At 49.2% G+C, this 70,545-nt stretch overlaps 2 protein-coding genes and 1 long non-coding RNA gene across 3 annotated transcripts in view; 2 read left to right on the forward strand and 1 right to left on the reverse strand.

Moving 5' to 3' along the window:
• Positions 1–16,377: 16,377 nt before the first annotated feature.
• LOC141276227 (uncharacterized) lies at positions 16,378–42,480 on the forward strand. Its single transcript, XR_012325476.1, has 5 exons — positions 16,378–18,557; positions 27,875–27,982; positions 29,127–29,270; positions 37,494–37,554; positions 40,350–42,480. It is a non-coding gene; the product is annotated as an uncharacterized lncRNA (long non-coding RNA).
• DIPK1C (divergent protein kinase domain 1C) lies at positions 18,600–35,790 on the reverse strand. Its single transcript, XM_019936395.3, has 4 exons — positions 35,437–35,790; positions 25,990–26,664; positions 23,102–23,266; positions 18,600–18,822 (listed from the first exon to the last, which is right to left on the reverse strand). The coding sequence occupies exons 1-4, from the start codon at positions 35,620–35,622 to the stop codon at positions 18,622–18,624; spliced, it is 1,227 nt and encodes a 408-aa protein (XP_019791954.1). The 5' UTR covers positions 35,623–35,790; the 3' UTR covers positions 18,600–18,621.
• Positions 42,481–63,695: 21,215 nt separating the features above from the next.
• The window catches only part of CNDP2 (carnosine dipeptidase 2), a 17,414-nt gene continuing 10,564 nt past the window's right edge, over positions 63,696–70,545 (forward strand). The window contains exons 1-2 of the mRNA XM_019937212.3: positions 63,696–66,775; positions 67,872–68,015. Of these exons, the coding sequence (XP_019792771.1) occupies positions 66,716–66,775; positions 67,872–68,015 (204 nt within the window). The 5' untranslated portion in view covers positions 63,696–66,715. The remainder of the gene's footprint in view (positions 66,776–67,871; positions 68,016–70,545) is intronic.

Raw genomic sequence — 70,545 nt, forward strand, 5'->3', positions numbered from 1 at the left:
CATGACTGCGTTGCTCGGTTTGGGTAACAGTCCTTGTGTTACCATGTTGTGTGAAGAGAGTCGTCCATACAGCCGAGAGACAAGTTAGAGGGGCCGTTCCTAAGTAGGAAAACCGAGTCCTGGGACGGGAACAGCCGTCCATGGAGTGCTCTGGTTTGGAAAACACTGTCACAGTCGTTTCAGCACCACCCCTGTGCCAGGCACTGTGTAGCGCTGGGGAGCAGAGAGCCACTCGCTCAGGCCCTGGCAGCTTGGCAGGCACTGTGCCCAGTGCCCTTCAGAGGTCACAGCTTCCAATCCCAGACCAGGAAACTGAGGCGCACATCCACGAGTGGTGACATGCACACTTCAGCACGATACCTTATTGACTTCAGACCCCTATGAAGTTTGGGGGCACTGGATTCTACCTTATAAAACAAAAACAAACCAATCAAGAAAAACAGCTCAAAAAGAGGCAGTGTTCATTCAAGGTGTTGGACCGCACCCTGCAGAACTGCAAGGCTTTTAGTTGCCCAGCCTTGAGACCGAAGAAAGAGCCGGGAGACAACAGCAGAGACATCAATGGCTTAGTGGACAGGGGACCTAACACACCCAAAACAAAGGGTCCTGGAGCGACGCCCCACCGTGTACAGTAGACGGCAGGCAGGACATGGCAGCAATCTTCGCTACTCTGGGAGGAGGCTACAGTTTACAGGGGAATTGATGTCAGGTGGGCTCATCAGTTACCAGGGAAACCAGCAGCTGGGGCACGTCCCACACAGCCCCGCAGGTTAATGACCATCAGGGCAGATGTTTTCCTTTAATAAACTAGCTGGTTGGAGTCGTTCTGGCCTGGGGATTAGAACAGTCACTAGCTGGGGCAGGGGACAAGTGGTTCCTGTGAGTAGTGTCGGTGAGGCAGGGAGTGGTTGGGCAGGGGATGTACAGAGAGCAAGGGAACAGCCATCTTGAGTGGCCTGACCCCCGGGCCAACAGCAATCTGGGTGCGGGTCTTCAGCGCCCTAGGCGGCTCCCCGCGGCCATCAGACCAGCACGCGGTGCTAACCCAGGCCGCTCCCGCGATGGGTACGCAGGAACCAGGGCCAGTCCCCACGAATCATCCCGGCATCCTCCTTAAGGACACAGACTTGAGAGGGTTCTTTGAGAGACTCCACCCCGCTCCCCAGGGGCCCTGCTGGCGATAACCTACCCGGGTTCTCCTCTTGGCTTTGTGCTGGTCTCACAGTACATGTGCCCTTTGGGACACTCTCAAGAGAAGAACACATTCCCACACACTCAGGGTCGGGGGCACGGGCGCTCACGTCTAAGTCAGTTCCAAGCATTAGCAGCTCAGCTCGAAGGAGCTTCTCATCTTAAATGACTTTATTTGGTGTCAAAGACAAAAACATTATTATTCAAGTATTGCTTTAAGGAAAAGAATGTCTCTTTTTAAAATACAGTTATTTAAGTTCCGTGACCTTCTATTCATAGTCTTGAGGCACTTTTTAAAAATACTCCCTTCTGTCCGACCTCATCAGAAAGACTTGTGGACAGGCTCTTGATGATTTGTAACCTGCTGGTCTCCATTTCAGTATTTGCAGCTGCGACGCTTAGCAACTCCCCCCATCGTTTGCGTTAGTGAACTCTTGCTTCACAGAAGAATAAAGTTTCTCAGAGCAGTGTGGTTTTAGGTTAAAAGGACAAAAGAAAACAAGTGAAAATTGAGTAGCTCCTTTGGGAACTTGATAGCTCAGCCCAGAAACGATCTTCGGAACAGGTTGAAGCAATGATGATAATAACTACCATGTGGCCCAAGACGTTCACGACCGTCCTTTCCCGCGAGCCTCACTGTCACACGCGGAGGTAAGCAGAGCACGACCCTCAGGCACATCCCTGCAGAAGCTGGGGGGCCTTTGTCCCTGGGGCTTTCCTGCCCTTTCCCTCCCACTCCCAGCCCTGAGCTTTGCTTTCTAGGCCGGCAGTCCGGAGTCCACTAAACTGGGGAACCCAGCATCCTCTGCCTTTGTTTGCACAGCCCAGGCCTCCTCTCAGCTCTACAGTTCTCCTCCTCATCAAACAAAATGCTCATCACTCCGTGCAGCTGGTTTGGCTTATATTTAGGAAGTCAGTGAATTTGCTAAATGCCTGCATTTGGTCCTTCACTCAGACCAGTGTTGGGGTGTGCTGACTAGTGACCACCCCTCCAGAGGCCCACATCCTAATTCCTGGAACCTGCGAACGCTTCCTGATGTGACAAAAGGCAGATGTGATCAAATTAAGGACCTTGCAATGGAGAGATTATCCTGGATTACCTGGTGGCCCTAAATAATCATAGATGTCCTTAAAAGAGGGAGGCAGGGGCTTCCCTGGTGGCGCAGTGGTTGAGAGCCCGCCTGCCGATGCAGGGGACACGGGTCTGTGACCTAGTCTGGGAAGATTCCACATGCCGCGGAGCGGCTGGGCCCGTGAGCCATGGCCGCTGAGCCTGCGCGTCCGGAGCCTGTGCTCCGCAACGGGAGAGGCCACAGCAGTGAGAGGCCCGCGTACCGCCAAAAAAAAAAAAAAAAAAAAAGAGGGAGGCAGAAGGAGATCAGACTATGGCAGAGAGGGAGGCGAGGTGATAAGGGGAGGTATGCGGCCACAAGCCGAGGGGAATCGGCAGCCACCAGAAGCTGGAGGAGGTGAGGAAAGGGATTCTCCCTGGGGGCTCAGGAGGAGCCAGCCCTGCCGACACCTTGACTCCAGCCCAGGGAGACTGATTTTGGACTTCTGGCCTCCAGAACTTAAGGGAATAAACTTTTGTTGTTTTAAGCCACTAGATTCGTGGAAATTTGTTACAGCAGCTGCAGGAAACAAATGCAGGTGTATGATATGATAGTTTACACTCCCGGAAATGCCGTATTTGCTCTGTAGAAGCGAGTCCTTGCAATGGGGGATTCATCTACAGGTGGTGGAGTGTTCGGCAGAAGAAGGGCAGATTGGTGAGGCGCGTCCTTCAGCCAGCAGACCCTGCCTCAGCTCACTAGCATAAGGCTGGCCCCCTGGCCTCCACAGAGGACTGCACCAAGATCACTTTGAACAGGCCAGCGCCAGCCAGTTTTTAAAGACGTCCCACTTGATTGTTTTTCTGTACCAACGTTTGGCAAACCAACCTAGCTGATCATCAGAATCACACGGGGAAGCTTTTGTAAAAGGTCGGGGGGGGGAGGATTCCAGAGTCGCTGCCAGAGACTCTGGTTTAGAAGGTGTGGGATGGAGCCTGTACCTTTGCTGTGTTGGAGAGTCTTCACGCTCAGCCAGCTTGGGGAAACACTGCTGTGCGTGCACCAATATTCCTTCTTCTGAGAGCATTGCCTCACTCTATTTTTATAGCTAACTGCGCATCTACTGCTTCCCCAGATCAGATAATACTTAAGAAACCGTTTAGTCACGCTGAACACCCCACACTTCTAGCACTCAGGAAATGCGTGTTCAGTCACACCCTCCAGAGACTTGATTGCCTCCTGAGGCAGGATTTCACCATCAGTTCCAGAGGCTGGTAATGGGCGCGGCATGGAAACTCTTCATCTCACTCAGCTAAGTTCCCTATTCTTTAGTTTGTCTGGATTATTCATCCAAGGTGTTTATTGAGCACCTGTTACGTGCCAGGAACTCGGAATATAAAAGTGAATTAACACATACAAATCCCCGCCCTTTAATCCACACGGGGGCATCCCATCCTCTCACCCACCAATCTGAAAGGCCCCCTAAAGGGGTTGACCACTGTGTCTGATTTCTCCTTTCAAGGATGAGGAAACCCAACCCATCCTTTTATTCTTTGACCATCTTCCAGTCCAGCCCTGACTGCAATCCACCCATCAACCTTATGGCTCTTTCCTGCATCCCCCTCCAGATTCCCCTTCTTCCTTCGTGAATAGGTGGAGCACAGAGGATTTTTAGGGCGGTGAAACTACTCTGTATGATACTGTGATAGTGGATACGTGTCCTTGTACATTTGTCAACACCCATAAAGTGAACCCTAATATAAACCGTGGACTTTGGTTATAATGATAAGTGGATGCTGGTTCATCAGTTATAACAAAAGCACCACTCTGGTGGTGGGGGGGTTGATAGTGGCAGAGTCTGTGCTTTTGTGGGACAGGGGGTATATGGGAACTCTCTGTACTTTCTGCTCAGTTTTACTGTGAACCTAAAACTGCTCCAAGAAATAAAGTCTTTTTTTTTTTTTTTTTGGATATCATGGCTTGGTGTAGAGCTAACATGACTCAGTTCAATGCAGACTAGCTCCCACAGCTCATGCTAACCCATGTTATCCCAGCTGGCACCTGGACTTTTTCTAGAGGCAATGCAGATTTTAAAGCCGAAAAATGATGAGATTAGTGGGTTTTAGGAAGATGGTTGAATGGGGATTAGTTGAGCTAGCAAGGAATCCGGGGACCCATCAAGACTGTGTGGCAGGCCTCCTCCTGCCTCAATGCTCCCAAATCATTTACCTTAGAAACATGCGGGACCAGCAGAATTCCTTCACAGGCCCAAGGAAAACGCCAATCTACTTTCTCTTATCCCTGAATTTTGCCATAATAGATTCTAGGCATCCTCCTTTTGAGAGAAGAGGAAGCACCTTACCCGTGCTGGGTTATTAACAGAGATGAGTTCCACCCATGAGTTAGTGAACTTGGTCAGGAAGCCTTCAGGGTAGAGCTGGCATGCATGGCAAAGCACCCATGTGTGACTGGTAGATAATTGGCCATCCCCCTTAGGAATGAGGGATAAACTCCAATCATTTTACGTTAGGCATCCAGAAAGGGTCTCATACGACTGTTGGTCTTTCTCTATGGCATGCTTCTCTTTTCCTGCTCAAATGTCTGTCTCCACCATTTTTCATTTACGTTTTTAGTTTTTCTTTTCCCAACCAATTTCTTTGTTTAGGTCTCACTGAGTCTTCTTTTATTGATTCCCATTTATTTCTTCCAAGGAATCAGAAAGCTTAATGTCAGTTTCAATTTCCAAACCTGGGAGCAATTGAGAAAAGTGCTTTCTTCAGATCAATACTTCCTCCTGACTTGACATTGAGCTATTAATGATTACTTGGTATATGATTTCACTGGGAAAAAAATAGAAGCCAATAAATCCATGCAATCAATGGATATAAAACTAGCTGGTTTTCCCTGAGATAGGTTTTATGGAGAGGCCACAAATGCTCAAAAGAAGCAGAAAGATACTCTAGTTCACTGCACTCCCATTATCCACTAAGCTTGTTATCACATCCAGAAATTAGGTCCGTTTGGCAAGAGTCCCTTCATGACTTGTTCTGCCAGCTGTGTGTGGACATCTCTTTTCCTCCCTGTGATGTCAAATGGACGACTTTGCCGGCCATGTCAGCAATTTACTCAGCAATTATAAGTTATTTACAGTCGCTAATTGACTTGTTGGGGTCCTTTCTTATTGGACCAAAAAGGTTTCCATTGTTTCCACTCTAGGTGTGAAGTTCAGTTATTCCTCTAGGGGCGCCCCAGGGTCCTTCTGCAGCTGCTCCTCCGTGAGCACCCCTCCCCCCTCAGCTTTCTCCCCAGAACTCCCTTCCTAGACTTGGGGGCACCACATGCTCCTCTCCCAGGCAAAGCAGAGGGAGATGCTGGCCTGCTCCCCTGCCTCTCTGCCCAGCCCCCATTCTGCATACCACCTCCTGTGAAGTTGAGGAAGATTCTCCTGAAGGGTTTAGAACAACAACTAAAGGGAATTACACGGTGGAAAAAGGAGTTTTGGGGGGGGTTGTGGGGTTTTTTTGCTGCTTTGGGTCTTCATTGCTACACTTTCTCTAGTTGCGGCGAGCGGGGGCTACTCTTGGTTGCGGTGTGCAGGCTTCTCATTGCGGTGGCTTCTCTTGTTGCAGAGCACGGGTTCTAGGTGCGCGGGCTTCAGTAGTTGTGGCTCGCGGGTGCTAGAGCGCAGGCTTAGTAGCTGTGGCTCACGGGCTTAGTTGCTCCGCAGCATGTGGGATCTTCCCGGACCAGGGCTCAAACCGGTGTACCCTGCACTGGCAGGCGGATTCTTAACCACTGCGCCACCAGGGAAGTCCCAAAGAAGGAGATTTTTAACAGTACGAGATGGCATCACCTCCATAGGTCCAAGGGGAAGAGCACCCAAAACAGGCTAAGACCTTCACAGGCTCACCCCTTCTCTAGGCCACAAAGCTGCCCCGGGCACAGAACCCATCCTCAACCCAGGGCTGCCTGTCCCCTTGCTAGAGTTTGCCTTCAGAATATGCCCTGAGGGTGTTATCGATGGAAGAACAGGCTAAGCTGGCATGGGCTCCCTCAGTGGCCCCCTCAGGTCTCTTCATCCTTTCCTTCCAAACATCAAGCTGGTACCAACTGGTACAACATATGGACACACACACACACATACACCCATGCGCACGCACACAAACACGTGCACACCTGCTCCCAAATTCAACCTCAGTGAGGAGTGACGGAATCACATCCAAACAGAGGAATGCAAACATTCTCCTAAGAACCCCACAGTTTTCAAGGTCGTGATGCCGACAGAGGGGTGGGTGCGTTACTGCATCTTGTCTTAGTGTGTTTGCTCACCCCCCATCCCCCCAGCACCTTTTCAGATTATGCTTCCTCAGGCTGGAGAAATGAGCCCATTTCTTACAAAGGCATAGGGGGCTGGGCCATCCTCTCCAGCTGGGGAAGAGGGGAGGGAAGTGGGAAATTGAAAGGGAGTGTGATTTGTTCTTTCACTTATACACGGAGGGTTTGCATTTTAAAAGGAAACTTTCAAGATGGGGAGAAGGGTCAGGGAGGACCTCGCTCCTGTTCCCCTGACTCTTCTCATCTCTCCTCTCAGGAACAATGAGTGCTCTGCAAGCATGTTGGCTGAAAGGCTCCACCAGTGCGTTTATGAGGACTTGGCACCCAACTGTGAAAGGTTTCCAATTCCCGTGCTGATCTGTCATTTCTACTTTCTGTACAAGCTATTTTTTAAGGAAAGACTATCTATCTTAAATACAGTACATTGATAGATAGATAGGTAGAGATACATGATGGATGGATCCATGGATCGATGGATAGCTAAGGTAATAACTTCTGTCTCCTAATCTAACACATTCCAGCCATTTCCTTAGAACAGGCGCCTAACCCTTCTGGCTGTTTATTAGCTGAAACTGGGCCTCCCATTTTAATCTTCAGACTCAGCTGAAGAGGAGCTTCAGCGAAGCTGGAGAGGAGACGGCTGCGTTGACAACTTCATCAGGGATCTCAGGCCTGCGTGTTCCCAGGAAAACCCACGTTAGAACTTATCCTGAGCCCACGTGGACCCTGGGAATTGGCAGCAGGAGCAGCTGTCTTCTGAGGCCCTTGCCGATGGGCCTGAAAATTAGTTGCACCGCTGGCCTCTTCACCCACCCTGCCGTGAACTTTCCAAGTCACCATGTGGCGCTTCCTGTCCTCCCGTGAGCCCCTCCCATAATGGTCCCCCTGTGGGGAGGTTCCAGTCCCTGGAAGCTTTGGAAAACAGAGTCACAAAGATGGATCCAAGGACAAAGGTATGGCCAAGACACAGATGTGCTGGTGTTCATTTCCAGCACACTCCTGCACACCAGCTAATGCTGGACCCAAACAGATGTGCTTAGTCATCTCTCTCCTCTGTCCAAAAAGTGTTTCAGAGATCACTATGGTACAGCCTTTGGGTTTGAAAGGAAATACATTTTCTCAAGAATCCTTAAGCAGAAAAACCAAAAACCAAACCAAAGCAAAATAAGGTATCAAAGGCCCCAAATATACTTTTGGTGAATTACCTTCAAAGTTTTACAAACCTGCTTTCTTTGTCTGCCATGTCTGTTTTATTCTCCCTGTATCTTGAAGATTTTAAGAAAAGGCTTCACAACGCCAATGTCCTTGATCAATTATGTTGTAGCAGCAATCAGAAACTTGCCACATCCTTGTGGAGAGAGAGGGATTTGAAAGGCACGTCTTTTATCTCTACTTATATTTAGGTATATAGTCTACTTGTCCCCCCAAAATAAAATAGGTTAATTACTTCAGAAAACTGCAAAACAAAAGAAGGCAATATCAGAAGTAAAGTCAAATTCCATCCGGTCAACATAGTTGAGTAAATAGTGCCTTGAATTTGAAAGCATTTCAAGAATGAACAGTACATTCAAATAATGCAGTTTTCTCTCCAACTACGAGCATAGCCTATCATAGACGCTGTGTTTATGTAGGATCGTATTCATAAATATAAATTCTAAGTTTCAGAGAATGTGAAACCAAGCCCCTTCCATGAAAAGAAATATCCATGTACCCCTTATGTTATTCAATAGGTAGCACATATTTTGAGTGTAAGAGCAGAGTTGCTTTGCTTCCCAACTCACAGAACAGTTCCGTACTAAGGATCTGAACAAAAATAACCTTGATTTTTATAGACTTGTATTTTTTTCTAAGGCCTTGGCCCATAATCTTATTAAATTTAACAGTTTAAAATAAGTTTCCCTGGGAAACTTTGAAAACTGACTCTTGGAAAACTTTGAAAACCTTGACTTTTAAAATATGTATTTGTTATGAATTTTTAATTACCAAACATGACTATTACCAAAAAATCAGAAATAATGCAGAAGGATATAATTTAAGAAGTGAATATCTATCCTTCCCACCCTAAGAGATAATCACAATTAGTAGTTTTGTATGTATACTTTTAGAGTTCTAAATACATATATTTGTATATACATACATTCTCAAATATTCGCATATACACACATGCACACAGAGGTGCTTTTTATTCTTTAACAAAAATTGAAATGTATGCTAAGAGATTAGATCTTAATTGTTCCTGCCACAAAAAAGAAATGGTAATTATGTAACAGAATTGTTAGCTAACATGATGGTGGTAATCATAATATAACATATATTATATGTTGAATCATATATATTATATTATCAACATGTTGTATACCTTAAACTTACACAATGTTATATGCCAATTATATTTCAACTTTAAAAAAAAAATTGGATTGTAATATACCAACTGTTCTGCAGCTGGCTGTTGTCATGTCAGGATTTATCAAGGCCATCTCTCCTGGGTGCTGGAGGGCAGGCAGGGCAGGGGCAGTGAGCCCCGCAGGCTCCACCCCAGAGGGAGCAGAGCAGTGGGGTCACCAGGTGTGCTACAGACGCTGGCCTGAGGATGCGCTTTACAGAGGCTGCTGGAAGTGCTCATGCCCCAGTCCGGCCTGAGCCCTGCTGTCCCCACCGCCTGCTCCCAGATGCCAGCAGAACCGAGCAAACAAGGGGCACACCCCTGCCCTCAGCAAACTGGGTTGTGAATACCCCCGATGACCCAGATGACTCTACTTTTAAAGTTGCGCGTTCTTATGCTATTAAAGAAGAGAATGTGGCCCTTTTCCCTCCAAGAGGCTGCATAAGTTACTTTATTATGGAAAGCAGAGCACTGTAATTTGTTTTCCAGGCTACAGCCTTTCTTGGTGGAGTTGCATTAGCTTCACGCCCCTGTCTTCTGGAGTGTCCGCAGCTCTCATCACTCAGGCCAGCCGCGCTTCAGGTCTTTACAGATAGCTTTGCCTCCTTGCCCTTTCACCGCTGTCTGTGGTAGCTAAAGCCTCCTGTTCTAAATGATTGGGATGCCCTCACGAATAAGTAGGAGGGAATCGATTGTTCTTTCAAAGAAGGCATCTCCTCTAGAATTAGACAGAACTCCACCTGCACTGGGCATCCCCTCCCCCGTTTCTCTCAGACTCTTCCAAACAGAGCCCGGGAGTGGGGGGCCCGTCATGTTGGGAGAGGGGCCTCATCGTGTACCCTGTGTTCACCACAGCACGGCTGCCCCTGGCCGTGGTCCTACTCCCACTGTCCATCTGTCAGTATCTTTCAAAACCCGCTTGGAGTGATGATGCTTCTCCACCCCAGCAGAACAAACTGGCACCCCCGCCTCAATACACCACTTGGGGAGATCCGCTCTTAACCCTGGAACCTTATGCTGCAGCTCCAGGCTATGTGCTTTGTCCTACACTCTGAGCTCCCGTGACCACAGTCCCATCTTAATGACCTGGTACCTGGATCACGACGCCTAATTGTGTCCTGTCCTCGGTGCTCTCCATCCCGGACAGAGGGGCAGGGCCGGAGGCAACTGAAGACGCAGTGGTGAGAGGGGCCGTGATGGGCAGAAGCAGCAAGAGAACGTCCCAGCCTTCAGAGAGAACGGGGAGGCCCCTAGAAGCCCAGATTCCATGGGAGAGGACTCAGAACCAAAATCACATGGTACGATCGCTACAGTTGTCCATACCACCTGGTTTTCTTCCTGCCAACTGAGCCTGGGAAGGCAAGCATCGCACACGGTAGAGCTCTCAGTCCTTGATCATGGGCCAGTCACACTTGGGCCTGTCATTCCTTTGTTTTCTGATGAGAAGGTCGAACCCCATCATCTCAGGAGCAGCATCTGGCAATGATTGCTGCTCAGTCTGAAAGCCTTGGAGCCGGACAGCCTAGGGCCCAGGCATCAACCCCAATCGTGTACAAGCTGCGTGAATTCAGGCAAATTATTGGCCTTTCTACACCCTAGGCTGCAGCTCTGGGTTATGTGCATGTTAGTCATCAGTCCCTGTTAGAATCGAGATGATTAGATGACATAACACATGTGAGGTGTTTACTTAGTGCCTGACCCATAGTTAGTGCTGAAACAATGTCAGGCGCTGTTGCTGCTGTGACATTTTCTTCCCATGTAAGAAGCTATGGTGCTGTGAGTGAGTGCAGAGAACTTGGTGGATGCAAACGGGATAAAAGGGGCATGATTTTGCAAGGTCCCGCCTGGTCCTGCTAAGCATGCCAGCCCGAGGGAGCCTGCGTCCTGCAGACACAGACCTCCTCCGTGCATGCCACTGGGTCATCCGTGCAGGGCCACTCTGGGGTCTTCACTCTTTGCCAGCCCCGTCCTTCCAAGCCTGGAGGTCGGTCCAAGCCTGCATCCTAGACCTGCCAGGAGTTTGGGCTCAGCAACGTTTAGCGCCCTGAGCGCCCTAAACGTCCTGGAGATGCAGAGAGATTCTGCTGGTCCCCCTGCAAGAGCAGCCCCTGAGCGAAGCGTTTACTCGCAGTCAGCTCAGAGGCCCCTGGAGCTCCCTGAAGTACTGGAAGCCCCACGCATGACGCGTAGGTGGAGTTTGATGAAGCGTTTGATCTCTGTCCAGTGATGGCCAAGGTCAAAAGACTGAGGGTTTTCTGCCTTGGACAGAATTCGGATTTGACCTCACATATTGTTCTCTCATCTCTAACACGAGCTCGTTCCAGCCTCAGTGTTGAGATGAGAATTAAATAAGCCCATGTTCGCAGAGCACCCACATGGCGTGGGACCCTGCTCTACAGTGGGTGTCAGGGAGGGTAACAGGAGCCACTGCTGTGTGCAGAGTCCCCACCAAGCCAGGGTCCACACTGCCTCGGCCCAGCAGCCCCAGAGCAGGCACGAGTCTCAATTTGCAGACAGAAACGGTCATACAGCATCGCCAGTGTGCATGATGCCACTGAACGGTACACCTGAAAATGGGAAATTTTATGTTATGTGTATTTACCACAAGAAAAGAACCTATGAGTGCATCGATTTCACTTGTCAAGTCCGAGCTACACGTCCCTGCATGCTCTTTGCCTCTTTCTTTCTCAAGCGTTGCTGTAGACATTAGCCTCCTTTAGGAAAACGTGTCGGTATGAGGCGAGGTCCCAGGTGCACAGAACTGCACAGAACGTGTGGGAAAGAAACGCAATAAATCAGAATTGCCTGTAAACGCTTTGTACTTTGCCCTCCTAGAACTGAAAACCTACAGCCTTAACACCCGTGGAACAGGACTCTCTGCAAGGACGAGGGACTAGAGGGCCCCTCGGCCCCTCTGCTGCTGCAAGTGCCCTGACCCCGAGAAGCTGTGCTCGTGGGATGCGGTCTCCCCTCCCCTCCCGGGGACCCAGCCCCACCGCCTACAGAGAGGCTGCCCCTCACAGGGCAGCCCCCGAGTCCCCTGGTCTCTGCACAGCAGAGCACCCACAGGGCCCAGGGTCCCAGGGGGCTCTGGGGAAGGCCGGCTTGCAGGGGGTTCAGCCGAGTATTTTCAGAGGAAACAGCAAGATTAAAGATGTGGCGGGAGCAGAAGGTAAGCAGGAATTCTTTATAGTGAGTCAAAGTATTGATTCAAAAAGCACTACTTTGGAGACTTTTGTAGCTTTCTCAGAATGACATGCCTCCTTGTTAGACGTCTCCAGTTTCTTCTCCCTGCCTTCAAAGGCCTGTCAGGAGCCTGGAGAGGATAAAAGGAAAAGTGCTTAGAGAGAAGGAGAACAGTAGCAAAGAATGAAGTTTTGAAAGTGCCGAAGAGTCTGGAGAAAGGAGGTTTGGGGATGATACGCTGCCTTCCGTTCGGGGAAGCAGTGTGATGACTCAATACGAAGCACTGCTAACGAGCAGAGCCCAGCCCACTCTTTCCGGCTCTGAAACCCTGCGGTGCCTGCAAGACGTGGTTTGAAGGAAGGCGAGGATCCAGGTCAGCCAGGTCCTCTCCAGATAGGCAGATATTTCTAGAACACCCACAGGTACCCTGCACGGGAAAGGAACAGGTGAGAAGGGATGAATGGCCCCGAGTTTCTCATCATCACCACTGGAAAACCAAATCAAAACGCCCACAGTCTTCAGAAATGTGAGGGAGGAGACGTGGTCCTGCTAAGAAGAAGGGGAGCCAAAGCACCAGGGAGAACCCTTCCACAGCCATTGAAAACAGTCATGCAGTTTCTTGAGATGTGTTTTTAAATGTGACAGCTGGTAAGTGTCCTAGACTCTGCTCGTCCCAGGCCAGAGATTTCTTTCAGGGCACGTCAAGCTTTGGCAACAAAGGTGGAGTGAGAGAGAGTAAGTGAGTTAGCACGATCTCAGTGGAGTTGGGGGGAACCTTTCTCAGCTAGCAATCACACAGCGTGTGGGTGGCTGCCCGTTTTCTGTCCTGGCCCTGAGCAAGGGGCATCCTCTTAGGGCTGTGAGAGGGAGGGAGCAAGGAGCGGTCAGAGGGGGCGCTTCCCAACGAAACGGGGACAAAGCGGCACCTCCTCGGCCAGGACAGGCAGCTGAAGGGCCAGGACAGGCAGCTGAAGGGCCAGGGCGCGGTGCTTCTGGACCACCAGTCGGGAGTTTGGTAAACGGGCTGGTGACAGTTGGTGTTAAGGAATCGAAGCTGGAAGGACAGAAGTCGTACCTCCGTGTCTATTATGCAAAAGTGATTGGTCAGCAGGCCATTATTTTATGTAAAGATGATCCTTTGTAGAAAAACTGGCTCAACGCCCTGCAGCTCAGAGGAGCTTGCTGGAGGATAGACCTTCTGTAGGCGTCACACTCCAGCCAAGGCCCCTGGGAGCCAACTGGTAACGGCCTCCGCAACGATAGACTTAGAAGCTATCCTCAAGCTTTTGGGGTGCATCGGAAATCATGGGGGCTGGGGGCAGCCTCAGTCCCAGAGACCCTGATTCCAGACCCAGGAATTTTCACTTTGAAGAAGCCTCCAGATGATTCTGGGACAACTCCCAGAGAATCACTACTCCACAGTTTTCTGTCAACCCATCTCGTTCAGATGGAGCTGCCATGGTGGCAGAGGCTCCAATGTCTCTGTCAGCAGAATTTTGTGACTGAGACCCTGCTTTGCGCCAGACTGGGTCCAAAGTAGAATTCTTCCCTCCAGGATTGTCTGGGGCCAGTTCTCCTTTGTAGTTGCAGTACGAGTGGCTTTTGTAGAAGTTGTAATAGTGATCGAATCATACTCGTAACCAGCTACACTTTCAGCGTGACTTCTATGAGCCAGGCCTTACTCTTGACACGAGAGAAAGAGTTCTTTCAGTTGCAAACTGAAAAGATGAGAGAAAAACTGACTTTGGGGAGTTTAAAAAATAGCGGTAAGTAGAGATGATTTCTATGCCTATCAAGGAATGAATGCCTTTTCCCAGCTCTGCTCCAGCCAGCCCCACAAAGGGCCACATCCAGCAGACCCCACCGGCCTCCACCCGCTTCTGCTCTGTCCTGCTCTTTGGGGAGCCCTCTTCAGCAGCATGGGCCAGAAAATGGATGAAAATGCAGGTATTTTTTACAGGGAAACATTTGCATCTGTGCATGAATCTACCCTGCCACGTTCACAGACTCTTTCACCTACTTTATCTCATTCAGTTCCTGAAGAACATTTATGTCACATTTTGCAGGTGAGAAAATTGAGGCAGAAGCTAATCGCCTCACCTAAAGTTACACAACTAGTTAGCATGAGAACCAGAACCTTAACCCCAGGCTTCTGGCTCCAAGTTCGGGAGCCTTCCAATAAGCACGTACTTACTTTCATTCAAATGCCAGGTCAATTTGTATATCCTGACACACAGCAATAAAATAAAGCTGGGCCTAAAGAGAGAAAATAATTTCAAGCGGCTAAGAGAGAATTCACTCTTCTTGTGAAAACCTATCCAGATGACAAGCTGCTTTGGAACAACATAAAAATGAAGAGTGGGGTGTTCTCACAGTGCTTTTCTCCAGAAAGTTCTCTAAATGTGCTTTGTTTCCTTGTTCTCCAGAAATGTGCTGACCAATCACCTTGCAGTTGCCAAGGCAGTTGTGATTTCCATTAAGCACATCCCTTTCCATAAAACAACTCGGTAAATGCTTTAATTGTGTACTTTTCAAGTTAGTACATCTTGAACATCAGAACTGACCATCTGTCCTGACTCTTGCTTCATAACTACAATGCATTCCATTCCTCCTCTCAGGTTTCTATTGGGGAAAATAAAGGACAAAGCAACCAAGTGAGCCCAAATACCCCAGTTTAGTTTCTTAACCACGAGGTGCCACAAGCACCTCCCTGATCCCTGCACACAGCGCTGGCTACAGTGTCTTTCTGAAGCATTAAGCTCAGGGCACTGAGAGCAAACGGACACTGCAGGAAAGCAGCTGCGCATGGAGGCCTTCGCAGGGTCAGAGCCTCCCAACACGCGGAGGCACAGATGCTAGCTGGGCGTCCGCGCTGTCTGCACTGGGAAGCGGGCCCTAGGAGGTGAGGGAGAGACCGTTCCCGCAGGCACCCCTCCCACCGGCTCAGACTTACTGGGGAGCAGCTGGCTCCCTTCTTCACGGCCAATGCCATTATCAGCAGCTCTGCCCAGGAGCTGGGCACTCACAGGTAAGTGGGAGTTGGAGACCCTGGCAGCTCCGGCATTGCTCCGCTCACACCCTAGCAGGCTCTCTGCCACGCATCCCGGCACTGCTGAGCCCACCGCTCTCAGGGAGGGTCAAGGACAGCGTCCAGGGCAGCGTGCAGGGCAGGGCAGTCCTCTTAGTCAGCCCAGGCTGCTATAATAAAATACCATAGACTCGTGGGAAATACAGGGGATGCTGGCAGTTTTAGAAGAGGAAAGGGAGAAAGGCTGAACCCAGAGCACCACGAGGAAGAAGCAGAGAGAAGGGCTCATGTCTTTCTCCCAAAGACAGGAAGAAAAACCGGAACTCCTCACCCATCAGGTGCCCCACCAAGGGACTCAGAGTGGGCCCAGCAAATGTATCTGCTCTTAACATTTTCCCATGGGATTTCTCATGAAGCTTCACTTCAGCGATCTTTAAGAGCAATGAAATACAGTCCGCTGGAAAAGCACAAGGAGTAAGATTGAGGCCAAAGTCAAGAATCAACGTCTTCAACAGATTTCAGGACCCAAAAGGTGGGAGAAATCACATATGTTACAGAGCCAGAGTGGCGTTTTTCCCCTACACTGCAGTTACTAGCACAGTAAATGTTACAGTTTCTTTATGTTCCTTGGTTTCAGAAATTTCCAGCCTAACTCTCCCACCCCAGCTGCTCAAAAAACAGCTTCCAAATCAAGTTTTTAAAATAGCTGCTCTTCCAATAATTTAAGTTAAAATGCTAGGCGTTTGTCCTGGGTGTTCCCAGATGGCTGGTGCCAAACATGGGGGCAGACCCATGGGAGGCAAGCCTAGAGGACTTCTTGGAGGTGGCACATCTGTGAACTGCTTGCTACTCACTTCCTGTGAGGAGATAAGAACTGAGAGGAGGGTTAGAAACATTTGTGGCCACTTGACATCGTCCACGCCTCGTGGAACAGTTCAGGCATCATGCGGTCATAGCATGTGGCCTGAGCTGCCTACAATTTCTGTGCAGTTAAGGTTTGTCACCTGTAATCCAACAGGGCATAAAATCTGGAATCATTTCATCAAACGATCATTTTAACTGTCATTTATTAAGATAAATTGTGAAAATTGACTTCTGATGAGGGTTTATAAATGAATAAAGCACTTACTTGCTTTAATTTGGATAAAACTTTAAAAGGAATAAACCGTGCTTGCTGAGCTCACTTTATAATCTCTTAGAGTCCCGTCCACACAGTACTGAGCGTGTTTTGTCTACTATGCATGTTATTAAAACAAAACATAGACATATTTAGGGAGACATTTTCCCCTACAAATACGGTGGTGGTTTAATCAGATAAGCAAGAAAGAATCTCACTTGTCACATTGAAAATATTAAATACAGATACAGTGTTTGTTTATTGTATTATATAAAAGTATTATTTTGCAAGCATTTGAAAATTGAAAAAAAAAAAACAAAAACTGAACTTCACCACAGTCTAAGAGATACTGCCATAGAGGGAATTCTCCAGGCGGGATGGGAAAGGGGCGTGGTGTGTGTCTGTGTGTGTTTGTGTGTGAGATGGGTGGTCAGACAGCAGGGGAAGGAATAACTGCAATTTTCAACAATAAAAACACTATTGTGTTGGGTAATTACATATTGCACAGCCTCCATGACAAACAAACATTTGTTTCCATTCTGGTTGAAGTGAAAAGGAACCTTTTCCCTCCGCTGCCTGGGCGGTTAGCTCAAAGGCCAAGGAAGGGCTGTAACCCCAGGGCAACCACAGGAGACCCATGTGCCCTCACGATGCAAAAGACGACTGTTTTGAGGGCACAGACCGCAAAGCCCCTGCGCCTCCCTCCCTGGCCGTCTATTTCTCACTGTTTTTGTGGGAACCTTTGGCTCAGAAAGAGAACCTGCCCCGAGGGCCCGGAGGCTCGTTAAGACCCTCACCACTGCAGACACAACTTCGAATAGCACAGCTCAGGTGCAACACGCCTCCGCTGGGAACACCGCAGCCAATTCTCTTTTTCTTTTAGAATCTACTAATCCAGGGCCTGTGCTCAAACTTTAGTTTTAGTTTACTTCTGCCACAAAAATGACAGACGTGGATTTTTACTGCCTGCTAGGCAGAGTGGGTCGTTCATATATTTGTTTAGAGGAGGCCATTGATGAAATTCAGTCATGTGGAAAATGCCAGTGGTGATGGGGGAGGGGAGGGGTCCTTCCAACCAGAGTGTGGGGAGTCACAGAGTTACAACTGGGGGGCCTTAGACTACACCCCCCACACGTCCTTCCTCTGGGTGAGTGGAGATGCAGCTGAACCAGCATACACAGGCAATTGCTCTTTGTCTGCATCAGAAGGGGTTTGGGCAAGGAAAAAAGAAATACTTGGAATTTGTCAATTTGTGATATTTTAAAACTTCAGATTAATTTGTCTTCTCCTGTTTGTAAACCATCAACAGAATCCCTAATCCTCTCTTGGCGTCTTTCTGGGTTTACCTTGAGGGTGGCCTGTGGTGGTTTGCTGAGCTCTCACCCTCCCCAGATGTGGACTAGGGCTGTGTCCCCCCAAGGTGGACAGACACCTGGCCGGCTCCACGTGCCCGACCCGGGGAGTGACCAGCATGCGGTTTCCTCCCGTTTGCTCTCTTGCAGCAGAGCCACAGCATCGGGAACGCCTTGGAAACAATTCTGCCAACAGGTGACACGGGGCCTGCGGCCTGGTCTTCCCTGGAGCGGCAGAGAGGCGCCGGGTCACAGACAGGCACTGAGCACAGGCCACCTGGCCCTGGCTCTGCCTTGAATTCACCAAGCCTGCAACCCCTGCTCCCAGGGAGGATGTACTGTGATACGAGATGAAGTGCTCCCTAAAAGCGATGTTACAATCCGTAAAATCCGTTCATTCCTCAAAATGAAAAACACTGTAAACTGTGCTTTCACACCCTTGCCAGTACAAACTACAGCTCCCAGAGATAAAACTTGGGTTTTTTATTGTTTTCAATTCCAAAAGCAAGATGACTCTTCTCTGCTAGCGAGGCCCGCGGTGCCAGTGGCTACGCCAGAGAAGGCACCTTCCCCGCCCGGAGGCGCACAGGGCCCACACCCTCACCCGCTCACACACGCGTGCACACACGTCCACACACCTGCGCAACTTTCACGGCCACGTGCGCACTCACCCTCGCGCATGCGCGTGTGCGCGCACGCAGGTGCGCTCTGTGACGTGGTGACGTCTGCAGGGCGCCGGCGGGGCTCTTGCTCCAGCACAGCGGAGCCTCCTTCCGAGAACCCGGCGCCGGGACCCCCTCCCTTGTGTCACTTCGAAGGGGTGACGGGCGAGGCCCAGAGGGTTCCTCAAAGCAGAGCAGAGGGAGGAGGCGGCTGAGGGACGAACAGCGCCGGGCGGCCCCCTCCGCACACAGTAAGCGTCCCCGAGGCCCTTATCCGCGCCGCAGACGCGCTCCCTCACCGCGCGGGGGCCGCGGCTACTCGTCCTCTCGCAGCTCCCGCAGCGCGGCCTGGAGGAGGCGCCGCAGCTTCGCGAGCACGCGGGGCGCCGCGCCCTGGGCCCCCGGGGCCGCGCACTCGAGCACCGCCGCCCGCAGCTGCCGCCGCAGCGGGGCCGAGACGGCGGGGCTGCCGCGGGGCGAGGAGAACCAGTGGCGGAGGATCTTGTCGCAGACGACCTGGGGGAGGGCGGGAGGGGGCGGTCAGCTCAGGCCCGGGGGCCTCCTGGAAGGGCCCTTCCTGGACCCTAACCCGCCCAGCGGGGAAAAGGCCACCCCGGCTGTGGTGGAAATGCCGAGGGGGAAGCTCCGGGTGACACTCAGAAAGGACTGAGGACACTGCAGCAGAAAGTCACAGGCGGGAGCTGCTGCATAAGGAGTGGGCCCTGGGCAGGCCCAAGGCTGCCAGCCCCGCCGTCACCGCACCCCTGAGGGCGCACTTTCTTATCCATAGGTTGGTCACGGTGACAGTCATCGCCACCTGGCAGGGTTGTCCTGAGGGCCCCAGGACACGCTGGTGACGAGGGGTATGCAAACGTGATAGTACTTTGAGGCTCACTGAAAAAAAGGTATATTGGAAGGGAAAGGCGGCAGGCTCTTTCTGAGGAGGCTTTGAGAGTTTTATTTTAGGAGAAGGAAAAATTAAGCCACTATCTCACAGCCTTTAGTTCTCCTTGGGTATGAAATTCACTGAGGCTGAAGATCTCTTTAAATTCTCCATTTAAACACACTGTCTGTTTTACAGCCGTCATGGTTTCCTCCCTGTTGGATGGAGCGCTGCCTAGTTAATATTCTGCTCCATTTTTCTATGTCACACTTTATATTAGACTCAGTTAACAAATGCCTCAATTTTATAGAGCTACTGTTTCTATAATTTTGACTTGTGTTTTCCAACCTCTGCAAGTCTGAGGATTCTGTTTAAAAACAAATTATCTTATTTCTCTTTTGAGTTGATAATACATTTTCAGGGGCAAACATGGAAAATGTCCCAAAAGATAGGCTGTAAGTCTCCATCCCACTCCTCATAACCAGACACTCGGCTCCTGGCTCTGAGAGGCAACCACTCCCTTGAATGTCCTTCTGGAGAGTCTATAAATATACATGCATTTCCTTTTTCTTTTACTTTACATGGATGGGAGTATATTGCACACACTGTTCTGTAGCTTCCGTTCCCATTTAACGAAATATAAGGGAGAGCCTTCCAAATCAGTCCTTATAAGGATATTCCATTTGTTTTAATGGCTGTACCTCAAATGCATATCATAAATTATTTAGCTAGTTCCCTATTGGTGGAAATTTAGGTTCACTAACTTTTGCTATTATGAAAAATGCTTCAGTACATAACTTGCAGATATCTTTTTCATTTTGCATATGACTAAATTTCTGGAAATGAAATTTCTGGGCCAAGGGGTATGCATATTTGTTGTTTTGATGGATATTGCCAGATTGACCCCATAAAAGTTGTACTGAGTTACACTGTCATAGCAGCGTATGACAAGAATGCCCTCAACAACACGTGTCGTCTTTCTTTTTTGTTAACTGATGAATGAAAACGGTTTAATTTGTATTGCTCTTCTTATCGGTCAGGTTGAAAGTATCTGTGCTTCCTTTCCAGTGAGTGGTCACGGTGATGTTCTTTGCCCACATTTCCATCAGATTGTTAACTTTTTTCATATTGATATGTAAATGCTCTTTATATATTAAGGACATTAATCCCCTGCTTAGATTGGTTTCCTGGGGAGCAGACTGTAAGGTGGAGGTTTGCATGCAGGGATTTATTGAGGGTCGTTCTCAGGAACCATCTTTCCATGGAACTAAGGGAGAAGGAAAACTTCTGGTACTGGAATGGCCTACAGAGTTTTCCTTATAGAGGCCAGGGGGCTGGGCTTGGCATTTCCCCCCTCCCCACTGACCAATCACTAGACGCTGCCCCTGGGATGTGGGGTTACAGTGAGCCAAGGACAATGCTGGGGGATGCCGTGAGTCTCAGCAGGTCTGAGTCTCAGACAGATAAGGGCTGTCTCTGTCCTCTATGCTCCTTGTCTGTAAGAGCAGTTGCAAATATTTTGCCAATTTTCTCATTTAACCTTTAAATTTGCTCATATTTTTGTAACTTTGTTTTGTTTTTGCCATGTGGATTTTTTTTAAATGGTTAAATGTGTCAGTTGTTCCTCTTATAGCCTCTGAACTTTGTTCTGTACTCAGAAAGGCCTTCCGAACTCTAGGGTAGTACTTTAAATTCTCCCAGTTTTTTCTGGAACATTCAGGATTCCATTTTTTAGGTGTAAGTATTTGAGCCGTCTGAAGTTTAGTTTGATATAAGGAGTGGACCAGGAGTTAATGTGATCATTTGTTGTTCCTGAATACCCACTTTACCAGCACCACTCACTGTATAACCCAGCTTCCCTCTCACTGGCCTGAGAGGCTGCCTTTATAACATACTGAATACCCATATGTCATTAGGTATACTTCTGCAATTTTGAAAAATTCTATTCCTTTGATCTGTCAATCAACTGATGCAGGGCAGGGATTTTTTTTTTTTGAGTCAAAGTGTAAGTTAGAAAAGTAATACATACCACCGTAGAAAATTTATAAAATATAGGGCAAAAGGAAGAAAGTAAAAATTATCTGTAATCCTATCATCCGTAAGTAATTGCTTTTGACATTTTCATATCTTCTTTCCCAATCACGTACTACTTAACGAAAATGAGATCATGGGTAAATACTGATTTGTAACCTGCATTTTTTCGCTTAATGAATGCTTCATATTTTCTCATATCCTTAAAGGAAGCGAAATTTCATTTCTAGGTCTTTATTCAAACGCAAGAATCAGAAAAGGTGCACAAATGAAATTGCTCAGCTAAAGAGAGTATTTCCAACAGTCATGCACCCTCCAGAGGGATGTAGAATTTCACAATCACGTTAACAATACAGACTCTTACCTCGATTTCTCTGAAGCCTCACCTGTTAATTAATAGCATTTTAACAACTATTCCCAATAGTTAAAGGTAAAAAATTATTATCGCTGGGTTTTAACTTGCATGTCTTTGAATAGTAAGATTAAATATTTTCCAGGTTCTCTGTCCGTCTGCACTTCAGCTCCCGTGTATCTGTCATATGTTCTTCTCTTGCCAGTTTTGTGTGTGTGTACCTCTCACCGCTTAACGGCTCTGTAAGAGCCGTTTATATATTAAGGATACAACCCTAGTCTCCAGTTATGCTGCAGACGGCAGGTGTTAGTGTTTCCACTTTGTGGTTTGAGGTCACAGGGTGGTTGATGCTCTAGCGAAAGCATATTGTTCCCACATCTGGAGAAGAACGATTGCGCTGCAGACCCACCGAGGGTGTGAGTCCACGTTAAGTTGTAGAGGCTGCCGAGCCAGGGCCTTGTTCGGCCTGGTCCAGGACCGCCAGGTTAACTACACAGCTGTCCAGGTCTCCCCAGGTCAGTCCTGTGTGCCGGCGTGACTCAGCCTCAGGCTCTGGCCCCATCACCAGGTGTGCACCGGGGTTATATTGGCCTTATGGGCTGGAGGATTGTACACAGACTGCGGTGGAGGTGAGACTGCGGAGTGGACCGGCTAGGAGAATGGAACACTAGGAAGGCTGAGGCTAGAGCACAGATCAGCGGTCGTGGAGGTGCGCCCAGCTTCCCTGCTATGACCTCTTCCTGGTTGTGGTCAACACCTGTGAGCCCAGCTCATCCACACCCACCTGAGGGCCTGGAGTGAGGGCCGGGAGCCGACAGCTTCTGCCGGAAGAGGGGAGATGTCTTCCTAGTGCAGGGTTCTCCAGCCCCACATCTGGGTCTCCCTCACTCTAGACTGGATCCTAGAGCTGGAAGCCAGGATGGGTTCCTACTTGTCACTGGTCTCCTGGATGTGGGACCCATGCACTTTCTCCTTCTATTAACCACCTGCTGGCCTAACCCCTTGCCTGTCGGATCTGTGGTGTCGCCCACCCTCTCTGGTTTGGCCAGTTTTCAGGACTGCTTTGTCCTTTTTCTAGATTTATCCTTGGTGAATCAGTCTCTGGGTGCTCATTCTGGGTGTGTGTGTGTGTGTGTGTGTGTGTAGATGCAGAAGTTAGACCTAGAGAGAAGGGCTACCCAAGTCCCCATGGCTCTGGAGGACCCAGTAAAGGCTGTGCTGGGAGCACCATCCATTAGCCCCATGGGGTCACTTGGCCGACAACCTCCGGGGTAGACGACTAAGAACAAATGATCCCTGTCTCCCACCATCCCTGCCCTTACTGGACACATCGAGCCCAGGTGACATGGCAAGGGTAATGACCTTCAGCTACATCACCGGGATGTCACAGTGTGGCAGGCAGAGGCACCCAGAGAGAACAGGGTCCCCCCTGAGAGAGGACAGGGTCCCCCCCACAGAGAGGACAGGGTCCCCCCCCCCCGGAGAGGACAGGGTCCCCCCCACCCAGAGAGGACAGCAGCATTGCTCACCTGCAGGTTGCTGTTGGTTCTCTGGGCTCCACACCTGTGCACTCGCAAATCACACTTTGAAAAACAGTCAAAGAAATTGCAGTCTTCATCTCCCGTGCAGTTCTGCTCAAGAATTTCCCTCATTTTAGGTTCAAAAAAGGCCATGTCCACGTCAATAGCCACCACCTGTAATTGAAACAGCACACGCCTCTCAAGAGGACCCCAAGGCCGCAGCACAGAGGGAGCCCTGCAGTATCACCCCAGCCCTGTTCCCCTTTGCAGGCGCAAGTGTCACAGACTTCAGGGGTCACAGAAATCTACCAGCAGGGAAGAGGGGCCAGGTTGTGCTGGGAACATACAAGCCACCGGCATAGATGGTATGGGCAAGGCTTTAACTGCAAAAAGGACCTTTGTGGTCGCCAGTGAAAGCCTAGCATGTGGAACTAGTATCACTTTTCATCTTTAAAAGTTTTCTCAGATTTAAAAGTTGAATCTCTGAAATATCTTTAAAATGAATTGGTTTCCCCTTCTGTTGCTTTATCACTTTGGTTTCTGACATTCAAGGCTCAGGAACACAAAAGCTGTGAGACACAGACAATCTATACCTATGAATATAAGCAACAAAAGAAAACTACATTCAAGGGACAGGTGGAGGGTGTGATGGTGAGAGTGGGGTGGGCAGTACGTAGGTCGTCTATTTATGCTGTCTGTTACCTGAGGTGACTGGTTTCCAGCTGTGGGGAGCTGGGGGAGTGCAGGGAGTGGCAAAGCCAAAGTTCTTAAATTAGGGTCGATACATATGGACCCTGGTCCAGCAGCATCAAAAACTAAGTCCCACTATCAGCGTGAAAATGTGATGAGCCCCTGGAATTTCAGATTTATCTTTCTAGCGTCAACCCAAATAGACTTCAAAACCAGAAAAAGAATAATGTCTAAATTATGCAGATGTTCTTCCACCACCTGAATTTAAAAAAAAAAAAAGATGAGCTCAAACTTGAGAAAACCTGGACTCTGCCCAAATCAAGCAGTGTATAGCTTCAAGGTATTAAAGAGCTATTAGAAGACTCGATGAGGTTAATGGAGTCTGTGGCATTTCACAAGCCTTCACAGATCAACCTCAAAATATCGGCCTTCTCCCTTTGGTAGCGTCTCAAAAAAGTGTTCATTTACATCTCAGTTCTCTGCAAAGTCAGGAGGCACATTCCCAGGTTGTTGTTTCTGTTTTTTCCTTCAAGATTGATGCCAGAATGCAGTAAAGCTTCTTGGGGATTATCCAGTAAAACAGAGGAGGGAAAAATACTTTATTTCAAAATATGTGGAGAATAATGAAAACAAAGAACAGGGAACTTTTCCCTATTTAACAGCCTTGTCGAATTACTAATCCAGGCTCTGCAAACAGAAATTACCATTTTAATCAATTTTTCCTATCTTATTATTCAGACAAAAGAAATAGCTCATTTCATTATTTATACTGGTTAATACACTAGAAATATATGAGGCTGTGCTAATGAGTCTGTTGTCTTTCATAATTTATTTGGGGGGCTACAAGACACTTCTTTTGATAGTTCCTGGCCATCTCCCCAGCTTCCCCTGGGCCCCGGTGGAATTTCAGCTCCCTGTTACTTCTGTCTTCTGGCTCTGATTGTTCCCTGTTCATCTCCCAGGAAGAGCCAGGTTTATTTTTTAATGTTAGTGTGTGCTGTAGAATGGATTACAGCTCCTGGAAGCATAACTCTATGCACCTAAAATAAGAACAGTAACAAAATGAACAGAAAAACCTGCCTGAGGTTTCTTAGATAACATCGGGAGAATCCTAAAATTTTTCCTGCACAAAATTACCTAACTTGCATCATCTTCAGACATCGTCCTAGCATCAGACTAGAACGGATTGACGAGGATTATTTTGTTCTCCACTGAAAAGTGTGCCTCTAGAGCAGGAAAGAGCACTTTCTGGCAACAGTCTGGGAGCAAGAAGTAAAGATGTTTTCCTAGTTCTTTTGCAACCGCTGGACAGATTCTCAAGACCTGCAAAGGGGGACCCGAGAAAGTGAATGACTGCGAGTCATCCATTCTTAACACGTTACCTGAAGGACAGCGCTCCTTCCCCACTGCAACACGGACCAAAGGGGGAACCCTCCTGCTGGTCCGCCGGTTGCTAGTTCTCACACTGAGTGTGCATCAGAATCACCTGGAGGGCTTGCTTTTAAAACACAGAGGGCCGCATCCCACCCCGGAGCCCCGGGCCTCCTGCTGCTGCTTCTCCACCTCGGTCCCTTCTTTGTAGGCCTGCACTGCCTGGAATGGGACATAAAATTCACCTGCCTTCTGCAGAGCCTGCAGAGGCTGACGTGTCCACCCGGGCAGGATTCTCCCTCGTGTGAGGCACCAAAACGCCAGTTGTCCCTCTAGAAGTCTTACCCACAGAAGGGAAACTAGACCGTCTCCAGAGGAAAGTATTAGAAAAAGTTGCCCATCATCCTAGAGCATGGACACCTTGAAAACAGTGTCCCCCTACTGAGCCTTTGTACAAAGGCCCCCAAAGGCCGTCCTCTCTCCTCATCCTCCGAGGCTCCTTGTCTCCTGAAGACTGTTTTCTGCACAATTTGCTTGCTTTCAGAATAGCCCTAAGAAGACGCGAAGTCGCTTTGGAGAAAACAGAGCAGCCCTTAAGGACGACAGACCACGCCTCCCGCTGCGAGCGGCCGTCCTCCCAGTTCGGCACCGGGCAGGCGCCTCTGTTCTTTAAATTCTCTCATTCCCACTCGGAAGGTTTGGCAGGTCGGAGTTGTCCTGGCTAGAAGGTTGCATAACGCTGCAGGGTCTCCCCTGATTTCAGAAACCCCCTCGTTTAGGACCACCCAGACCCAAGTCTGCCCTCCACGGGCAAAACACACGCCGCAGCCACTCACCGTGAAGTCGCTCCTGATGGCAAAGTTCTCGGGCTTGACGTCGCAGAGGTGCAGGCGGTGCGAGAAGTCGTGCTCGAAGTGGCGGACCATGTCCAGGAAGCTGAGCGCCACGCCGCTGAGCGCGCGCGCCTGGGCCCGGCCGCCGCGGGCCGCGCCGTCCAGGGGGAAGAGGGCCCGGAGGCGGGGGCTGCCCGCGGCCAGGTGCTCCACGGCGTAGAAGTGGCCACAGGAGCCCAGCACGGGCGGCGCGTGCGGGCTGCGGCCCCGCAGCAGGCTGAGCAGGACGAACTCCTCCTGCTGCAGCAGCGCCCACAGGCTGGCCAGCTGACCCCGCAGCCGGGGCCCCCGCCGCCCCAGGCCCAGCCGCCCCAGGCCGCCCTCGGCCAGCTCCAGGCCCAGCGCGCTCTTGACCTCCCCGGCCGCCAGCAGGAGGAGCTCTGCCTCCGGGAAGCCCTGGCCTCCGGCCTCGGGCTGGCCTTCCAGGAGGCCGAGCGGCGGGAAGCTGGAGAAGGCTTCCTCCTTGGACTTGAGGACCACAGGCCGGCCGCGCCAGTCAGCCTGCAGCACCTTCTTGCCCCGCTCGTAGTACAGGCAGCGCCGGTACCGTAGCTGCCCCGCCACGCACAGGTCCTCGCACAGGTCTCCGCCGAGCGCGCCGCCCCGGTAGTCCTGGCACTGGAAGGAAGGGGACAGTCGGTTACACCGCGGAGGGGCAGCGAATAGACACAAGGCTGGTCCCCGCACCCAGCACGCTCCTAACAGCTGTGCAGACCATCTTCACCAGAGTGAACCACGAGGCTACTCGGGTCAGAGAGGAATTATGAAGTCAAAGGTTTGAGAGCTTCCCTGCTGGCGCAGTGCTTAAGCGTCCGCCTGCCAACGCAGGGGACACGGGTTCGAGCCCTGGTCTGGGAAGATCCCACATGCTGTGGAGCAACTAAGCCCGTGCGCCACAACTACCAAGCCTGCACTCTAGAGTCTGCGAGCCACAACTACTGAAGCCCGTGAGCCACAACTACTGAAGCCCGTGTGCCACAACTACTGAGCCTGCTTGCTGCAACTAGAGAAAGCCCATGCGCAGCAGTGAAGACCCAATGCAGCCAAAATAAATAAATACATTTAAGTTAAAAAAAAAAAAAAGACTTGAAAGAGTGCCTCAAGTTTGTTCTCCATCAGGCCCAGGCCCAGGTCTTAGGAAGCAGGTCTCTGCCCTCCCCCACTTCCAGCTGAGGTGGGTGATGCTGGCAAAGGCCTTTGGCAGCTGCGTTCAGTTTCCTTGACTGTCAGCGAAAGGGCTGGGCAAGGCCCGTGGTTCCCAACTCTTGGCCTCACGTCAGGGTCACCCAGAGAGCTTTCAACCCCCGGTCAAGTACAGGTCAGCCAGACCTCGGGAGGTGGGTCCCCGGCGACCCCAGGAATGGCCCTTCCTCTAGAACCTCTCCTTGCACCCATTGTGGTCGCTGGGAAGTGGTATGGCTATAAGGCCAGCAGGCTCTGGGGGCCTGCGGGGTCTGGAGAGCCCACTGCAGGAAACAGGAGGCAGGAGAGGCCTCGTGGCTGGCAGGGCAGGCACTGGGCGCCTGCAGAAGAGGAGCCCTGCAGGGTAAATTCCAGAAGCGGGGGGTGTTCGGTTCCTGGGGGTGGTGAGGAAGGCACTCGGGGACCCTGAAATGGGGAACTTCTCCTAAACGTCAGGCTCTTAGGCCCTCCTGCCACACGGGGGACCTGGTGACCCCACCACGACACTGCAAGCATCCGTGCTAAGAATACAGTCCAGCCAGGCCCTGCCCTCAGACCTGCCAGAGGGGGAGCAGGAGACGCCAGTGTGAAACCGATTGAAAGGGAGGATTATTATGCTGTTCTCTTTCTTTTTTATCTCTTTCAGGAAACCTAAACCTCTGGACCCACGTTTATTAGGGGTTGAGCCTATTTCCTGACTCCACCTGTTTCCCCCCAGACGCCTCTTCCTCCCACGTGGGCAGAGGCAGGTCAGGTATGTACTTATACGCTGGCCAGACTCTCTGGCTGTTCTGTGCTGCTCGGCTTTAGTAACCCCAAGGAGGTTGTATACAGCTGCTTCAAGTCGGAAAATACACCTCCAATGCTTGGATATGTGAGTAATCCCCGAATCCAAAAAGCTCTGAAAACTACAAGTTCTTCCGTGACTCGTTCGCCCTCATGGAGTGTCAAATCCGACTGAAAAGATGAGAGCCTATTTATGGTCTGAATGTATTTGACCTGTGACTTTGCATATACTTCGCTGCAGAGTTATTCGTCAGCTGGATTTGTCTGATTACGGGTGCTGCCTCATATGCAATAGAAGGTATATATAGAAGGTATATATATGCGGCATATTATCTAACACCCCAAACAGTGTGAATTCTAACACAGGCCTGGCCGCAGAGCACTGGATAAGGGATGGTGGATCTTTATAAATACTCCCAGTGACTTGTTGAAAGCATATAACCAAAACGCTCATTAAAAAGATATACTGGGCTTCCCTGGTGGCGCAGTGGTTGAGAGTCCACCTGCCGATGCAGGGGACACGGGTTCGTGCCCCGGTCCGGGAAGATCCCACATGCCGTGGAGCGGCTGGGCCCGTGAGCCATGGCCGCTGAGCCTGCGCGTGCGGAGCCTGTGCTCCACAACAGGAGAGGCCACAACAGTGAGAGGCCCACATACCGCAAAAAAAAAAAAAAGATATACTCCCTGTTCTTAAAACAAGTATCTGGATTTCAGGGACTGTTTCAGGCAGTAACTGGACAACAGCCCCAAAGGACCAAGACAAGCCATCAGACCTGACGCCCCAGCTTCCTGCTGAGGGGCTCCCACAAGCTGCTTCTCCTTTGCCGCGTTAGATCTCGGCACCACACCGTATTGGGTGGTGGGGATGTCACGCTTGCCAAACCCAAAGATGCACGCGATGGTCCCGATCCTGGAGTCTGGGAGTGCACCCTGTTTGCCTGGGGCTCGCTTTTTGTCTTTGGAAAACAGACAACCATAATGCAGCTGTATTAATAAACACCCATGAAACTGTTTTAAATACACTTGATGCTGTGTACATCTTGCAATTTAACGTAACACCATTTTGGTCAAATGCCATCCTTTTACTTTTCATCCTGGTACCTCTTTCCAAGGCGTGGGGTCGTAAGAGGAGCATCAAAGGATCAGGACCCTCTGAGTGACTCTCTCTGCTTGGAATTGCTTCCATATCACGGTGCCTCGGAAGAAAGCATCAGCGGATTCTGGTTCCTCTGAGACCTTTCAGGGTAATCTTAGAGGTAAGGTGGGAATGCAAGGTTTAAATGATTGAGACTCCCAAGAGTAAAAAAGGTGTGAGTGACGGAAGTAATGTGGGCTGTTCATTTTACCTGCTGCAGCTCTGTTCTATTTTATGTGGTATTTACAGAGTTTCACATCTCTGTAACAAGCCTGACAAGAAAAGGCAACATTTCTTTCTTTCTTTTTTTTTATAAATTTATTTTTGGCTGTGTTGGGTCTCTGTTGCTGCACGTGGGCTTTCTCTAGTTGCGGCGAATGGGGGCTACTCTTCGTGGCAGTGCGCGGGCTTCTCATTGCAGTGGCTTCTCTTGCTGCGGAGCACGGGCTCTAGGCGCGCGGGCTTCAGTAGTTGTGGCTCACGGGCTTCAGTAGCTGTGGCTCGCGGGCTTTAGAACGCAGGCTCAGTAGTTGTGGCGCACGGGCTTAGTTGCTCCGCAGCATGTGGGATCTTCCCGGACCAGGGCTCGAACCCGTGTCCCCTGCACTGGCAGGCGGATTCTTAACCACTGTGCCACCAGGGAAGCCCAACATTTATTTCTTGATTGCCTTATGAAGCCCCTAAGCCCTTTGAGTATATCCAAAATGGTTTAACTCAATTCCATAATCCTTTTTAGAGTGTCATCAAATTTGTAGTTTAATCAAAGGTGTTTTTGTATGAAGGACAGAACAGAACTGGAAAAGAAAGAAAAGCAGATGATACAATCGAGTTTGGTAGGAGGAGATGGATCCTGAGCTGCGAGCTTCAGAATCCTGCTGTGCTGGGCCGAGGGGAGAGGCATGGGGAGGGCGAGATAGGGGTGTGGGCCCTGGCTGGGCCACTGCCGGAGAGCGGGGAGTGCCGAGGGTGTCAGCTGTGACTGCCCAGGGCCTTCACTCTCCTCATCTAGAACTGCGGCCGAAATTGTCACTGGCCATGAGAGACACCTGTGGGCCCAGAAGCCCGCTCCACACCCCGGGGGTGGGGAGTGGCCGTGGGCAAGCTGCCTCGGGCGCACCCAGCCACCTTCCAGCTAACAGTGCTGTGTGTGAGCTGAGCCACGATCCAGCTACAGGTGCCGGGCTCAGGCTCAGGCATCACAGAACGAGGTGGCTGCCTTTCAGACTCCTCAAGTGACAGTGGAGTGTAAGCAAGAAAGGCACATGGCCAGGCTTGGCTTTGGGGCCAGCTGGGTTTGCCTCTGGGCTCAGCCTCTTGCTGGCCTGTGGCTTGTTTCCAAGTCTGTAACATGGGATGATGACAATGTGTCGTGGGAGACCAAGGTCATGGGTGCGGAGGACCTGGTGGTCTCTGAATTCTAGTTCCCTCCAGCCCTGGTCATTAGAAGGCAGGGGGCTGGGGAGGCTTCTTTCTGGAGAGATACACTCGAGCTCAGTTTTGAAAGATGAATTGCGAGTCTGCCTAGCGGACCAGGAGGGAGAGAGCAGGGAATGACCTGCCGAGGAACCCACAGATGCGAAGTCGCTCGAGTGTTCAGAGAACCGGACAGTTCAGGGGAGCACAGGGCAGGGTTAGAGCAAGTGCCGTGCGTCAGGGACTGGGCGTCCTGCCAGAAACGCCACTTGCTCTGTCTCCACCTGACAGAATGCTGCCCCCTGCAAGGGTCGGACCCACCTTCCCTGGGAGGCCGCCCCACCTGCCAGTGGGAATTCTTGTCTCCTCGGCCCCAGGTTCCATTAAATAACCCCCGTGAGCCTCCATACCATCCCCGGCCCCCGCTGGCTCCCCACAGCATGGTGTTTTCTACGAAACTGTACCGCGTCGATGAAGTCGAATTCAAATCAAACCCGTACGAGATTTGCCCCTGCAAATTTAGAAGGCAGTTCCAAACAGGGGTTGCAAGGACATTTGGCATACAGTCTGCTGATTTTGGAGGGGAACGTTACCTTTGGCTGTTTTTTCTGAAGGTCAGCGTGTTGAGGTATAGGCATACCTCCAGATGGCTGGCAGCTTGCAGGGAAGCTGCCGATCAGGAAGGGTGGGCAGTGGGGCTGGGCGCCCAGAGCCCTGCCGGGCCACCAGCTACTGGAGGTGTTGTCCTAGGTTTCTGACCTAACGTTCCGTGCCCCGGCTACCTCGTTGGTCACGGGAGATCGCAGGGGTAGTTAGTGCAGAGCTGCTCGTTGTCGTCACCCTTTGTGATGAAGCCTTTTGGGCACATCAGTCCCTGCTCTTCTGATACAGAATGTAAAATTCATCCACTGTGGCTCTTCTGGTTACCAGAGTTCCAGTGAGTTCTGTAGGATCTTTTTGCATGCCTGTGCTTGCTAAACTCAGAGAAAGACTTAGCTCGGCTTTTAAAAACCAGTAAATTTACAGATTACAAGTTTACAAGCTAGTTAAGCAGTGTCATCGTGTTAGAGACAAGAGTGAAATTATCTTATTAGCAGCATGTCCTATTGAGGTAGCTAATTTTTTTAAACTCAATAGAAGTAATGTACTTTTAACTCCATTTAAAAAAAAATCACTTTCCTCTGGATATGAGGAGGCCCTGACTGCCATCTTGAACAGGTACATTTCTGTACCCAAATGTGTGTGCATACAAAATGCACAGGTATCAGATTTTAAGATAAGCTGGGAAAAAAACCAAGTTAATGAAGTCTCATTGTAGTTAACTGGCATTTTTTAAAAATTAATGAAACTCACAGCGAATTCATACTTCTTATAGGTTGTATGCAAACGCACACTCCCAGCAGCCCCAGTTCTTGTAGAAAGCGTTCTCAGTGGTGGTTACTTAGAACCTCCCTCTCTGGCTTGTATCTCGGTTCTCAGGCAAAAACAAAACCTGTCCTCTCTAGTCTGGGAAACGGGTGACAGGGTCTCAGAGGTCATGCCCAAGGGCTGGGTTTTCTTTTGTGTGTTTGTTTTTGTTTTTAAGGAGAATTAAGTTCCTATGCGGTTAGCAGCCCTTATATCTCACGGTGGAATTCCTTCATGGAGCAGTCACGCTGTGCGTTGCAGAACCTCAGAGCAATTAGCCAGGCCACTCTGCAAGCCTCCTCGACCCCTGGACAGCTTAGAAGATAGACATCACATACGTGGCCAAAGCACTCAGGAAAGCAGAGTCGTTCCCTGCTATAAAATCTCTCTGGGTATGTGCCCTGGATGCTGTAGTCCCACTGGGACCTTGGGTTTCTATCAGAGCAAAGAAAGATAAGCCTGCCCTGTTAAAAAGAAATCCCAGATGTAGGCAACCAAGTTAAGTCACATCAAGACCTAACCAGCCGGAAGGGACTTAAACCTTCTGAATAACAGAGAGTCTGTGGGAATCTTTTTGAGATGCTTTGAAAGTGATGTGCTATAGAAGGGTTAAGTATGCCCAGTTGTTAGTTACTTATGGTTTTCAGTATTGGAGGAGCCAGTTCTGTCACGGGGTCTCTACTATCAGAGGCACATCCTGGCTCCACGACACAGTAACCGTGTGAATCGGGACAAGTTACTTCACCTCTCTGGGGCTCAGTTTCGCCATCTGTGAAGTGGGAGGAGTAAAAGTACGTACCCCGCAGAGGCTGAGATTAAATGAATTAATACGTGTAAAACTACTTAGCACAGAGCCTGCCCCGAGTGAGCCTCAGCGGGCACCCGCAGCATACGTCCCCGCCGCCCTGGGAGGCGCTCTGCCTGCAGAACCGGAAGCAGGGCCTGTGAACGGTCAGACCCAACGCTAGTCAGCCTGGCACAGCCTGCTGACACGGTTCCCTGGGAAAGTGGGGCTCTGGAAACCTCACAGAGATGTCTTGATTACGGAATGAGCTGAAAAGCCGCAGGAAAAAGGGGGGCTGCCATCTGCCCAGAAAATTCTGAAGCTGGAAGACCTGGGCTCGACTCTGGAACCAATCCAGTTGGCTCTTCCAACACTCTCTCTTGAGACTGGAGTGTGCGGGGCCCCCTCCAGAGGTGGGGTGAGGCTCGGGGGGGCCCCAGCGCCCATGACTCCCCGCTCCTAACCAGCCCCTCAGCTTCATCCTCAGATTCTCCACCTGCCTGGCATGAGGGCCCGGGAACGTGCTCAGAGGTTCACAACTCCCTTGGCTTTGCCCAAGGGAAAGGGGTTCCCTCTGGCTCAGCTGCGGCTATTCCTTTGGTGCTCTGGGATTCAGAGTGAAAGCTAATGAGAGTCTGGAGGCCAGTCAGAAAAATAACAGCCAGTTTTATTATTAAGGATAAAAGCCAGGCAGAATGAATTGAAAGGACCGGCGGAGCTGAGAGACAGAGGCTCGATTCAGTCCTGGGAGGCCACAGTGCCACAATGCCAGCCTCTGCGTGGCCGCCAGGGCCCGGCAGAGTCTAGGATGTGGAGACTGGGGTCCTATTCAAACCTCAGTCTAGTTCACAGTGTCCTGGGTGAAAGGGAGCCACGGTGCTGGGTGGGGTTCCCGCCAGCAAATCCAGAATGGAGAGGGTAGAAAGGGAAAGTCAGGTCCTGAGCAGGGCGTGAGAAATGGCGGCCTCAAAGGGGGCCTCCAAATGACGCTCCCCCCAAAAGCAGGTCATTGAGAACTGGTCAGGTGAACTTCAGGCAGACAGACTGACATGGTATTTCAGATTGTCCTTTTGGCAACAGAAAAGATTGGCTGCCACAGGAGACATGTTGATTCAGCCTCCAAACAGAATTGGTTTTAATTTATGAGCTGGAATGCTGGGAAAGTTATGATGAGCAATGACTTAAGTTATACTAGGCTATTTAATTTCCATTAGGCTTTCTCTCACTTAACCAAAGGTAAAGAAATGAAAAAATAGTGTTTGTTTTTTATTTTAATCTAAAAGACTATTATATTATTTTTGGTACATGGGTAGTCATCCTGGCCAAGCTATTCATTTTATACTATAATTAGTCAATCAGTCTCCCCAAAACAGAGGGAAAAAAATCTTTATCAGTGAAAGGAATTTTTAGAGGAGTTATTGAGGAAAATCAATGAGCTCTTGTAACTTAAAGAAAACTTGATAGAACGTCAGTGTAACAATGAACAGATAAATGGATAGATTATTGATAGATAGGATGGAGGGAATCGATGAGCATCTCACCAACGTTATGATCAATTCATGAGGACACGTCAGACTCAATTAGGGAAAATGATTTGGTCTAGCTTGTCCATTTCACCTCATTCCTTTAGTTTTTCCAAGCTCACTTTTTAAAAAAATCATTTACTTGAAAGCCTTTATGCTACCACGTTTTGAAAACCTACAATCTCAGAAGGCTCACCCAGATGTAAGCAATTGGACTGAAAACTTCCCATGAGTTTCTTGAAGATCTCTTAGAAAATAGATCACTTTTCACACCAAATACTGAGATGGTCAGTATTTTAGGAAGTGAGTAATCACTCAATCAATGTAACAATAGTTGCCTTTACCTTCACCTTGGCCTTCCTTTTAGGGATTCCTGCCTTTATCCAAGTCTCCTAATGCGCTTCATCTTCCGAACCAAACAGAGAGACCAAAGAGCAGCCGGCGTTCGGAATCAACTAATGCGCCTCTGGGGCCCAGAGCGCGCAGCAGCAGCCTGCAAACCCAGGTGTTTCTTTCTCTCCCTAATTGCCGGGCTCAGCTATGGAGCCCCCAGGCCCTCCCCTGTCCGGAGACCCCGCTCGGACCCCAGGGTCCGACCGCCTCCCTCGCGCTCCGTTCGCCTGAACGCGCTCTGTCTTGGGTCCCGCAGACCGCGCCGGGGAGAGCAGCGGCTCTCGGGCGCAGCGAGGCGGGGGCCGGGCCCTACGAGCCGTCTGCATGGGGCTCGGCGAGGTGCAGCCCAGGCTGGACTCGCCGAACAGCGGCTGAGCGACCGAACGGCGAGTCCAGGGGCAGGGGCGTGGGCTCCCCGACCCGAGCCCTCAGCGGCCCGCGCCCCGAGCCCCGCTGTCCGAGTCGGGAGACTGGGAACAGACCCGAACACTTGCTTTAGGAGCGCGGGCTGGGGGCGGCGGGAGAGCAGTCGGGCAGGAAGACTCTCTTGGGACAAAGGACCAATTTGGGCGAAACGGGGGGAGACATCCCCGCCCGCGCACAGAGGACTCCCGGGATGGAGACCGCATCCCACGCACCGTGTCCGGGTCCCCTCCCCTCGGTCCACGGCCGTGCCCAAGTCCCCGGCTCCCGGGGCCCGCGGAGGGTGTCCCAGCCCTGCCCCCGGGGCGCGCGGCGCGGGGCAGTGCGGCGGCGGCGACACCTACCAGCGCGGCCAGGATGCGCCGGCTTTTCTCGTCGGTGCAGCGCTCGGAGAGGACGCCCGGGTGCGCGCGGAGCAGCAGCGCGGCCGCCAGCACCCAACCCGCGGTCCACGCGACGCAGACCAGCAGCGCGCCCCGCCCGCACCACCCGGGCCGGCCCCGCGAGCCTGCCGCCCGCGCCCGCGCCATGGCCCGCCCGCCCCGCGCCCAGCGCCCCGCGCCCTGCGCCCCGCGCTCGCGTCTGGGCTCGGCGGCCCGGCGGGGGAGGGGCGCGGGGGAGAGGCAGAGCGGGCGGAGGGGAGGGGGCGCGGGGGAGAGGCAGCGCGGGCGCCCGGCCCGTCCTGGGGGGCGGGGATGAGGGGGGTGTCCCGCGGCAACAACCCGCGCCCGCCCGAGCAGCCGGGGTTCAGTGGGTGTCCGCGCGCGGGACGCCCTGCTCCGCCCGCCGCACCCCGCCACCGTTTGCACTTTTTTTTGCACCTTTTCCTCAAGAAGACGAGCTCCTTCCTGGTACCGACTCTGCATGGAGTCAGGCTCGCCCCGTTTAGACTCCTGGCTCCCCTGAAGACAAGCTCTCGCCCCTTCTCCGGGCGGCTGCTCGGCGCCCTGCACTCTCTTTTACAGACCCCCGCCCCTCGGACCCCTGGGCGCCCTCGGCTGCAGCCCTGACCCCCCATACCCCCACTTGGGTCTCCTCCGAGCGCTTCCCGGGGTGAGATCCTGAGTCGGGGGTCCGGGACAGTCTGGGAATGTCGTGGCGGCCCCCGCCCGCCCTTCCCAGGCAGCTCCTGAATCCCACCGCCGTCTCCCAGACTGCCAAAAACTCCAGGGTGTCCTTGCCAGGGGTGAAAAAGCGCCGCACTCTTTAAACGTTTCCCTTCCCCCTGGCGAGGAGGAGTCGTTCACTGAATGTATCTAAACCTGTGTTTCTGTGTATCTGCAACGTCCTCTGGGGAGCAGGCTTCCACGTTCCGTCGCAGTCGTCGTATGAGGTAGGCAGGAGCCCTGGCCTTCAGAGCTGCCCCTGGTTCTTTCCAGCCCTCCCTGACCCCACCCCAGCTGCCCTCCGCTCCCTAAAAGCGTTTCTCCCCTAAACGGAGAGCCAGGGCGGGGGAACTGTCACAGCCAAGGCCTCTGAATGCTGCCCCCGCTCCTGCATTCACTCAACAAAAGCTTATTCAAGGCCTGTTGTACAGCCAGCCCGTCCCGGGAGGTCAGGCCCTACCTGACCGCCCTGCACCTAAATTTCACATATTCCCACCCTCCACCCGCAGTGAGGGGCTAACAGGAATTCCTCTCACCCTGATGGAGCATCCTGTAATCACCCCTGAGGAACTGGCTTCTTAACCTTGTCTATTCTGCAACTTGCTGGTTTAGCTTTCAGTTTCGTGGCCCACTGGTGAAGTTCTCCAGGAATTATGAAGCATCCAATTAACAAATGCTCAGCCCTCAGGAACACTTTGGGTACCCCGCAGCTATTCCCTAATGCAACAGACACTTGGGATTTGGGGATCACTTGGCTGGTAACAGTAGTGCCTGTTCGAGTTCCTTCTGTGTGACCGTTTCTCCCACCTCCACCCTACCAGCCCCCCACACACAGGGCACACCCCACCAGAAGAACCACGTGGGAATATTTCCCTAGGCTGGCTCTATGAAAACTTGGTCTCTTCTTTTAAAATATTGCAGTTGTGGAGTAAAGGAGGCATCCTAGGACGCTGCTTTAAAATCTTGGCTTGGGGCTTCCCTGGTGGCGCAGTGGTTGAGAGTCCGCCTGCTGATGCAGGGGACACGGGTTCGTGCCCTGGTCCAGGAAGATCCCACATGCCGCAGAGCGGCTGGGCCCGTGAGCCATGGCTGCTGGGCCTGCGCATCCGGAGCCTGTGCTCCGCAATGGGAGAGGCCACAGCAGTGAGAGGCCCGCGTACCGCAAAAAAAAAAAAAAAAATCTTGGCTTGATGGTGTAAAGCTGATTCCCTGTCCCAAGAATTTTATTGGGAGGGGGCAGGAATAGGAAGAAAAATAAAATACAAAAGTGTTAACACTTCTCCTTTAAAACCTAGGTGTGCAAACCACAGGGGAAAAGCAGAACATGAAAGCAAAATTGATATTAGGATTTGCAAGGTAAGTTCTACTTTCATAAGTTTTAAAAATACATTATTAATAATACTTCTTTTGGCATTTTTATAAAGAAAAGTATACCAAAGAAAATGATAATCCCACAGTAAAGAGATCCTTTAAGCATTCAGCATATTTTAAATTGAAATATAGTTGACATACATGAGCATCGTTTTAAAACAGAAGATATCGTACTCTCTAGAGCCAAAACAAAACGCTTAGAATGCAGAACTTACACCGGCTGCCACCCTCTCGTGCGGTTTGTACGCTGCAAAGCCGCGGAGGGGTGGATGGGGCTGAAGTCCACCAGAGCCCACGCCACCAGGCCCTTTTCCTGGGTGCCCCATCCGACCAGAGGGGATGCCTTTTTAAATGACCTGTGCAAAGGGGGCTTTTTTGGGGATTCACATGACAGTGCCTTACAGGCCAGCTGTACCCTGGGTACTAGATATTCCCCTAGAGCAGCAAACAACTAAACAAATAATTACATTAGCAATAAAACGTGAAGCTCTGGCTTAACAAGCAAGGTAAGACGAGTCTGGTCTCATCTCCCAGGAGCCAGCGTGCTGGGAGCACCAGTCGTAATTCCCAGGCAGCCTTGGCAGGACCTGGCAGGGAGCCTGCAGGTCAGGATGAGGGGACAGGCAGAGCTGGCGGAGCGGCTTGGCTCAGTGCAGGCTTCACATGGAGTTGATCTGAAGAGTCTTTGACTCCTTCAAAAAACTGTATGAAATCCAAGAACCACTTTTCCCCACTCCCTTACCCAGACTGTGAAAACTGAAGTCATAACACTAGAAATGGCTTGAGTGCAGTGACCCTGCCAATCATACTCTGGTCACACAGATATTCACAAGGTGGTTTTCCTCTGTCTTGAAGGAGATGGAGACGCACGAGGCAAAAAGGCAAAAAGTCCTCTGAGCGGGTGATGGGGGCCCGGGGGTCCAGGGCCCTGTGCCCACACTCAGGCACCACCACAGCCAAGCAGAGGGAATGTACTAACCAGGGTGCGTCTGCTTTAACTAAGCACTTAGACTAAACTGTATTTGTTCACTTACTTCTTCCATCAGACCAGAGGCTACTTGAGGGTAAGGACTGCGTCTCCCAGCACCAAATCTGGTACCTGAATCAAAGGAGGTCCTTAAAGACCTGCTAAAGAAATGAGTGGAATATGTATCCTAGCTTTTCCTCTGAAGGATCAGAAAACTTCGAGCACCCTGGAATTTTTCTTGAGAAAGTGCTTTTAACACATAAATATTTCTCTCTGATTTCCTGAGGCGAAATGGAGCAATCCAGACACGTCACAGGGTTAGGAATACGTTTGAACGTACGCTTTGGATTCTGAACTCATCTCTTGGCAGTTGAACTTGTCACTGAGAACAGGATATGAATATTTTGATTATAGGCCTTTCTTGGAAGAAAACGTAAAACTCTATAGTTTCGGCTCTGATTATAGGAGACAAATAGGTTTATTAGTGCTCAATTCTACTACATTTCTATGAGCTCATAAAAGTATTTTTCTTCCTGAAAGGACTTTGACAACAACAAATAGCCCTGTGTTTGTATAGTACTTGGTATATTCCCAGACATTAGCTCATACGATTGGCCTAGCAACCTGGTAGGGTGGATTGAGTGAATGTTGTTATCTAATATTTCATAGAAAAGGGTAATGGCCTTTTTTTTTTTTTACTATCATCTGTTAGTGGGAGTGACAGGGTTAGAGGCTGACTCACCTGCTTCTAGGTGTTATATTCTAACGCCTGTTTCCATGTCGGAATTGCCCACCTTAGAAGTGAGGGGGTGAAGTGTTCTATGCACCTCACAATCATTTATTGACGTATCCTGCCTCAGGCCAAGAAAGTTTCAAACATTTATCAGCTTTACCAGTCATTTGCAAAATTACAGTTGGAATAGGATTCTAGCTCATGCCCAGCTTTGCCGTGGTCTCTGTGGCCCTCTCCCAGCAGTGGCGACCACATTTGCACAAGGGTCAAAGTGCAGGAAAGGGGAGGCCACCTTTCGGAAGGGGGCGAGTTTCCGATCACCTGCGGGGTTGCGGGGTGAGGGAGGATAAGCCTGAAGAAAATGAGAGCCAGACAAACTTGCCTCCCCACTCAAGAACATCTCCCCTCAAACTCATCCCACACTTCAGCAAGTTCAGCTGCTCCGTGGTTGGGGTTTCACTTTTTCCAGATGCTTACCTTGCTTTCCTCCGAAGCGAGACCCGCCTGTTTTAAAGTGAGAGTTTTGTTTGGAAAGGAAGAAGTTACTTCGTTGTCTGGGACCAGCCTCGGGGCGGGGATGGGAGATCTGGGTGTAGGTCTCTCTGGGAGCCCTTTATAGCCAGAAGCCTGGGTTCCAAGAGCCGAGGAGAGAAGAGCTTAGAACGGTTGGCAGAAAAGTGGGGCTTCTCCCGCACTTTTGCCTAGACTCCCCAGATCATCTAGTTCATAAAGATCAGTAACTGTTTCACCGTGATTCGGGAGAATTAAGAAGAGGTGAAGGATGCGGGCACAGATGGAGTGTTAGGATTTCCTTTCCCGCATGGTTGCTAACAGCAACAGCTGGAAGTTACCTCAGTGTGTGTCCTAGGGGTTGGGTTGATAAACGGTAGTCATCCACCAGTGGAACCATGTGTACTGTCACCAGAGGTTGGACACGAAGCCTGTGTTGATAGGAAAGGTGTTACTGGAGAAATGGTCCTTTTTCCTGGCCCTGCACCTTCCCTTCTCAGTGCACACCCCACATCTTCTTAGGGAACCACACCTCTCATGCTCAGTCCTATGGTTTGTTCCGAAATGCAGCGGCGGTGAGGGCTTGTGAGAAAGCCCACTGAGGAGAACAGAGACACAAGCTCCCAACTGCAGGGCTGGTCCGGGGCTCCTAGCAGGCCAGCGGGACGGAAGGGACTCACTTCTCAGCGTTGTTGGAACCGTAGGGAAAGAAGAGGCTTCTTCCCCCTGAGGATGCCAGTGCCGGGCTCTGAGGATGCGGGGGCTAGAGGGCCATCGCACGAGGATCTGCTGGAGGATGAGGCCAGCCTCGAGGAAGGAGGGCATGGGTTGCAGGATTCCTCAGGACTTCGTGTGAGCGCCTGACTTTTCAGTTACCCAGTGGATAGATTCCCTTTGTGGCTGAAGCCAGTTTGGGCTGGGTTTCTGACATTTACAATGGACAGAGTCTTGGTCAGTAGACATTCATGATACGTCATGGAGTGAAAAGGCAGGTTTCAAAACATTATGTTCCATCTTAGTGTTTAAAAGCATACCATATACTTATTTATAGACACAAAAAGTCTTGGAAAGAGACATCACAATGTATGTTATCTCTAGCTGGAGGAATGACAAATGATTTTTCTTTTCTTCTGTTAATTTTCTAATTTTAAGTAAGACAGGCATGCCTTATTTGTATAATGAAAAAGCGTTTTTATTTAAGGAGATGAATTACAGGAAGAGAAGCAGACATCAGGGCTCTGGGATCAGTAGCTTCTAGTCTCAAGAGCTGCTGTGATGCTGGACGTCTGAGGGGTGCAGCCCTTGGCCATCCTGAACCACTTTGTAAGGGCTGGTTCGTCTTCTGTGACCTCTCAGCCTTGTTCCTTTTCCTGTAATAATGCTTACTGTGGTGGGAGTTCATTCATTCATTCATTCATTCACTCTGTAAGCGCCGCTACTCTAGTGTTAAAGATGTCAAGATGAATGACACAGGGTCTCAGTCCTCCTTTGCTGGGAGCAGATGCTCTACAGCGTGGAATTCTCTGCAGAAGGATCTGCTGCATCTCTGCTCCTCTCTGTTCCTTCCTGACCCCCCAGGCCCTCTGAGGGACCCTGCCAAAGGACAGGTCTGGGGCTGATGTTGCCAAACCTCTGCTGGACCCAGGACCACCTGCTAGGCCTTGCGCTGCACGGGCACACGGGGATCCCGCCAGGACTGGAGTGGGAGCCCCGGGGGGGAGGGGCTGTGGGCCAGGCCACGGGATGATAGAGGTTCTTTTCTCTTTCATCTTTGTCATCTACCAGGAGCCAGAGAAAGCCTCTCACCATCTGCCCGAAACTCAGGAACAGCTCCTGCCCTTCCCAACTCCTGCCTGGAAGATGAGGGGACACAATTTCCTCCTTCCTGAGGGCAGGTAGCCTCCTAGATCAGAGACCCTCCACACCTTAGGTTTTCAGATTGCTGGGCTGTAGCCGTCGTCATTATTTTTTCACAAATTTATTGAGGCACGTTTTACATACCTGAAATTTCCTCCGTTTTAGGTGTACATACAGTTCAGTGATTTTCAGTAAATTTACAGGGGCTGTGCAACCACTCACACCATCCGGTTTGGGAACATTGCTGTCACCCCAGAAAGACCTGTCTCGGGCACCCATTTGCATTTGCTGCCTGTTCCCGCCCCCAGCCCCAGGCAGCCACTGATCTGTCTCTGTAGGATTGCTTCTCTCTGGACGTGTCATCTAAATAGAATCGTACAACAGGTGTCTTTTGCTTCCGGCTTCTTTCGCTCAATTTCGTGTTTCTGAGGTTCATCCGTGTGGTAAGAGCGTCAATCCTCCATTCCTTTTGTATTACTGCATGGTGTTCTATTGTATGGACAAGTCACGTTGTTTATCCATTCATCAGTTGCTGGACATTTGGGTTGTTCCCACTTTTTGGCTGTTGTGAATAATGCCGTTATGAACTTTTACGTACACGTCTTTATGCGAACACACGTTTTTATTTTTCTTGAATTCGTAGGGATGAAATTGCTGGGTCTTATGTAAATTGACCTCTAGCTTAAGGAACTGTCAAACTGTTCCAAAGTGGTTGTACCGTTTTACATTCTCCTCAGAAATTACAAGGATTCCAGTTTCTCCACGTCCTTGCCAACACTCATTATATTGGTTCTAGTGGCTGTAAAGTGGCATTTCATTGTGATCTTAAAGTACATTTTCCTCACGAAGAGTCATCGTATTATTTTCCGTGGCCAGAAGTGACCCCACGATTTGTGTGATCACTCTTTCCTTGTCCTGCAATTCGGTCCGGTGATGCTGGTTAAAGGGATGGGAGCTAAAGGCCGGCAGGCACTCAGCATGGTTTCCTGAGCTGTCTTGAACGTGAGACTCTGGAACCACCCACTGCAGTCTTTGCTGTGCTGTTTTGCTGGTGCCTTTGCTGTGTGTTAAGGTTGGCCCGAAATCCTTGCACAGAACAAATCACTGTGTTCCTTGCAGGGTTCGCCTTGGTCGTATAAGCCTTGGAGTTTCCTAACCCCCCACACAGTTGCACTACATTGTTTGGGACAAACTTTAGGAAATCTCTGCCCTTCTTCTGGCCTCCTTTCTTGCATTTTCATTTCAACTCAAGACACAGCTGCTGGTTGGAATTTCCCTCCAGGACGAGGGGAGCGATGGGACTGATCACACTCCTCCCTCCCACCCGGAGCGCCTGCTCCAGCCCACATCGTGTGTGCGGTGCTGTCTTCGAGCAAGCGCACGAGAAAGACCGGTATCACGCCCATCACATTCCCGTGAAAGCACCTCGCGGGGAAAACATGCAGCCTGCGATTTGGCCTCGAGACTCCTACACAAGGGCTCTTAGGAAAGGGTGACATTCCAGAACTTATTTCCCTTTTGGCGAATGACATGCCGCTCTGCAGGGAGCGTGCTCCACCCTAAAGTGTGCCTGAAATAGTCTGCAGCTGGAACTGCTCACCTAGCTCAGAGCTGGGTCCTGTTAAGGGGGTCTCCTTCACCAGCAGCTGAAAGCAGAAGGCCCTCAGCTCTGGTGGGTCCAGGTTGCTGAAGTCGGGAGAGCCTAATGCCTTTGCCAGATATGCATCCTGAAAATACCGATAGTTCTGGGATGAGATTCTTCTCACCAGGTTATTGGATGTCAGCCTATGAGAAGACACAGTGTCAAGTCACCCCCATTTCCCCTCCCCTCCCATTAACCTTGGCTCTCCAAGTGCTGTTGAGAGACAGCGGTGGCCTTGTGAGTGAAAAAGATCGCACTATTACATCCAAGAGGTTGTGCCGCCTGAGCCCCACTCCCCAGAAAGCATCTCCCAGCTTTCACCTCCTCAGGGTAGCGGGCTAGACGCCGAGGAATTCAAGACGAAGAGACACTGCTTTTCCCAGTTGGTGGGAGAACCAGGTTTGTCAAACACACACACACACACACACACACCCAGGTGTTCAGACAGTGGCGGGTGGAGCGAGGGGAGGGGAGTCAGGTGAGACCCTGAGGAGGTGGCCCTGGTGCTGACTCTTGAGGGTGGAGCAGGGGCCACCAGTAATGAAGGAGGACCCAGGCCTCCACAGTGAAGACACGGAGGTGCAGACGGAGGGCCTGGGGCGGGGCCCATGCAGCGGGGGACAGAACAGCCCAGCAGGCAGTACATCACACAGCGATCAGGACCCTGGGTCTGGAACGTGGCAGTCGGCTTCCTGGTCCAAGAAGGTAACTCATAGCTCTATTGAGGTGGGACTGGAGGCTGCCTTTGGGGAGAGGAAAGGCCCTCATCCTGGATGGAAACCTGGATGTGAGGCCTCAGAGGACCAGCTGAGACCTTTAGTGGCCCCCAAAGCACTGAAAGGGTGGTGGCACCCCACCCCCCAACTAAGTCAGCATAAAAATAACCCTCAGCATAAATTAACTGCTTGGAAGTCTAACAAATTTAGCTTTCCCCGTGATGATTATTCCATTGCTTCTCATGAAAAATCCAAAATAAAATGAAATACTTTCCACACATATTTTGAGTTTTCGTGCCATCCATGTGTCCTAAGCCTGTGCTCACAATCCCCACTGAAAAATGCACTCAACGTCGTATGTGCTCAGCAGATTGCAAAGTAAAACAACAGTGAGCTATCACTACACGCCTATTAGAATGGCCCCAATCCAAGCACCGACAAAACCGTCCTTCTAGTGAGGACGTGGGGCAATAGGAACTCTTTGTGTTTTGCAGGTGGGGACGCAAAAGGTCTCCGTCCACTCGGCAAGACAGCGTGGCAGTTTCTTACAAAAGTGAACATATTCTGACCATATGATCCAGCAATTACACTCCTTGGTATTTACCCAAAGGGTTTGTGTCCACACAAAAATCTGCACCTAGATGTTTATAGCAGCTTTAGTCATGATTGCCGACACTTAGAAGCAACCAGGATGTCCTTCAGGGCTTCCCTGGTGGCTTAGTGGTTGAGAGTCCACCTGCCGATGCAGGGGACGCGCGTTCGTGCCCCGGTCCGGGAGGATCCCACATGCCGCGGAGCGGCTGGGCCCGTGAGCCATGGCCGCTGAGCCTGCGCGTCCGGAGCCTGTGCTCCGCAACGGGAGAGGCCACAACGGTGAGAGGCCCACGTACCGCAAAAAAAAAAAAAAAAAAAAAGATGTCCTTCAGTATGTGAATGGATAAACTGAAAGGTATATAATTCCCCATTGGGAAGCATTTTTTTATTGTGGTAAAATATATATAACATAAAATTTACCATTTTAGCCATTTCTAAGTGTATAGTTCAGTGGCGTTAAGTACATTCATTTTGTTGTGCAAATAATACCACCATCTCCAGAACTTTTGATCTCCCTAAACTGAAACTCTGTCCCATTAAACAATAACCCCCATTCCTCCGTCTCCCCAGCCCCTGGCAACCACTATTCTACATTCTGTCTCTATGAGTCTGACTACTCCAGGTACCCCATAAACTGGAATCCTACAGCATTTGTCACTGGAATCCTACAGCATTTGTCCTTTTGTGTCTGGCTTATTTCACCGAGCATAATGTCCTCAAGGTTCATCCATGTTGTAGCCTGTGTCAGAATTTCCTCCCTTTTCATGGCTGAATCATACTCTGTTGTATGGATAGACCACATTCTGCTTATCTATTCTTCTGTCCATAGACACATGGATTGATTCCACCTTTTGGCTATTGCGAACAATGCTGCCATGAACATGGGCGTACGTACGGCTGCATGAGTCCCTGCTAGAATGCATGATTGTTAATAAAGGAAAATAACAAGCGATAACGAAAGTGCGCCTTCTGATAAGGCACGGCCGCTTCTGTGAAATCAGAAAACGGATTCTCTATAAAGCACAGATCATGGCCGTTCTGATTGCAGCTAACATATACCAGCAATGTTTTTTTTTTTTTAAGTTACAAAAACTATATTTTACGTGCTTGCCAAGGTACAGGATTACTCAGGAAGAAAATCTCCTACAACCAATGCCAGTCAATGCAAATAATTAAATAACTCTAGCCTCAGGGGTGGGGGGAAGTTGTCTTTTCATCGTGCAGACCCGATTACCTCACCTAATTCCCTCACTAGCAGCTTCTGCCAGCATCCCGGCCCCCTTTCCAGTCTCACTGCCAAGGTCTTCTCATTCTGTCATGTAAGTTTTTCCCTTACCCACTTGCTCCTTCCGCCAAGTGCACTTACCCTTTTGCTTTCACAGATTGCCGTTTTCATGGGGAATTTCTGCTGACTCGTCCCTGAGCCTTGCCTGCCCCTCACATCCCAGTCGTCTTAGACTGTGAATTCCAAGAAGGCAGGCAAGGTACTGGTTTCATGTACTTTGAGCTGGGAAGTTGCCTGCGCTGCCCGCCTCTCCAGCAGCCCTGGATGGTAGATGCATTGAAGGGAACCAGGGTGGGGAAGTCTCAGAGCAGGTCCTGGCCCCAGGGTTCCGTCCCCTCCTCACATCAGAGACTGAACATCTCACCAGCACAATGAATGAGCTGATCTGGTTCAGAGCAATCAGGAAGCAGATTTCTGGGTGTTTCTTTTCCATAACATGTAGTGTTTTCAATGCTCCTGGCTGCTGACGTCACTTTCGGCGATAAACAATAGCCTATTTTCTAAGTAGTGAAGAGTCTCATCCTGTGGAACAGGAGTGCTCCAGAGTTCACTTACAAATCCCGTCCTTTCTTGGCTCAGGTCAGCCTCGGACCAGAACATCTGTGCTGAGGAGGGGGTGTGATCTCTTTTCTTTGTATTTCTTAGCCTCCCTTCTTCCCGACTTGCAAGTAATGATGGTGTGATTTCGTCCCTTCCAATCCTTCTGTCTTTAATTTTTTTGAACCTCCTGTCAGTCTTGTTTAGAAGTAGTAGTAATAAGCATCCGTGTCTTACTACTACATTATTTTTCCCTGTGACTGAGTCACATATTTCATTTGTATAACTGAAGAAAATGGGCAACTGGTATTGGGCGCTTTAAGGAATTTTGCTATAATGAGGGCCTTTCTGATGCTGATCATTGAAAGTACATGGGAATAACCTGTGCAAGTTCTAACTGATCTTAGCTTCTACTGTTTGATTTGTAAACCAACATACAGTGGAATTGACTTCTGTGTGAACGTGTGTACCATTCTATGAATTTTCACACGTGTATGTATAGAATCAAGTAACCGTATATACAGAACAATTCCACCATCCAAAAAACCCCCTCATGCTGCCCTGCCCCTCCACCACATCCCCTGGTAATCACTGAGTTTTGTCCTTTTGAGACCGTCATGGAAATGGAACTGATCTCGGGTGGCCTCGGCCTGCAGCGGCTTGAAGCAGGGTTTCGGTTCCCGGCCAGTGACTGAGGTCGGGTCGCAGCAGTGACAGTACCGAATCCTAGCCACTAGACCAGTGGTTAGTGACAAGGCCCTGCCTCTACGGCTCTGCAGAAAAAAGAATTCCCACAAAGATGGAAAATAGTGAAACAAGTAAAGTATTTATTTAGGAGAAAAAAAGAGTACATGTGGATAGACACACGGGCGGACTCAGAGAGAGAGTCGTGCCCTCGCAACAGTTTAAATCACTTACATGGGGCATTTCTTCCGTGTTTCCTTTGTCCAGTCATTTTGCTTTGCCTGGTTCAGACTCCATATTCGGTGTATCTCAGGATTTTCCCATGTGTGCGCGCGCATCTCTTAGCCAAGATGGATTCCACGGAAGAGGCCTATGGGTAAGTGAGTGTCAGTTGGCATCACGCCCCTTTTGACCACCAAGGAGCCTTTCTGCGCATGCAGTCGGGGAGGTCTCCTGACTTCAAGAATGAGGAATATGTGGTATCTTATCTTCTACCTGGGCAGGGCCCAGCCTCCTCTCTCAATTGTCCTGTTATTCCCGTCTATTGGTCCACAAGGAATGAACTCAAACTGTTTGCCCTGGGGGCCCATCTGTCTCCTGCCCCAGAGCCATACATTTTTGAGACTAGCTTCTTTCACGCAGCATCATGCTTTTGAGATTCATGCAAGTAGTTGCATGTATCAGTAATTTATTCCTTTTCATTATTGGGTCGTATTCCATTGTATGAATGTTATCAGTTTACCCATCCACCTGTTGAAGAACACTTGAGTTGTTTCCGGTTTGGGGTGAATATGAATCAACCTGCTATGAATAGTCATGTCCAGGTTTTTGTGTGAACATACATTTTTATTTCTCTAGGAATCTCATACCTAGGAATGAGATTGCTTAACTTTACAAGAAGCTGTCAAATTGTCTTCCAGAGCAGCTCTGCCACTTCACATCGCTACCAGCAGTGCTGAGAGCTCCAGGGGCTCTGCATCCTCACTAAGACTTGCCATTGTAAGTATTCTTTTATTCCAGCCACTGTAACAGGGAACAAGTCCCCTGGCCTCTTGGAATTTACACTCTGAGACGACATTGTTGCGAAGGGGCCTGTAAGGCTTGCAGACAACACACTGTGGCGTTAGTCTGCATGTTCCTAGCATCTAATGGTGTCGAACATCTTTTTATGGCTTATTTGCTGTCTGTAGATCCTCCTTAGTAAAGTGTCTGCTCAAGCCTTTTCCCAATTTTTAACTGAGTTTTCTGACTGTTGAAGTTGAGGGTTCTTTATGTATTCTGGATAAATGTCCTTTAATGGCTACATGGTGTGTAAGTATATTCTCCCAGTGAGGAGCTTGTCTTTTCATTCTCCTAACAGCTGATTGCAGTCTTTGAGTTAATTTTTGAATAAAGCCAAAGGATGTCGGGGTCCCTTTTCTGCGTATGGGAGTCCCATTGTTCTAACACCATTTTTGAAAAAGTCTATCCTGGTTCCACTGAACTACTTCTTTGCCATTGTCAGAAATTCACTTGGCCATATTTATGTGGGTCTAAGTCTAGACTCTGTTCTCTTCCACTGATCTATGTGCTTATCCCTTTGCCAATATACACTGTTGTGATTACTGTTGTCTCTATAGTAAGTCATAAAGTAGGGACAAGTGTGATTCCTCCAACTTTCTGCCTCTTTTTCAAAGTTGACTTGACTATTCTAATTCTTTTGCCTTTCCATGTGAATTTTAAAATTAGGTTGTCTTTATCTGCAAAATAATCCTGCTGGGCTCTTGCTCTGAATTGCATTAAATCTGGAGACTGTTTTGAGAAGATTTGACACCTTTACTATTACGAGTCTTCCAATCCATGCACACAATATATTTCACCATTGATTTGGCATTCTTGGATTTCTTTCATCATTTTTAGTTTGCAGCATACAGATTCTGTATTTTCAGCCCACAGATCCTGTTGTTTCCAGAGTGTTGTTTCTAGCTTTAAAAGAAATAATTCTGTTTCCCATTTATGACGACTTATGTTGCAAGTGTTTTACAGATATTCTTTATGAAGTTAAGGTACCTTCATGAATGGATGTTGAATTTTATCATATGCTTTTCTCTGCATCTATTGAGATGTTCATATATGGTTATATGTAACCATATATGATCATCTGATCTCTTAATGTAGTAAATCAAATGTATAGACATGAAAATATTAAAGAACCTCTGAATTCCTGTGAATCCAAGTTGATCATAGCATGTTATCTTTTTTAATGTGCCGTTAGATTCAGTTAATATTTTATTAGAACTCTTCATCTATATTCATGAGTAAAATAAGGCTCTAATTTCCCTTTTACATACTGTTTTTATCTGGCGTTGGTATCAGAATGATACTGGCCTCATAGAATGATTTGGAGAGCATTTCTTCTGGGAGAGTTTGCATAAGATTGGAATGAGCTGGTCCTTGAAAAGTTGGCAGAAGTTTTTGGATATGGTTCTTTTGTGGGAAGATTTTTAATTACTCCTATTTTTCTTAATAGTTACAGGATTATTGGGGCTTTCTATTTTTTCTTGCCGCATGTAGTAAATTATTATACCTTCTAATAGCTCCTCTGTCTGGTCCCGTCCTCTTTTCCATTTATAACGTTATTTATTTATAACCACTCTTCTTTTTCTTTAATGAATCTACCAGAAGTTTTAAAGGACCACATTTGGCTTGATCAGCCTTCTTAGAGCGTTGTTTTCTGTCTGGCAATATACGGTCTTTTGTTTATTATCTCCCTTCTTAGATTTTTTTGGAGTTCTTTTGTTCTTTTCCTAATGTCCTTTTTTAAAAATTGAACTATAGTTTGCTTTTCCTAAGTTCTTAAGTTTGAAACTTGGCTCACTGAGTTTTTACTTTCTTCTCTTTAAAAGATACAAGTATTTAAGGCTATTAATATATAAATATTTATATAAACATACAGCATACACATACAGGCTCTGAAACATCTTGTTCACTCTACTGACAACCTTGCTGGGATAATCCCACTTGGTCATGTTATATAATTCTTTTTACATATTGCTACATTTGGCTGGCCAGTATTTTCAGGGTTCTTGTGTTAATATGCCATAAAGTATATGGCATATAGTTTTCGTTTCGTGTGATCTTTGTCTGGTTTTGGTGTCAGGGTAATACTGGCTTCATAAAATGATATTGGAAGTATTTCCCCCTCTTCTGTTTTTTTGGAAGAGCTATGAAGGATTGGTTTTCATTTTTCTTTTAACATATGGTTGAAATCACCAGTGAAGCCAACTTGGGCTTTTCTTTGTGGGAGGTTTAAAAATTACTAAGTTAATCTCTTTACTTGTTATAGGCATATTCAGATCTATTTCTTTCTTTTTAAGATTTATTTTTATTATTTATTATTTTTTTAAATTTATTTTTGGCTGCGTCAGGTCTTATTTGCAACATGCAGGATCTTCATTGAGGCACACGGGATCTTTCGTTGCGGCACGCGGGCTTCTCTCTAGTTGTGGTGTGCGGGTTTTCTCTTCTCTAGTTGTGGCACGCAGGCTCCAGGATGCGTGGCAGGCTCTAGCTGAGGCACGTGAGCTCAGTAGTTGTGGCGCGTGGGCTTAGTTGCCCCGTTGCATGTGGGATCTTAGTTCCCTGACCAGGGATCGAACCCGAGTCCCCTGCATTGTAAGGCGGATTCTTTACCACTGGACCACCAGGGAAGTCCCAGATCTTCTATTTATTCTAGAGTCATTTTTACTCGTTTCTGCCTATCTTGGAATTTATCCATTTAATTGAGGTTTTCTAATTTGTTGCTATTCAGTTGTTCATAGGATTCCCTTACTGTGCTTTTTATTTCTGTAGAGTTGGTAGTGGTGTCCCCTCTTTTATTCATGATTTTAGTAGCTTACATCACCTCTCTTTTTATCTTGGTCAGTCTAGCTAGAGATTGTCGATTGTACTGGTCTTTCCCAAGAGCCAGCTTTGGGTTCTGTTGATTTTCTGTGTTGTCATTCTGTTCCTTATTTTATTTATTATGCTGGAATCTCTAATCGTTTCCTTTCTTCGGAGTGATGTGGATTTTGTTTACTTTTCTTTTTCTTCTTAAGATAGAAGATTAGGTTGTTGATGGCGATCTTTGTTCTCTTTACTACAGGCGTTTACAGCTATATTACGTTTCTCTCCTTTACCTGCTTTATTTCACTGCTTTAGTTGCAGCCCCTAAGTTTTGGCATGTTGTAGTTTTGTTTTCATTCACCTCAGCGTGTTTTATAACTCTCACCTTATGATTTCTTCTTTGACCTGTAAGAAGTGTGTTGTTTCATTTCCACATATTTGTGACTTTCCCAAATTGTCTTCATTTATTGGTGTCTTATTTCATTCCATTGTGGTGAGAAATCGTGCCTCAGACTGTGCACTACGCAACTCCACAGGGCGACTTTCACACGTATATGGCAGCCTCGGGAGGAAGAGGCCCTAGAGGATGAGGACGGCTGTCATTTGACACTGGGGCCCTCGAGAGATGGCATATTTCAAATGCTGATTTCTTTCCTCGAGATGCTTTATCTTCAGAGATAACATGCTGCTGGGGCTGGGAGTCTGTGACCCACAGTTTCCTTGGTGGTCCAAGACTCCCTCTGGTGCTTACACTCCATGTTCTGCCCTGTTTTAGGGGCCCCTCCTCCAGATGTTCTACCCAATCTCTCTCCACATGGGTAGATTCTCTCTCCACATAATCCAGACGGTTCCCTTCTGCAGGGTCCACATCTGGCCCACAGGAAGCTCTGGAAACAGACCACCCCTGCCCCAGCCACTTCCTCTGGTTTTTCCACGGATGTGAGTAGAGTAAAAAGGAAGCAGCTAGTGGCTAAGCCGAACTCCCTGGGCGGGAACGTGACCCTGCGTGGTTGTCTGGACACTGCAATGTTGGACTTTCAAGATGGGTCTTTTTTTTTTTTTTAAAGATTTTTTTGATGTGGACCATTTTTAAGTCTTTATTGAATTTGTTACAACATTGCTTCTGTTTTATGTTTTGTGTTTTTTTTTTGGCCGTGAGGCATGTGGGATCTTAGCTCCCCGACCAGGAATGGAACCTGCACTTACTGTGTCGGAAGGCAAAGTCTTAACTACTGGACCGCCAGGGTCCCTCGAGTTGGGTCTTTGATCTGAGCTTGTTCATCTCCCAGGAGACTTTTCCACTAATACCTCACACGTGGTGGGAGGCTGAGTAATAACCCCCACCACACACACATGAGGATGTCCACGTTCTTATCTCTAGACCCTGTGACGTGACTCTCTCCATGGAAAAGGGGACTTTGCAGGTGTGACTAAGGGAAGGATCTCAAGATGGGGAGATTATCCTGAACTACCCTGGGGCCCGATGCACTCGCAAGAATCCTTGTGAAAGGAGGTAAGACAGTCGGAGTCAGAAAAGGAGATGTGATGGACCAGGTGCTGGCGTGATGCACTTGAATAAGGAGGAAGGGGCCACAGGTCAAGGGTGGCCTCTGCAAGCCGGAAAACGCAAGGATGGGTATTCTCCCCTGAAGCCCCCAGAGGAGCCAGCCCTGTTGACGCCTTGATTTTAGACTTCTGACCTAAAGACCTGTGAGAGAATGAATTACTGTTGTTTAAGTCACTAGGTCTGTGTTGGTTACAATAGCCACGGGAAACTAATGCACACGTCTTTTACTTGGAGAACTGTCTCCTATAAACTGTCAACAGACGTAGAGGGAAAACTGGAGCACTTCAACATTTAGCAGAAATTCCATCTTGGGTTAATTTAAGGATGAGTTCCTCACATCCATAAAACCAAGTTCCAATTCCTTTTTTTTTGAACCACAATGAATAGTGGCACTTGAATTGTGAGTGACAGCAACTGTTTACAGTTTGAAAACTTGCAAAATCATCCATGAGCAGATGATGGCTTTGAACCCGGCACTTCATTTACCTTGCCCATGTTTGCCCAACGGGAAACAAATGCTTTAAAAAGAAATAAAACTTCGTTCAGGGTTCCCGGCAGCATTCAACAATGGAACCCCATCTATTCAAATAAAAGCTTCAGTTGGAAACTTGTCATCTTGGATCGCATCGACAAAATTCTTTAACCCACCAAACTGAAAAAGAAGTTCCTGTTACTGCTGGCCTTATGTCCCGGGTCTGAGCAGACCCTGATGACAGACCAAGGATGCACTTCCTCTCTCTCTATATGTTACAGCTGCACAATTCCCCAGACTGCTCGGTGCCATAAACACCCACCTCGTGGCGCCCCCGTTACTTCTCAGTGTCCCCAGTGGGGTGACCTAGGGTCCCACACTGTCCGCAGGTTGCAGGCAGTCCCCGCGTACCCTGGCTCTTCCTCAGCTCCAATACCTGTTGCCGCATGGGCGGCCCTGCCTGCCGAATCCCTCAGCCTAGCCTCCCCCACCACCAGGACAACAAGGGGCCTGTGGGAGCTGCCATCGGGGGGCTCAGGAGCCAGGCATCTGCTGGCCTGGGGTGCAGGCTTGAGAATGGCTCCTTCCGCAGCCCTGCAGCAGCTCCTGCCCATGGAAAAGCAGGTCCACCTGGTCTGGTCCTGGGGCCCCTCCCCACAGGTGCTCAGAACCCGTCCACACGCGGCATCCTCCCTCCCCTGCTCTCCCCACATGCTCAGAATCCTCGCTGGACCCACAGCGCCTGAGGCAGGAGGGCCTTCCCTAGGAATCTCAGCAACCGGTCCTGAAGGAAGTGTAGCCGAGGGAAGAAACCATCCACGCTCATCTTCCCCCGCATCACCCTCCCCAGGTGGAGAGAAATCCCCCCCACTTCTCCCCTAACGGCCTCTTCTGATGACACAACCATGCCAGGCAAACAAACTTGGATCCTATGGGCAGCCCCCAACCTGGGAGCCTGCAAGCTTTGGGAATCTTGGCTCCCAGCCCTGCCGGCTGCACGAGAACCGCCATGAGCCCACAGGGAGACACCGTGTTTCCTAAATCTTCCCGGGGGATGTTCCATAGGCTGAGATAGTTCTCGAAGATAATGAAGAGGCCAAGCTAACAGTAACAGCAGAAATGCCAGTACACGTGGTTTCTTCCATTTTATTTTCTGTAAGATTAAGTACAGTGAAAAGCTAAACGGGTGTTTTAAAAATAGCACAACTTAAATCACGAGGAGATGGCAGAAACCTCTGGGATGAAGCCCACATGTCGTCCAAATGGGGATTCCAGGCAGCAGCCTGGATGCAGGCTGGGGGGCCTTGCACATCTTGCCTGGAGGTCTGGGCAGCTCTGTCCTCCCTCGTCAGCCCAGCCTGGACTCAAGTTCATGGCACCTGACGTCTTAGAATTTAGGGGATCTCTTTAAGAAAAAGAATACAGAACTGTGAATAAAAATTAGACACAAAACCGGATACTTATTTATTTAGAAGGGGCCTGCGGGAGAGGAGCCCTGAATCTCGAACGTCACTGATTTCAAGGTAAATGACTTCTCCGATTAGTCCAAATATTCCATCATGTTCTGGCTCTACTGGTACCGATCAGCCAAGCGCGTGCCGACATGTCCAGCCTTGGCTGCCTCCTCGGTGTGATGACCTGCGTGGTGTCCTTAGCCCCCTGGGGAGGGACAGCGGGCGGCGAGAGCCTTGTTATCTTCCAGGAGCTCCTGACACACATGGGGGTGGGGTGGGGTGGTGACGCACCATGGGCCCTACTAACAAATACCCCAGTTGAGTAACAACTCTACCTCTGCCATCATCCCACCTGCACTACTAGGCCCCAAAGGTGCGCTCAGGACCTGGGGGTGGGCAGGTCTCACCACCGGGACACGTGTGGTCGCTGTGAGCCTGACCGCCCGGCTTGCTCTGTCCCCTCCTTGCCTCGGGACCTCCTCTCCACTAGGTATTCCTTTTCCCCATTTTCCGCCTATTTTTCTTCCTCTTTCTGTTTCTCTTCTTCCTTCTGGAGTTCGAATAGGAGTCAGAAGCTGCTCTGGACACTGACTATCAGGGTGTCTCTTGGGCTCACTCAGTGGATAGAGACCCAGCAGAGTGGCATGAGGGCAGCTGCGGCTTCCCCGAGGACGGGGACCCGCGGAGCGGGGTGTGTACTGTGCGCACGTGATTGTGAAATACACGTTCACTGGCTTGAGTAGTGTGCCCCCGAGTTCTTGTCCGCCCGGAACCTCAGAGCAGGGCCTTATTTGGAAATCTGTCTTTTGCAGGTGTAATTAATTAAGATGAGGTCTGACTGAATTGGGGGGGGCACCCTAAATGCAATGACTGGTGTCCTTTTGAGAAGAGGAGAGGCCACACATGCACACTCAGGGAAGAGGCCATGGCAAGACAGAGGCAGAGACTGGAGGGCTGCAGCTGCAAGCCTGGGAACACCAGGGGCCACCAGAAGCTGGAAGGGGCAGGGAAGGAGCCTCCCCAGAGCCTTGGGCCTTGATTTCCGACTTCTAGCCTCCAGAACCCGGAGACAATACAATTCTGCTGTTTGTCAGCCGCCCAGTTTGCTGCAGGAGCCCCGGGAACCTAACATGCATGTAATAAGTCACTTTGAGAAACAGTCCCAGGGTGGCTGAGTACATGTGCAGTAGTAGGAGAGGAAAGCCCTACCTGTGTTGATGGCTGAAGCTTTTTGACTCGGCCTTTGTTTCACAGTCAGAGGTAAGACCTAAGTGCAAATGCGTCCGGGAGAGGCAATGTACTGACGTAACTGAGGCTGAAAACGATGCTCTGGGCCAAGCAGCCTTCTGAAACCTTCCTGTGGACACCAAAGGTGGCAAATATCTGAATGTGAGCAGACGTTTTTGTCGCATAACTGGACATTTCTCTGTACGTTTGGTTATGTTGCTTTTCCCAAAGAAGAAAATGAAAATTTCAGTCTGGGTTTGCAGATTTGGGGGCAGTAAATAAAGAGAATTGTTTAGCAGGCCTCACCTACCCCCCATCCACCTATTCCTCCAGCTTTGGACAGATTGTTATCACTCAGAACACATGGAATTCCTGATGTTTGCTGGAACAGTAGAGCACTTCAATTTCCCTCTGCTTATCTGGGGGTCTTTAAACTGTTTATATTCAGGATAGGTTTTATTGGGTATTTTTCTTCCTCTCACTTAAAAAACAAACTGGGAAATAGCCTCCAACTGGCAGTGAAATGTAAACAAATCATGAATTTTTAAAAATCCTCAAGTACATGCTTTGCTTCTCAGATAAGAAATAGAAAGATAACTGGAGAGTTGGTCAATCAAAAAAAAAAGGAAAATGGAAACGCTTATCACCTAATTGCACTGGCTTAGAAATAGGTGAAGATGGAACAAATCATGGAGCACAAAATAGAACATGTATTTCGAGAACTGTTTTGGCAGAAATCTACTGTGAGTTATTGCTAAATGGGTATAATTTCTGGTGAGCAAACATGTTTCCATTATGTTTCATAATTTTTAGTTTAAATCTGAAGTAAGTTGCAACAAGTGGTGTATGCTTTTAATTAGACTCAGCATTTGGACCCTTTCTAAATAATCAGTGCAAGATGGGGAGTGTGGGAATAGACTGAAACGTTAAAAAGTTTCTTCTTGATTAATTAGTAAATATAACCCTTAACTATTTGGAAATTTTAAAAATATAATTGAGAAATGAATAATAGTATTCTTGCAGCCAAGAGAGAGGATATAAACCCAGAAGAGTTATCACCAGCTCACAGGTGAGTCCTGAAAATTTGTCACGTTATAAAAGATGACAAATCTCAATTAATATTATTAATGGCAAAGCTCCAAGATCAGTCTGAAATTCTCATGATGGTGTGGAAATTGGCACACATTATTAGGGTGGAATAGATGCAAAAGACTAAAATGGAAAATCATTTTTATTGAAGTTAGTGTCATAATAAAGGTAGACGTGTAAACAGAAGCCTAACAGGTAAACTTGCTAAGCAGTCCTCTTCATCCCTGCTTCCAGACCTTTGCACCCTGGTATGCTGTGACCAGGAGACATGGGGTCTCAAAACTAACTCCCTGTGCTGGCACGTGGGGTGGGCTGGCCCTGCGTTCCTTTCAGATCATGGGCCACCATGACTTCGGTTCTCTTTTTCCTTGGTCAGATACCTACTTACAGATGCTGTGCCACTGTTTCCCTTTATGGGACAAGAAGCTAATGTTCTTCTCTGAAGTCTAAAAAAATGAAAGACTTTGTGAAGTCTGTACTTAAAAATGCCAAATGGTAATTAAAATACTTTTTGAATTGTTTCCATGTCTTGGCTATTGGAATAAGGCTGCAGTGAACATGTGAGTGCAAATATCTCTTCAAGATCCTGATTTCAGTTCTTTTGGATAAATACCCAGAAGTGGGATTGCTGGATCGTATGGTAGTTCTACTTTTAAATTTTTGAAATAAGCTAAATGTTCATTGACAGATGAATGGATAAAGAAAATGTGGTATGTACGTATAGCAGAATATTATTCAGCCATAATAAAGAAGGCAGTTCTATCATATACAACAAAAGGATGAACCTTGAGGACATTGTACTAAGGGAAAGAAGCCAGACACAGAAGGACAAATACTGCATGATTCCACTTATGAGGCATCTATCGATAAAATAGTCACGCTCACAAACAGAGAGTAGATTGGTGCTTGCCAGGGGCTGGGGAGGGAGAAATGGGGAGATGTAATTCAATGGGTATAAGGTTTCAGTTATGCAAGGTGAATAAGCCCAAGAGATCAACATGGTACCTATTTGTGCACTTACAAATCTGTCCAGAGGTTAGATTTCATGTTATTGTTCTTACTACAGTAAAAAAGAAACTTTTTGGAAATTCTGCCAAAGTTAACTTTTTTGTATATTGAGAGTCATAACTTTTTTTTTTAAGGTCAATTCATGGATTCCATGAATCCATGAATTTTAGGGTTTTTGTAAGAATCAAGGTGATGCTGTCACGCCTGTAGACGGAAGACATCCAACACAGGAAGACTGGGGGAAGGGAAAGCATTGTAACTTTCCTTCCCGGTCACTACACCTATAAGATACACCTGTTGAAGAGGACCATCCCAGGCAGGGGAGGAAAGAATGATAGAAAGAACAGCTTTATCCGTCCATTCATTTGTCCACTCACTCTCCACGTTTAGTGAGCACCTACTGTGTGTCAGCCACTAGACTAATTCAGGACTTGCGACCCACATTCAACGTTCTCAATTCCTACAGCTTCTTGTTGATATGACACAACCGTGATTTTCAGAACACTCTTTCCAAAAGTGTTACATTGTGAAGATCTGTGTGGCAATTGAGATCATCAACAAAAACATATCTCTGAAAAGGCAAACATGAAAAAAGAAAATTCAGCGCTAACCTGACACCAAAGCCCCTTTTCAGATACACAACAGCCGAACTCTATCACTAGTAAAAAATACATGGCTAAGAACACTTGCCGTAAAACAGAGAGCAGACTGTCCTGGATGCCTGGACGTGAGAGCACAAGGCATAGAGCCAGAACTATGGAGTCTAAATGTTAACCGTGGCACGTGGATACTTATTCCAGTTTCACGGTGCTTTCATTGACCTTTGTAAAAAGCTCATAAATATTAGGGGAAACAGCAAAGTCTTATATCTTGAAGCTCTTTCAGGCTCTTTGAACTTGAAAATCTTTGGCATAGTCAACATAGACTTCACTGAATTAGAGGAAATTGCAGGGGGGTTTATGAATTCACTCAACTGACGTTCTTAAATATACTCAGAGTTAAGGTGTCACATAATTGTTCCAGGCCAGAGAGCAGGAAACGCTGATTTCAAAGGTGAAGACCAGGCTCCGCTGCAGCTGCTGCTGTTCTAGTTGTTTTTTAGTTTGGGGGGTGGGGAGGGGGGAGTCGTCAGAATAATTGGAGTTTTCTTCAAAGTAGTGACTTAAAAGCTCTCGTTTCCGTCTCTTACCTGCCTACTCACATTTCTCTGCCCAGGGTGGCACCTCCAGGCTCTTGGATGAAAGTGCTGTCCTGGAAACCACTAAGTCAAGAAGTCGGTACTGAGTCGGCGGTAGCTTTTGTCTTGAGGATAAAAGCAGTCCTGTTTCTTCAAGTGCTGGGATGGCGTCCTGACCTGACCCCAAATTGGAATGGAAGCTTCTGTCACTTCTGCCCGAATCCCCAGAGAGCCAGGGCCAACTGCCCCCAGAGTCCCACCTGCTAGAAGACTCTCCTGTTCCGTGTCCTGTACGCTGGGGAACGGGCCAGGCCAGGCAGGGGCCTCAGTCATGCCACCCTGTCCACCGTCAACTGCAGACCACGTCTGTCTTGGTCTCCTGCAGCACAGAGCGCCGCACTGAGCTGGGACGTTGCCCCCTCGGCCAGATTGGGGTTGCACCAGCTGGGGAGACCGACCCAGAGGCAGCTGTCATCATGCAGGCTGCTGGCCTGGTTAGAACCTGGCCAGACCTTCTGGCAGGGGAATTGACTCCTAATGGTGACTTGCTAAACCAGTCATATGCTCTCTTTTGAGAAATGTCAACTTGAAGCAAAGGAAATGAATTCTCAGTGTCCGAGTAGAAAGTGGAAGCAGACTCATGGGGAGCAGGAACCAAAGGCAAGGGTGCCGTGGACTCCTTGGGTGACTGCTGGGTCATCAGGGTGGACGTTGGCCATCCAGTGGCCGTGGCCGTACGTGGCACCCAACGGTCTGTGGGCATCTCTCTCTAGGAAGCCCCTTCCGTCTTAGCACCTGTGTGCTTCTCTCTCCCCTGGGAACTAAGGGCCTAAACCCGGACCTCAGAAGACACGCTGGGCATGGGCCTTACCCTGGAGTGATGTGTAACCGGTGAGGAATCAGAACAAAGGAAGAGTGTCCTCAGTAGAAGCTGCCCTACCTTTCCCAACTCATTTTCTATCTTATTTTTGAAATATCCTCCTGGGTCAGGAATAGGAAGACATGAAGGTATTTGTTAAGTAAAAACTATTGCCCACAAAGACTGCTGCATGCCCTGCCTGTGAGAGCCTTTGCTCTGGAGAGAGGGGTTCTGGGCGGAGACCTAATCCCCAGCTCATAGGGAGGATAGAGGACACCAACCGTGGCTCCTGGATGCTCTACTTGGGGATGTGGGGGGGTGCGTAAGGCGGGTGAAGTATGAAACGTGAATCCTGGTTACGTGGAGCCTGCGGCCGCTACATCTATGCTGCTGCTTCCGCTCTGGATCAGACCTTCCATCTCCCTGGGATGGGGACGGTGAGACCACTAGACGGTTCAGTCTCAGCCTTTGAGTTTCCAAGGGCTGCCTGGTCCCTGTCATAAAGAATGAGGAGCGGTGGGCTTCCCTGCTAGCGCAGTGGTTAAGAATCTGCCTACCAATGCAGGGGACACGGGTTCGAGCCCAGGGCCGGGAAGATCCTACATGCTGTGGAGCAACTGAGCCTGTGCGCCACAGCTACTGAACCTGTGCTCCAGAGCCCGCGAGCCACGACTACTGAAGCCCACGTGCCTAGAGCCCGTGCTCTGCAACAAGAAGCCACGATGATGAGAAGCCTGCGCACCACAACGGAGAGTAGCCCCCGCTCGCTGCAACTAAAGAAAGCCCACACGCAGCAACGAAGACCCAACACAGCCAAAAATAAATAAATAAAATAAAGTTATTTATATATAAAAAAAAAGAATGGGGGGCGGTGTATGACAGACACACTGAGGGAGACCCACAGAGACCACTGTGGGGGGACTGGAGTTCAGCAGCCCCTTTGGGGCTGAGGCGTGTGAAGCAAGGCTGGCGTCTGCTGTCCCCTCCTAGCCTCCTCCCCCGCTGTTCTCTGTTTGTGCCATCAAACGTCGCAGGCATCTAACGTGGTGACCTACCACTTCTCTGCATCTGGGTTTCTGAGAACAATTAGGCTTTCCAAAGTGGCCCCTGTGCTCAGGAAAATTCTCAAACTTCCAGGGTGATGGGTGCTCCCATGGTCTGTGTGCTTAGTTAAGCTTGGTTAAACAGAGCTGCCTGGGAGTCTGGAGACTAAGCTCTGTGACCGTGCTGGGAACTGAAAATCGTGGTGATTGGAAGGACGATCTAATGTATCAATGGATCTGTAATCAATAGTAACTTCCGTGATGGTGGTATTCCCTACGTTCTCAGAATAAGTCATGTCATTTCTCTTTCTGAAGCACCCAACCTCTGGTCACCCGACCACATAACTCTTTCTTTGTCTTCTCTCATAGTGTCCTTGTTCCCCCAAAAAATCCAGCAAAGGAGTGAAACCTATTTACTTAGCTCTTTAAACTAAGATCGGATTTGTCAATACCGAGCAATCTGCAAAGCATCCTTTACCCAAGGACTGGATTGCATCGCCACCTGCTGGAGATTTCCAGCTGTGTACCCTTAGGTTTAAATATTAGCTCATTTACTTAATCGCTGGGTAAGGCAGTGATCTTCAGACTGAAATACCCATGGGCACAAGAAGACTTTTGAAGAAGGGTTCAGAAAGTTTTAAGGGCACCAATTTCCAGCTGCCCCAGTTCCATGTTTTCTCTCTCCTACAGCAGATAAACCTGAGAACCTGCTGGCAGTGGAGCCACCTGCTGTCCTTATTGCCTTCCTGCATTCCTTTACAAGACAGAGCTACACAGACTGCAGGTTTGTGTCCTCCCGAAATTCATATGTTGAGACCTAATCCCCAAGGGGATGGTATTTGGAGGTATTTGGTATTAGACCTTTCGGGAGGTGATAAGGTCATGAGGGCAGAACCTTCATTAATGGGATTAGCGTCCTTAGAAAAGAGACCCCAGAGAGCTTTCTGCCATGTGAGGTTGCATGGAAAAGACAGTGTCCATGAACCAGGAAGCGGGCTCTCACCAGACACTGAACCTGGTAGCGCTTTGATCTTAGACTTCCAGCCTCCAGAACTGTTCGAAATATATTTCTGTTATCTATAAGCTACCCAGTCTTTGATATTCTGTTATAGCAGCCTGAGCAGACCCAGACACTCAACCCCAGGCATCGTTCTAAGTGCTGTACATTTATTACCTCTTTAAAAGCCAAAATGCTCCAAACAAAGGGACAATTTGAAATACAGTTTGAAAGTATGTTATTGGAGAACGCCTCCTCACTCAAGACCACCTGTCTGTTGCATGTTTTGCTTTATTTCAGGGGGTAGGAGATAGAAAGTTCCACCTTCTGACAATTAACGTTATATTTCCAAGTAAAAGAGTTTTGTATCAAGATTAAATTGTGCATTTTCTTAACTTTTATTCAGATTTGCAGGAGAAACATTTTCATTAACTTTTGTCAAATGATTATTAGCTACTGTAAATGCACATTCACTTTTTACTTGGACCCAAGCTTCCTCTTTGCTCTTATTTATTTCTACCACATGCCCATAAAATTTTAATATATGAGTAATGTATTATGGATTTTATTCTAAATCAGTGTTTTTGGCTGTGTTTTTCACCAAATACTGTCTCACTCGAGCAATAATCTCATTTATAGATAACTGAACTAATTTTTTAAAGCCTAAGAGATATGAGTAAAGGATATATTTCCAATAAATTACTTTAAATAGCTAAAAATTCTTTACCAAAGCGTATAATATATGTAGGTGGTTTTTTAAATCAATCATGTACTACTAATAATTGTAATGAGAATTTAGCCCAGAGGAAAGATTTAACACTTAGAACTTTCTAGCTATAGTAAATACTAATTTAAATTTTTATACATATTCTGTTGCAGAGAAGTATGATAGTATCATCAATAAAAGACTCTCAAGTATAAACGTGTTATAATTTGACAAAATTCTGGGAGGGATATGGATGGAAATAGAATTTCAAAGGAAAAACAAACCATGTAAAAATTTATTTCAAAATAGTTTCTTTCAAAATATTTACAGGGTGTGGGAAACTACATCCCTTGCAACTATTAAACTTGTTATTAAAACAACAAAGAATGTGGGAGGGGTAAAAGTTTTGCCAAATTTTGGGGGAATACTCTAACGGAGATAATCGTACCCCCAAGGATCCTTGTAAGGGTTAAAAAGAGAAGTAGTAGATGCTGAATAAGTAAATGGTGGGTCTACTTTCTTCATTAATTCCTAGGATTATTGGAAGACGAAATACTAAAATATTTCCCCCTCTCAGCAATGGTACTGGTGAAGGCTTGGCGAGCGAAGTGCCAAAGGTATGTGAAATTGCAACGCGCGCCCCTCAGGAGCCTGCGGGGACGGGAGCTTTCGGCGGGAGGGTTCGGGGTGTGTGTGGGCGCCCCCACTTCGGACCACCTTGCACTAAAGACCTCTTCTCGGACCTCACTGTGAAAGCACTAGGCGATGGACGGAAGGATGTCGCCGCCCAGGCAGGTGCTTCGGACCCCGCCTCCCTGGGTCTCAGTCCGCGCGCCCCCGCGCGCCCCCGCGCGCCCCCGCGCGCCCCCGCGCGCCCCCGCGCGCCCCCGCGCGCCCCGCCCCCGTACCTCTCAGTGGAGGGGCGGGGCGACCGTGGGGGCGGGGCGGCGCCGTCTCCAGAAAGGCCCGCGATTGGTGGACGGCACGGCGGCGGGGGCGGGGCGACGCCAGCTCTCCGGACAAGGGCGGGGATTGGTGGGCGGGGATTGGTGGGCGGGGCGGGCCCGCGCCGGGGGCGTGACCGGGGCACGTGGTACGGAAGCGGCGAGGCGGCAGCGGCGGGCTTGTGAGGTGGTGTTATGGACCGCTAGGCGGGGAGGCTCCTGAGGGCGGCGGCTGCGGGGCGGAGGCCGGGAGCGTGGGGCCCCGGGCCGCCTCCGGGGGAGCAGGGGAGGCTGGGCGCGGCTGTGGGGCCGAGGACACAGGCCCGCTCCGCGTGTGGCCGGCCTGACGGGAGAAGAGGGTGTCGGGTCAAAAGGCCCGCTCGGGGGTCCGGGCTCTGGGGCGGCGGGGAGGACGCGCGCGTGCCGGTCTTTCGACCCTCCCTCGGCGAGGACCGCAGAAAACTAAAGCCTGTCTTTTTCAGCAGAGCCCTTGGCGGAAGCCTGAGTTTGGTGTCGCGGGACGGCCAGCGCCCGGGGGGTCAGAGGCCCGGGGTCAGGGGTCTCTAGACCCCGCCCACATTTAAGGCTGGGAGTTTGCAGCTGGCAGCTCTCAGGCAGCCTCCGTTTTCTCACCTGTCAAGTGGAGTGATGCCTGGTCCCGGTTCGGCCTGCACCGAGCCCTTGAGACCCTGGGCCTCGCGGGCAGGGCCTGCGAGCCGCCTGCGCCGCCGACACGGGATCCTAGTGCTGGCTCAGGGATCTGGTGCAGGTTTTATTCATGCCTTTGTCGTCCCTGGAGTTTGCAGGGAGAGGTGGCGAGAAGTAATTCTGTAGAACTGTACGTTTGGATTGAAGGTCTAGATTGGGCAAACCAGACGTCTCCACAGCTGTTTCAGTGGTTTTACACAGATTTGAAGCCATGATTCAGGCGTTTGTTTAGGGTACCATGTGCCTTGAATCAGGGCGGGACAGGATGGGGGCACTCAGAACTGGGAGAATCATTCATAGGCATTGCTGGGTGGTTCCAGGTGCTACCGTATCACTTCTTCCTCTCACACTAGTTTCACTGTTGAAGTTATGTTACTCCCCAGAACCTTAGATTCCAAGAGGAGAGTGAGGCTGGCATTTGTTTCGAGAGGGTAAATGTTTGCTTTTGCTCACTCCAGCTCAGTGCTTTCACCCTAATAAATGGAGTTCACCAGGGCATATAAAAGAAGTGGTGGTGGGCTTCCCTGGTGACGCAGTGGTTGAGAGTCCGCCTGCCGATGCAGGGGACACAGGTTCGTGCCCCGGTCCGGGAAGATCCCACGTGCCGCGGAGCGGCTGGGCCCGTGAGCCATGGCTGCTGAGCCTGCGCGTCCGGAGCCTGTGCTCCGCAACGGGAGAGGCCACAGCAGTGAGAGGCACGTGTACAGCAAAAAAAAAAAAAAAAGAAGAAGTGGTGGTGAAACGGGAATAACCAGAACTGTGAGTGGGAAGGAGAAATAGACCTGGCCTGACCTCTCTTACTGGGTTAGCAGTTCAGAGGAGCAGGTGCTTTTTCTCCAGGCTTGGTGAGGTGGCCTGCAGAGCTGAACAGTTGGTCTCCGTCTCTGTTTACTCTCCTTTGATAAAAGGTGCAGCTAAGATAGTTGAATCTTTGACTTTTGCTGGAAGGCCATTGGTTAATTGGGCCTCAAAGAACATAATATTAATGAGAATATATCACAGTGAGTGTGGGATTTGTGGCATTTAATGACCAGAAACTCAAATGAAAAGTACCTGATGTAGCATATTGTCCTGCTAAATAGGGTTTCTTTTGTGATTGAAAACTTTGACTTGTGTGCTGTGCCTCTGCATTCAGGGTTCCCTGTCTTTGAGGTAAGAGCCTCAGCTGAAACCCTCTAAGTTGGCTGGAAGGTTTGTATGCTCTTTTATGGGTGTGGGAAGAGGATTGACCTTACTGAACTCACACTGCACTTCCTCGATCTGTTGCCAGGCTTCATGTCTCAGTGGATAAAGTCTCTCCTGTCTTTAGAAGTCACTTCAGAATCCTATACCAAGAAAAAGATGCTCTTTAACTCCAGTGTATCCACACGCAGGCGCTCTTCTGGCGTCCTGCTCCGTAACTACAGAGATGTAGTAGGGTCTTGTGACTCTGCAGCTGCAGTTCTGAAATACTTCCTGTCACTGCGGTGCTGAGTTTGCTCCCTGTCCCTGAGCACTTTCTTCCTGTCACTGCTGAGGTTTGAGTCTTGCCACGTGATGGAACCTGAGTTGTCAGTTGGAGGAAGGAGGGAGAACCAATTTTGAAGGCGCCCATTCCAGGATTTTCTGTGCTTCATATTGATTCCAGGTTTTAAAGATGAGTCAGGACTTCCCTGGTGGTCCAGTGGTTGGGACTCCGAGCTTCCACTGCAGTGGGCACGGGTTCAGTCCCTAGTTGAGGAACTATCAATAGGATCCTGCATGCCTCGAGACACGGCCAAACAAACGAAACAGATGATGGGTCACATGATTTCTTTTCCCCTGTATTTGTAAGGTGGAGCAGGACGTGTTGGGTCGCACAGAGCAGAAACTGGATGTTAGAAAATGCACCTGGGAGGCTGGAAGTTTCTTTAATCTTAATCGGGCCCTAGTGGAGTTTCGTACGTTGTCTTGGCTGTTTCTGGGCCCAGGTTGTCAGTTTCCTTAAACTGAATTACGATCCTCTCCTCGGGCTTTGTTTGCTGTGTTGTTGGTTTGTGGCAGAGAGACAAGATGTGACATTTTTGCTGGGAGCCTTGGAGTGATTATTTCCTCTGTGGTAATAGTAAGGGGAAGTTGTGGACTTTAAGAGAGTAAAATTAAATTTTAAGAAACGTTTTAAAATGCCGGTATGTCAGTGCTCCTGGGGAGTACCTGCTTTTAATTTATATCAGATTGTCTTCAACTGAGGCCCTTCCTTCGATTACCTTCCATTTGGACACACAATTCTGTGTACCTTTTCCTTCTGAAAAAAGAATGGAGATCAGCCTGAACCTCTGACTGCTTTCCAGAACCACTGTATCTGCCGAGGTCACTTGCTGGAGTCCTCGTGACAACTGCATCCAGTGCTGGTCGGGGGGTGGAGTACAGTTTATGATCCTGCACAAGTGCCTCCAGGCCTGTTGATCAATTGGACCCTGTCTCGAGGCAGCACTGACAGATTCTTCTTCCTTCCAAGAATCTCCAAGGTCTGCGGTCTGGTTGAAAGATGTCGGCCCTCACTGCCCTGTTTAAGTACGTTGATGAGAATCAGGATCGCTACATTAAGGTAAGAGAATGTTTATTCTAGTGAGCATTCAAGTTCAGTTTAATTCCATGGCACCCAGAGAAACTTTCAAGAAGCTAACATGAATTATGCTGTTCTAATCAAGTGTTAAAAATACTGTCTAGATGGAGAAAGACCAACGCTAGTGTGATCTCACATGTGGAATCTGAAAAAGTTGCGCTCAGAGAAGTGGAGAGTCGAACGGTGGTTGTCGGGGGGTGGGGAACTGGGGAGGTGTTGGCCAAAGGGTACAAACCTCAGTTACAAGATGGGTAAGTTCTGGGGATCCAGTGTACTGCATGGTGGTTATAGTCAGCAATACTGTATCGTGTACTTGAGTAGATCTTAAGTGTTCTCACCACAAAAAAAAGTAACTAAAAAAAAAAATAAAAAGTAACTGAAAAATGTGTATTGTCTAGAGGTCTTTTCCTCTGCTTTCTCATTACAGTATATAAGTTGGCTTTTGACAGAAATTCTTAATACATGTTTCTAGAAATGGCAAAGCTAATTGAAGATTTTTGTTTATTCTTGTGATAGATATAAAGCACTATTTTACATTTAGCATGTTTTAAATGATTTGGTAATGTTATGCATTAATCTGTTTCTTGATGTTAACTTAAAGAATCATACGTTAAAATGGCCCTTGGTAGACATATTTCAGGTGAAATCTTTAGAGTTGTCATTCCAAAACTTATATTTTAGAGAACTTGGCCATCGTCAGGATGATAAATAAGCCAACTTGGACTCTGAAAATATTGGGTATTTTCTGTATCTTTCAGTTGTAATTTTGTCAGATGCAGATATAAACGTGTTTGTGGAACTTTATACATGTTACACTCACGTCACTCCTAATGGTTAACGATTTTCCTGTCATGCTGTATAGCTCTTGGTGTAGGGTCAGTACAGACAGTCCCTTTACATCTTAAGCAAAAAGCGGATGCCATGGAGCTCTTCTTCTGTGTCTGGGCAGCATGTTCCAAATGGAGTGGCCGCAGGTAGCAAGTGACCTCTGTGGGCCTGACAGTGGCACACTTGTGAGTACTTTCCTTCCTCAAGGAGCACCTTTTCAGAATCCCATCTGCTTATTATCCACAAACAGAAACTTGCGGAATGGGTGGCCATCCAGAGCGTGTCTGCGTGGCCGGAGAAGAGAGGTGAGATCAGGAGGATGATGGAGGTCGCCGCTGCCGACATCAAGAAGCTGGGGGGCTCCGTGGAGCTGGTGGACATTGGAAACCAGAAGGTAGGCGGCCGGCAATCTCCGCGCTGCAGAGCCACAGCGAGCAGGTTTACTGAGGAGTTGATAGAACTAGGCTAGTTCTTACATGTCTTTGCTTCAGATAACCTGCTGGTCTTTCAAACAAACAAAGAAGGCCTGATTTGGATGCTAAACTGTGATTTCTTGAGCTGGATTAGAGAGAGATTTGTGATACTCATCACTGTTCTCCAGGGAGGAGAACTGTTGAGTGTTATCTAAGCAGAAGTTAACATAATGGCCATTCTGAGAGGTCAGTCAGCCTTCAGACCAGGAAGTTGCTCTTTGCCAATCAGATGCAAAACTAATGGAGACTCCCACTCACACCCACTGTGTCCCCAGTTGGTAGAAACAGCACTTTTCATGACTTGGTTCCTGGAAAAGGGCTACTTTATGTGGGACTTGGGGCTCAGTTGCATTTTAATGCAGGATTCTGACAGATTCTAACTTGAATGAACAGTCTCATTTTATGGTACATTATTCCACTATTTTCCTTTCAGATGATTTCAGTCCCGTGTTAATTACATGTTTCATGGCATGCATTTTCAAAGTTCGCAACGCTCTTTTGTGTTGCAGTGATAACTGGGTTTGGTTTATCTTGGTTCTCTTGCCTGATGATTTATGTGTCCGTTGAAACCATATCCTAGGATTTCAGATATGGACACTCAGCTCTTTTCATAAATGGAAGGACCCAGAGGCCCAGGTGGGCTCTGTCGCCCTGGGAACCAATAAAAGGCCCATGGCAAAGGAGGTTAAAATCTGGGCCTTCCGCTTCCCAGTCCAGTGTTGTTTGTGTGAGATTTCTTCTGACCACAGACTTAATAGTTAACTGAAGATTACGTAAGACACCTTAGAGCTTCATGGCACTTTGCCCACTCATGAGAGGCTAAACCAGGTTTCTTTGAGTTAGTTTCTGTTAGGAGCATACTTGACTTGCTTCCTCTTCCTTTTTTCCTAATACATTAAAAAAAATCTAGGTGGCAAATAATTTTTAAGAGTTGTTTTGTTAAAATGTATGGATCTATTCTGTTTAACACGGATGTAACAGTGCGGTTCTTCAGAAAGGACCTTCCATGAAAGACTAAATGACTGCCACACTATTTGAGCTCCATGATGCCTACTCTTATCAGGGAAGGAGCTGGCGGCTTTCATCACTGTTAGAGGAGCTCTGCCGCGTCCTCGTGGGGCGCAGCCATAGCGCGTGTGGTCCCCTCTGCCCACCAGTTCATCTGGCAGCGGTGTTGCCCTTTTCTGGAGGTGGTGGTGACTTGGGGCAGGTGTGGGGTGGCTGTCAGCACTTGTACGCGCAGAAGCTGGGGTACCTTCAGGCTCACGGAGGAGAGACGATGTTGGGAGCCCGGTCCCTGTTGGGCAAGGCTCAGGGGCCGGTGTGATGGTGGGAGGGCTGATTTGGGGCTCTTGGGAGCAGGAGCCGTCACGTCCGGCCTGCCTGCAGCCCAGCGCTGCCCCGGGCGGTGGCGGGCCCCGTCCCTGAGGGCCCAAGCGCCAGACAGAGGAGCTCAGCAAATGGGACAGTCATGGCTCGTGAGCAGAGCAGTGACGGAAGAGCCCCCGGCGCCGGTGCAGTGGGTCAGGGGTCGGGAGCTGGACTCGTGTGGTGGCTGTTAGAATGGGTGGAAAGGAGGGAGACACGAGGACCCCGTGTCACAGACTTGTGCCCAGACAGGTGCTGGGAGAGGACAGCACGTTCTCCCTGTAAACACATCACTGTGTCCCTCGCCCAGGCCTTGTCCTGTGACATCTGAGTAAGTGGGGAAGCCCAGAGGGAGATTTGCAATTTGCGGCATGAATATCTATGGGCCCAAGTGGCTTCTTAGAAAATGCTGAAGTGTTTCGGAGGAGCTGCCTGGAGCAGAGATTTATTTAGAGAAAGCCTGTTGTTTAAAAATCACTTTCCTATGAGGCAAGCTAAGGGCCAGCTGGGACCGCAGCGCTCCGTGTCTTGTGTGACCAGGTCAGGGCATTTGGTTTCGAGCACGGTTCTTTGCCCTGGCAGCTACAGGCCGTCCTCGCGAGGACACAGCCCCAGGGCAGCTTGCGTGCGTGCGTGGCGAGGTGGAGTCCAGGATTGCGCATGGGCAGCTGCAGGGTCAGCAGCAGTTACTTAAGTTGGCATTTATGAGTCGAGTGTACTGGAAAGACAGATCCTGTATCCTGAGAGCACTCGGCGGCCTGGAACGTTCCCTGATGCGTGCGCGGACACGTAGAGGTGCTTACTGCCCCTGGGAGTTTGGAGAAGGACACTTATACCGGCCCATCACCAGCTTTGTACTGATTTGCTTGTCGGTTTTAGCTGCTGCTCATTTTACCTCTTAATTGTAAGTCGTTACCATAGTTTCATTACCAGTTAGGTTTGTGTGTTCTGTTTAGTTACGTATGTTTTCAGAGCGTTTTCTAATAACTAGCCTGACACCCAGGTGTGTGATGGCTCCTCTGTGACTCATCCTCGCTCTTGCAGTTGAAACTCAGGACGTGCTCCTTTCACCCTCCCTGCCGT

This window comes from Tursiops truncatus, chromosome 13 (assembly GCF_011762595.2).
Source record: "Tursiops truncatus isolate mTurTru1 chromosome 13, mTurTru1.mat.Y, whole genome shotgun sequence".
Lineage (NCBI taxonomy): Eukaryota > Metazoa > Chordata > Mammalia > Artiodactyla > Delphinidae > Tursiops > Tursiops truncatus.

What these genes read in the sequence shown, in the direction of transcription:
- DIPK1C (XM_019936395.3), bottom strand. Translation starts at nt 35,622, where the DNA reads ATGGCGCGGGCGCGGGCGGCAGGCTCGCGGGGCCGGCCCGGGTGGTGC. An exon ending in GGCGCATCCTGGCCGCGCTG is followed by an intron (nt 26,665 to 35,436) that starts GTAGGTGTCGCC and finishes CCTTCCTTCCAG; the next exon opens with TGCCAGGACTACCGGGGCGG. An exon ending in CCATCAGGAGCGACTTCACG is followed by an intron (nt 23,267 to 25,989) that starts GTGAGTGGCTGC and finishes TTTCAATTACAG; the next exon opens with GTGGTGGCTATTGACGTGGA.